The 72,089-nt window shown below is 38.1% G+C and overlaps 2 protein-coding genes and 1 long non-coding RNA gene across 3 annotated transcripts; all 3 read left to right on the forward strand.

Annotated features, from left to right (window-relative positions):
* The first annotated feature begins 14,548 nt into the window (after positions 1–14,548).
* On the forward strand, positions 14,549–20,161 carry LOC134674326 (uncharacterized). Its single transcript, XM_063532351.1, has 4 exons — positions 14,549–14,737; positions 15,217–17,685; positions 18,161–18,375; positions 19,030–20,161. The coding sequence occupies exons 2-4, from the start codon at positions 17,629–17,631 to the stop codon at positions 19,313–19,315; spliced, it is 558 nt and encodes a 185-aa protein (XP_063388421.1). The 5' UTR covers positions 14,549–14,737; positions 15,217–17,628; the 3' UTR covers positions 19,316–20,161.
* A 6,136-nt stretch (positions 20,162–26,297) lies between these two features.
* On the forward strand, positions 26,298–28,486 carry LOC134674327 (loricrin-like). Its single transcript, XM_063532352.1, has 2 exons — positions 26,298–26,559; positions 27,263–28,486. The coding sequence occupies exons 1-2, from the start codon at positions 26,485–26,487 to the stop codon at positions 27,635–27,637; spliced, it is 450 nt and encodes a 149-aa protein (XP_063388422.1). The 5' UTR covers positions 26,298–26,484; the 3' UTR covers positions 27,638–28,486.
* A 12,556-nt stretch (positions 28,487–41,042) lies between these two features.
* LOC134674674 (uncharacterized) lies at positions 41,043–42,988 on the forward strand. Its single transcript, XR_010099654.1, has 2 exons — positions 41,043–41,160; positions 41,707–42,988. It is a non-coding gene; the product is annotated as an uncharacterized LOC134674674 (long non-coding RNA).
* The last annotated feature ends 29,101 nt before the right edge of the window (positions 42,989–72,089 follow it).

Consider the following 72,089-nt stretch of genomic DNA (forward strand, 5'->3'; position numbering starts at 1 on the left):
GTATTTGTATATATCCTTGTATATATATATATATATATATATATATATATATATATATACATATATATATATATATATATATATATATATATATATATATATATATATATATATATATATATATATATATATATATATATATATATATATATATCTATGTATTTAGTGTACTCTTAGTCTTATGGTATAACATAATTAATATATGTATATAGTAGGTATTTAGAATGTTGATATTTTACTTCGCTCAAAAGTTACGTTTTTTTTTTCTGTTTATTTCTCACTGCACCCACATGGACGCTTTTCTGTTTCGCCCTATGGTTGACTGGTAGAGAATGCCTATACCGGCATTAAGTCCGCCTGTTGTACTTTTTGTATGTGCAATAAAGTTTAAAATAAATAAATAAATAAAACGAGGTTTACGTACTGTTGGGGATAGCGTCTCGCCGCGGCGAAATGGTGAACACAGTAGAACTTTTAACAACTTATATTTGGCTAAGACACAAAGTACACAAATAGAGAATTAGAAATGACAGTTATGTGCGTACGTGCGCTCGCGCGGATAGCATGGACCGACTGACTTGTCATACGGCGCACATACAAAACTACAGAATCGCGGGTCGCGGCCGCCGTTAAAACTACCCTTAAGTTTAGGTTTCTTAATCTACCTAATTATATATTAAAACAACATTTAGCAATATAAAATATCAAAATATGAGCACGTCGCTAACACGTACCTAATTAATAAATTTTATTATTCTCCTCTTAAAATTAGGTAATTAGTGCTCCTTTTATCATTTTAAAGAAATAAGAGAACAAAATCATCCAATGCATACGGACCTCGGAGTAACGGAGACGCCATGTCTAAAATTTTCGGTACAAAATAGTCTGCCGTTTTTTGCGGGGGAGGGGCACATCAAATGTATAGGTACGTCATGTCAGATAAACGTCAGTCCATACATATGGTTGACAAGTGGTTGACCATTGGCCGCCTATTTTCGACAGAGGGGAACGCCTGTTAATGGCGGCTCCATTGTTAATTACTCCGAGATACGGACCCTCTTTACACGGACCAAATTTTAATTATTGAAAAATAAATACTGCCGTTAATTAGCAACTAGTTCTCTTTTGCAGCGCAATTCGGGCAACCAATGTCACTTTTATTACGTTAGATAGAATAAGATATCTATTAGATGTGAATTGGATCTCTAAGTCATATCCTGTGGAAATCGTTCAAGAGTATGTCCAGAATCGCGCAAATGTCAAATTTGACAGGTTAGATCTTAAACATATCGTTATCGTATCTTGGTGATGTCAAAAAGATATCTAATAGATGTCTATTTCAATATCTGAATCGGGCCCAAACTCTATCGCATTGGTTTAGGCTGTTCAATCTCTAGTGATTCCTGAAGGTCAGCTAAAGTGCATCAAAATTGATTGTGACTTGCAAATATAAATCTTAAGCAATATATATCTTAAGGTTCACCATAAGCGTCATCATTGGGTTCATTGCAATGGCAATACTACCAAAATAACGAACCGATCCGCCAAACAAAATGACTCATAACAAATTATGTCATTGCATTTTCAAACGTATTTCAAAATAAGTAAGGTTCATATTTCAATACCAACTGTACAAAGTCGTTCTTCGGGCTACTCTCAAACGGTAGCACAGGAGTGCCGAAATATTATGGAGCTACATTCGAAGCAAAATCTGCGAAGAAATGCGCTATTTCGCCGTGTGCCTGCTATACTGCCACAATTCAAAATTTTTGATTTTCTGGATTATTGCAGATTCGTATTCAAAATTGTTCAATTTACGACCTTATTTCGAGAGCCATAGCAAAAAAGGTCTTTAAGAGCCTTTTTCTCACAAGTGGCCTTATGCATTTGACCATAAATTGTCAGACAATTCCCTGCAATACAGCCACTTTTGAGTTGTGGCTATAAAGCACACGTTTTAAATGAAGCTTTTGAGTTGCGTCCTAGAAAATAATAATTAGCTGAGTTACACATATTATTATTATCGCGTACAGTGATCTTGTTCCTATCAAAGTTGATATAAGTTCAAAAACTAAAACCCGACTACTGCAAATCGCGCTCTAAAAAGTATGAAACAAGATAGAATTCTTATCTGAAGTTATCAAGCAGGAAATATTATAAATGTTATAATTTTTTTAATAAAAAATACAACGTAATAAAATGTATTACATTTTTGATATATTTACAGAGATATTCAAAGGATCGCCGTGCATGGTCGTATGCCACGATTATAAACTTTAAGGTAAAGTGGCATACGACCACAGCTATCCTCTGAATCTCTGTAAAAATATAAATAATGTAGTAAATTATACATATTACGTTGTATTTTTTTATTAAAAAAATTATAACATTTATAATATTTCCTGTTTGATAACTTCAGATAAGAATTCTATCTTGTTTCATACTTTTAGAGCGCGATTTGCAGTAGTCGGGTTTTAGTTTTTGAACTTATTTTTTATTTAATTAATTTTGGGGTCATGACTTCGTTACTAACTACATATTCGAAGTCACTTTATATTACTTTTTCGAGGGCATCCCCAGTACAGAAATACACGCAGAGCGCCACATATATCGGGCTGCGCTATCCTTTGGCATGGAGGCGCTTTCGGCGCCCAGCTTTGGAACGTGTACAGTGCGCCTCCTACGTCGGGCTACGCCCGACTCTATTCCTATGAGGGCGCCGAAGGCGCCCGGCTTTGGAACGCGTAGAGCGTGTCTTGTACGTCGGGCTACGCCTGACTCTTTTAGTATAAGGGCGCCAAAGGCGCCCGGCTTTGGAACGCGTAGAGCGAGCTTCGTACGTCGGGCTACGCCCGACTCTTTTAGTATGAGGGCGCCTTCGGCGCCCGGCTTTGGAACGCGTACAGCGAGCTTCGTACGTCGGGCTACGCCCGACTCTTTTAGTATAAGAGCGCCCACGGCGCCCGGCTTTGAACGCATACAGTGCGCCTCGTACGACGACGGGCTACACCCGACGCGTTGAGTATGAGGGCGCCGAAGGCGCCCGGCTTTGGAACACGTACAGCGTGCCCGCACGTCTTTTGTACGGCTGTTTCATGCATTTGCCCGGATTTGGTAAGCGTCCAGCGTGTCACGTATGTCGACACTTTTAGTATGAGAAAGTCGAAGTCGCCTGGCTTTGGACTGCTTGCAGCGCGCCACGTACGTCAGGCTACGCCCGACTCCTCTAGTATGAGGGCGCCGAAGGCGCCCGGCTTTGGAACGCGTACAGCGAGCTTCCTACGTCTCTTGTACGGCTGTTTCATACATTTTGGCTGATCTGGACTTATAGTGAAAAAATTGGAGCGGTCTCTAACGTGAAAATAAAAGAAAAAAATCTGAAAAGTTTAATTGGATTTTTTTATTTTTTTTTCTATGACATAATGAAAATGTAATTATGGTCATTTAATCATCTTTATTAAATGTACAATATATGCCAAGCTCGTTAAAATAGGTTGACTATAAAAGAAAATATTGAAGAAAGAACATATTTCGTTTTTTTTTTTAAACTATAAAGTTTGGGGAGCTGAAATTTGGCATACTCGATACTAATAGAAAGACAAATCAATAAAAAAAATTACAAGCCAAAACTCGCTGGGGGCAGACTCACTTAGCTTATCCTGGCAGGGCCTTTGATCCACTTCCCGGTTTCCGATTGAGCTGAAATTTTGCATACATATACATACCTACGTTAAAGTCGGGTGACAATGCAATATTATGGTATCATCGAGCTGATCTGATGATGGAGACCGGAGGTGGCCATAGAAAATCTGTGATAAAACAATTAGTTAGGGGTTTTTAGAATTCTTTCGATGAATATTAGTTGCCTGTGGAAAAAAAGTACAGTTGACGATAAAAGCTTGTACCAAAAATGTTTTTTTTTTGCCAAAAACTTGTTTGCAATATTTTTTCACGTAGGTATAGGTTCTTGTTTAATACTAACTTATGTCTTATTGCAAAGCTAATACTGGGAACACCCAAATATTCCGAAATACGTTTTTCCGACTTTCATAACCTCGATTTTCATAATCCCGATTTTTACATGACCGAAATATCGAAATTACGACTTTGAAAACCACGAAAGAACAAAATCACGACTGTGTTATTTCCGAAAACTTAAAATCCGATTTTCATATGGACGAAAGCTTAAAATTCCGATTTAGAAAAAATCCGAAAATATTTTTCCCGAATTTCTCTATTCCGAAAAATCATTGACCGATCGGAAATAAAGTAATTCGGTATTCAGAAATTCGATCTTTTGTCAATTCGGAATAATGAAATTCGTGATTTTCAAAACAAGATTTAAACGCACTTTTTTAAGTCTCACTAACCAAAATCCGAATCGGAGCACCCCACTATCCACGTCGTCTTGTCTGTCCTACCCCTAGAGTGTATGTAAAAAGCCAGAGGCGCGGAGGGGAAGCACGCCCGCTGTAGCAAAGCGCAGAGCAGCCGAAGCGGCTGAGGCGAGCGTTAGTGCCTGCGCTTTGCTACGCAAGGGCCAAGAGGCTGCTATGCCCGCAGCGCCGGAGCAGTTTCGGAGCAACTGTTGCCAGAAAAGTGGCTCAGGTTAGGTTAGAACTGCAACCCGACGAAATCAAACTGTTGCCAGAAAAGTGAGTTAGGTTAGGTTAGAACTGCGACCTCACGAAAACAAACTGTTGCCAGAAAAGTGGGTTAGGTTAAGTTAAAACTGCGTCCCCAAGAAAATGAACTGTTGTCTGTAAAGTGGGTTAGGTTAGGTTAGAACTGCGACCTTTACAGAAACCAACTGCCAATAAAAAAATGGGTAAGTTTAGAACTGCGACCTTTACAGAAACCAACTGCTACTGGAAAAGTGGGTTAGGTTAGGTTAGAACTGCGACCTTTACAGGAACCAACCGTTGCCAGAAAAGTGGGTTAGGTTAGGTTAGAACTGCAAACTTCACGGAAGCCAACTGCTACTAGAAGAATGGATTAGGTTAGGTTAGAACTGCGACCTTTACAGAAACCAACTGTTGCTAGAATAGTGGGTTATGTTAGGTTAGAACTGTGACCTTTACAGAAACCAGCTGCTATTAGAAAAATGGGTTAGGTTAGGTTAGAACTGCGACCTTCACAGAAACCAGCTGCTACTAGAAAAATGGGTAAGTTTAGAATTGCAACCTTTACAGAAACCAACTGCAACTGGAAAAGTGGGTTAGGTTAGGTTAGAACTGCGACCTTTACAGAAACCAACTGCTACTGGAAAATTGAGTTAGGTTAGGTTAGAACTGCGACCTTTACAGAAACCAACTGCTACTGGAAAATTGAGTTAGGTTAGGTTAGAACTGCGACCTTTACATAAACCAACTGCTAATAAAAAAAATGGGTAAGTTTAGAACTACGACCTTTACAGAAACCAACTGCTACTGGAAAAGTGGGTTAGGTTAGGTTAGAACTGCGACCTTTACAGAAACCAACTGCTACTAGAAAAATGGGTAAGTTTAGAACTGCGACCTTTACAGAAACCAACTGCTACTGGAAAAGTGGGTTAGGTTAGGTTAGAACTGCGAGCTTTACAGAAACCAACTGTTGCTAGAAAAGTGGGTTAGGTTAGGTTAGAACTGTGACCTTTACAGAAACCAACTGTACTAGAAAAATCGGTTAGGTTAGGTTAGAACTGTGACCTTTACAGAAACCAACTGTACTAGAAAAATCGGTTAGGTTAGGTTAGAACTGCGACCTTTACAGAAACCAACTGCTATTGGAAAAGTGGGTTAGGTTAGGTTAGAACTGCGACCTTTACAGGAACCAACCGTTGCCAGAAAAGTGGGTTAGGTTAGGTTAGAACTGCGAACTTCACGGAAGCCAACTGCTACTAGAAGAATGGGTTAGGTTAGGTTAGAACTGCGACCTTTACAGAAACCAACTGTTGCTAGAAAAGTGGGTTAGGTTAGGTTAGAACTGTGACCTTTACAGAAACCAGCTGCTACTAGAAAAATGGATTGGGTTATGTTAGAACTGCGACCTTTACAGAAACTAACCGCTACTAGAAAAGCGGGTTAGGTTAGGTTAGAACTGTAACCCCCCACAGAAAAGAAGTGTTTTTAGAAACAGAACTAACTACATATATACACAATTATGTAGAAACATACATAATACATAATTATGTTGAAAAATTGTTTTTGTGAGTAACTCTTATAATATTATGTAAAATAGGAAATTTTAAAAGGCATTTCTGCTTACTTTAACGACATTATTTATTATGAACAAATTCGGAATTTCGTTATTCGGAATTTATAAAATCGGAATCACGTCAAATCGGAATTTAAAATTTCGGAATAATGACAATTCGGAATTCGTGATTTCAACAATCGTAAATGTTAAATTCGGTATTTTTCACTATCGGAATTGTAATATTCGGAATTATGTGGTTCGGAATTTAAAAAAATCGGCGGTTTTGCTATTCGGAAATATAAAACTTCGTGATTTTCATCGTTCGGTAATTACGACATTCGGAATTATGATGGATCGAGCATTTAAAAATCGAAATAATAAAATTCGATATTCTAAAATTCGGCATAAAATATTTCGGAATTGTGTAGTGTACCCGCTAATACTTATATGTTTGACACGTAGATTTTTAAATATTTTTGTTTTTCAGATATGCCTTACAATATGTCCATATCTGCGGAAAAAACCAAAAACCAGAAGGAATATGACAAACAATCACAATGTGAGGAGCTCAGGCGTTCAGTTCAGTCATAATGCATGGGATAACCCATCAAATGATAACACGTATGGCGCACATACTGCGATACATAATTCGGCACATCATATAATGGCAATGGACAGTGGCGAAGGATGTGACGGTGGCGGTGGTGATAGTGGTGGAGTTTGTGACAGTGGCGGTGGTGGCAGTGGTGTATGTGACAGTGGCGGTGGATGTGACAGCGGGGGTGGAGGTGACAGTGGCGGTGGATGTGACAGCGGGGGTGGAGGTGACAGTGGCGGTGGATGTGACAGTGGAGGCGGTACCGACTGAGAAAATAAAAAAATCATATTATTTATATCACACATAATGTATGTTAGTCCTGCCTGTTTATTTATAAAAAAAATTATAAGTATATAATATGCATATAAAATGAAAATCTAGTTTTGTAAGAGGCTGTCAAAATAAAAACAATCATGAATAAAAAAATGTTGAGTACATTATTTTTATGGATTTATGCTGGCGTAAATAACCTAATAGGTATATACTTATTTTTCACAATTAAACCAACAAACTAGTGCCTACGTCAATTCTTGGGATTAGTTGTCTGCCATGATGGCAAAATGCCAGAATAACGCGAGGGAGAAGAAGAAGACATATTTAATATTTTCACAATTCGTTCCATACATTTTGGCACAGCCATGTGTCTTGTCCTTTTTGTATGGAGCGGGGCGTTCATTTGCGATGCACGCAGTATAAATAAATACTAACATCTTCCAAAATAATCATGCATGTAATGTAAATAGTTAATTGGCAATCTAACCGGCGCGGCGCCATCAATAGTTCAACGTACGATAGGTACTTAAAATACGGGCAGTGTTTTGTCTCTTTGACTTTTGCATTATATAAGCAAGTACACACGGACATCCACTCGATTATAGATCTTAGCATATTGACTTAAAGTTCACGAATGTGAATGATATTTATAGACTTCAATGACGCCATGCCCGTTGCTTTGGCATCAACACAGAACGAACCTTATGATAATTATGTGTAAGGTTCATTTTAAATGCGCATACGCTCCTTGAGAAACACAGTGTCATTAAGCGAAAAACGTGTTTTTTGGGTACAGAGCTTTAAAATTTTCAAAATCTTCAAACGTCTAAAACTGCCGTACTAAAGATAAAAGAAAGAGTTTTTTGCTATATTTTGTTAGATTTTAAACTAATCTTGTGAGTCATTTGAGTAAACTGTGTTTTTTTTGTTTAATTTCTAAGATAATTCAATTAAAAGAAAATTGTAATGTCACTATTCCGTTTAGTTTTGCTTAATGTCACATGACGACTTCGCAATATTGATTCAATTTATGGAACAGTGACACTATATCCAGTTATTTGATATAACTTAAAGTTTATTTCAAAGAAAAAGCGCAAATAGAATCATTTTACATTACATGGATGTTAATTAATATTTACTAAAGTAAGCGACTTTCAGTCTTAAAAAATTAGCAAATAAGACTAGTTTTTCTTTAAAACTAGAGTATTCTTAGCTTGTTTTGTTTGGCTATATTTTTACGATCAAAAATTACCAAAGTAAATAAACAAAGGGGAGGATAATATTTGGGGGATGCGATGCAAGGGGCCCGAATGTTATGTAACGGACCCCAGACCAGCCTCTCCTGCACGTGGTCACCCTGTGGAATACCAAACAAGCCTCTGGCGATCCACCAACCCGCACTGAACCAGCATGGTGGGCTTATGGCCCAATCTCATTTGACATGTACGACTCCTCGTTACGGCGCTAAGTACCCTGTAAAAGTGGTGCTAATAATCCCCGGGCGGAAGATACCCACGTCATCATCATCCTGCTAGGCCTTGTTCTCATTTACTTGGGGTCGGCCTTCCCTGTTCTTTTCCTCCATTCTGCACGATTGAGTGCAACGTCGGCGTCTATAATGAGGTCTTTCAGGTTTCGCTGAACCGTCGTCAGGTAGCAGGTGGTCTTCGACGTCCTCGCTTGACTCGCTTCGTCGTTGAAATATCGAGCGCTACCTTAACCATGTAGTCTACAGGACGCCTCTGTACATGACCGTACCACCTTAGACGTTTTTCCGTTAGCTTTTCTGTTATTGGCGCTACTTTGAAACTACCCGGCGGAAGATACCCACACGCTTTGTCGTCAAAAAGAAGTGGCAGGACAACATTGTCGGATTATCAAATTACTCCGACAAGGTGGCTGTGTTGACGTTAAGCATATCCCAAATCCCAAAGCTATATACCTACCTTAACCGCAATCAAAGCCTACGCATCAACATCTACACATTGCGATGATAAGATTGAAGACTATTACGAGATTATGACCCTCTAAATAAATCTACTGATGAAAAGCAGGAAACATGGACCATTGTCCTTGGTGAAGTCAGATCAAGCACACATACATAGTCGGACCACATATGGCCTTGGCAGCAGAAACGACCGTAGTTCTAGGTCTATTCCATTTGCCTTTGGTCGAAACATGAACGTAGATAAGTAATTCCTTTTTTCTCAAAAAAACTTCAAAGTCGCTGGACCTGGACTTCGCCTGGCGGAATATCACACACGAAATTGACTACTTATATAATAATATTTTCATCTGACAAAAGTTTAATTAGATATTTATTTATGTAGGTATTAGGTACATCAATAGGTTTAAATTTAGTTCCGATCACAGACCCGTGAGAGCAAAAATAAAGTTTAAGACTTAAATCCACCGTAAGCAATTAATTCATAAATAGGCAAAACACCTAAACAGAAACACACTCTTATTTGTAACCACGATCAGTTTAACTTAGAATTACGAAGTAATTTTGACACCTTACAAGAAGAGATACCACAAATACACATTCAGAAGTTCAAATTCAAAATAACAACATTATAAATACTTTAGAAACAGCCAGTAGCAAAATTAAACCAACCCGGAAAAACAACAAAAAACTCACAAGCGACACATTACGTTATTAGAACTAGCTCTTCTGAAGGAGGTACGAATTCTTCATCATCATAAGTATTATCTTTATTAACAGTTTCAACTAAAACAGTAGTATTAACTTTATTCAAATAGCTTTAAACTTTTTTGTCGTTCAAGACACATTGAGACATTTTCTACTGTAAGAGAACAATAGTTTTATGGGTAATTAATAGGTAAGTACCTACCTAGTGATAATAATAATTAATGTGTGTTTTGTGTCACCTTGTCAGAAATAAAATTGGAACATAACAGACATCACAAAAATAACTTGCTAATTTTGATGAATGAAAAAGTATCACACAGCACATAAATAATATTATATTATAATTAATAAATATGGGAATCTTACACATACCAACCTAGTTCCACAGTTAGATCAATAGGGCTCGTAATGTGGCTATATCTATCTAATTATAAATAGTCTTCTAGTAGGTACCCATAATACAACTCTATTATGAACCTTATAGAAAAAATACAACACAGTGACATTAAACAACGAATGACATTCATTAACCACACCGTTATAAGCGTTCTGTACCAGTTGTAGTGGCTTTAAGCTTAAAACGACATTTTTCACTTAAGCATGCCAACTGTCGCTATGGTAAACTAAGCTAGCATATTGACACTACACAGATAATGACGATCGACCTGCTAAAACTTCTGTCAGCTTCTTAAAATCACAATGTCACTTAAAGTAAAAGAACAGTACGTTTTTATTTTTAGTCAGCATTATGGCTTTAAGTTTTAAGCAAAACCGTCATTATAGGTATAATGTCACTTTACTTATTTCAAAACGTTATTCTATTCTATTAAATTCAAAAGTACAAGTGTCCTTAAAGGGAAAAGTACGATATTGCTTTAAATTGAGTTTTGATTTTGATACCATATTATAAGTTTAAAGTGACATAGTACGTATAGATACACTATTTCTTATGTAAATTGACGTACTTACCATTGAATCTCATAGAAAACCGTCACTAAGCAAAAAAATACAATTTACTTCCCTTTAATGACATTGTTCCTATGAGACGGGCACCTATTCCCTCTATTCGCCATAACGACATTAGCGCCCTCTGGCGGTTCTAATAGAGCTAGGGCGATAGGTGTCTTCGTATTGCGTGCGTTACGATCATACGAGCTAGATGGCGTTATTAACTCAAAAACCCCATTTTTTGGATAATGACGTTATGTTTCTCAAGGAGCGATATATGCAATATTGATCACTGCGAGTAGATAGTAAACATGACATTGGGCGCGGACGCTGTTTTATCAAAGACGCGTATTTTACAAGCTTTTATTTACTTTCACCTGACCGTTGTCTGTCTGTAATCAAATCTTGCAAATTAAATTTGATGAGTAATGTTGCATGTGGAATAAAAAGTACGGTCGGCGATAAAATCTTGTACCAAAAATGAAAGTTTTGCCAAAAACTTATTTATTTAAATATTTAGTTGATTTTAGAACAATAATAATTACAATGGAAACTGTTAGAATATAATTATCTTTACGTAGGTACTAATTGGAATATGACATTATTTAAATGATTACTTGAATTTCCGTTTGAAATAATAACTTTGTTTAATTTAAATTTTGTAATTCTGTGAATTATTGTTACGACAAACAATTAAGTAATTCTGTTTGGAGTACTTTACAAGATATTCTGATTATGAACTTGCTAAAACGACTTTTGTTTATGTAACTAGATACAAAATGTCCTCACTGTATATCAAATCTTATATTGAATTTTATTTACACTAAATATACTTATGCAGGAATATAGTGCCCCTTTTCATGATTAAAGAAATAAGAGAAACAAAATCATACCATGCATATGGACCCTCGTTACACGGACCTAATTTTAATTATTCAAAAATAACCTCTATCGTTATGGTTTAAGCTTTTCAATTTCTAGAGATTCCTGAAGGTCTGCTAAAGTGCATTAAAAATGTTAATCGATTGTGACTTGCAAATATAAATCTTAAGCAATATATTTTAAGGTTCATAATGAATCGGTCAATCATTGGTTCATCGCAATGGCAATACTGCTAAAATTTACGAACCGGTCTGCAAAGCAAAAGGACTGACAACCATGTTGCATTTTCAAACGTATTTCAAAATAATTAAGGTACATATTTCAATACGAACAGAACTGTACAGAGTCGTTCTTCGGACTGCTCCCAAACTAGTAGGACAGGAATGCCAAAATATTATGGAGCTACATTCGAAGCAAATTTTGTTCTTAACATAATTTTGTTAATATATGCGCTATTTCGCTTACAGTAAAGTATTAGTACGAGTAAGATGCGTTAGCAAATAATGTCAAAATGAAATAAAATGAGATCAATTTGTTGGTTCGAAAAGGCCATGTCAATGCACTTTTAATGTCCATTCCTCGAAGGACGCTTTTGCCAGACGGCCGCGCCCTTGTATTTGTCTTAAAATGTTATTGTACGAGTTTAAGTAGTGAAAATAGAAATGTGTCAAAAGTATTTTAGTGATCCAAGTGAAAGGATATAAAAACACAGCAGCAATGGATGGACCGCCGTGGTTTTTTTGGTTTGTTCTGGCCATGATTATATCAAGCATCGTTGTAGTAGTAAGTATAGCACTTCTTTTTTTACAATATTTATTCGAGTAGGTTCATGTTTCACGTAATCGGCTGGAGCGACGAACAATTTTTATTATAAGTTACAGTTATCAACTTATCTCTTGTTTCATAGCTAATACATACTTATATTTTTATGACGCGTAGTTTTTTCTGTTGTGTGAAAATATGTACCTAAATATTTTTGTGTTTCAGATATGCCTGTCAATATGTCGATGTTTTCTGCGGAAAAAAACAAAAACCAGAAGAAATATTACATACAATCACAATACGAGGAGCTCAGGCGTTCAGTTCAGTCAAAATGGATGGGATAACCCATTACACGATAACACATATGGCATACATACTGCGACACATTATTCGGCACATCATATAATGGCAATGGACAGTGGCGATGGTCATGACATAGCTAACAGTGGCGCAGGGTGTGACATTGGCGGTGGTGACAGTGGTGGAGTTTGTGACAGTGGCGGTGGTGGCAGTGGTGTATGTGACAGTGGCGGTGGATGTGACAGCGGGGGTGGAGGTGACAGTGGCGGTGGATGTGACAGTGGAGGCGGTACCGACTGAGAAAATATATGTAAAACTCATATTATTTTTATTACACATATGTATGTTAGTCTTGCCTGATTTATAAAGAAATGTATAAGAATATAATGTAGGTACCTATAAAAATGAAAATATAGTTGGCAATAGGCTGAAAAAATAAAAACAATCATGAATAAAAAAATGGTGACATTGATAAAAACTGTACTCTTAAATGATCATAAAATGGCAATAAATATAATAAACATTATAATAAACAATAAAAGAGGCATAATTAATTATACTGAGTTTTAAATTTGTAGCGGCTGTCCCTTCAAATGTATGTTTGTTTTAATAACTACTATGAGTATAAACAATATTTGTAGGTACATTATTTTTATGGATTTTTGCTGGCGTAAATAACCTAATAGGTACATATTTATTTTTAAAATTAAACTAACAAACTAGTGCCTACGTCAATTCTTGGGATTAGTTGTCTAGCGGACCCCAGGCTCCCATGAGCCGTGGCATAATGCCGTGATAACACGAGGAAGAAGAAGACTTATTTTTCACAATTCGTTCCATACATTTTGGCACAGCCATGTGTCTTGTAACGTCACAAGTAGTATACTATGTTTATGCCGGTTTTGGGCCAAAACTTTTCCGCCAGAGGGCGACAGTAGCGCCTGGCTGTTTAGTACGGACGGGCAAAGATCCGCTAGATGGCGGTGCTTGTTAGTTCCCCAATGATCCCGCTAGATGGCGCCACTTTGTATGTGAGTTAGTTGTTGATTCGCTTAAAGGTATAGATGTCGCCTCGTCAGTGGACACCGTTAGTTCCAAACGTTGCGGCGTTAGTTGCGGCGTGTAACTTTGGATGCCCCCCTGCTTACCCACCAGGGGGTGGCGGAAGGCTACCGGGCTGGATCGGTTTAGCTTTACATATACTACATCTGTGCCAAGTGAATTCATCCAATACCAAAATTTGCACGTGCCATACATTGGGTGACACTACTTCCCTCAGTTTTGTGATTTTATGCAAAATAAGGTTGAATTAGGGTATTTTTTTTTTCAATTAAATGTGAACAAAACGTTACGCAAAATAATCAGAAAATGCGTCCTTCCTCGTACATACCATAAAGATAGTTCGATTTATTGTGGTGCAATAAGAACAGGAAAATATATGCAGCCACGCAAAATTAGATCTTAGCTGATTGATTTAGTAGAATATGATACTGCAGTACGGGAGGAATGGCGACGGATTGTGAAGCTTGCCACCGGCCCTGACATGACGACCACGACCACTCTGACAAGAGTGTGACGACAAAGAAGAAGAAGATACTGCAGTGTTTGACACTGGATTCGATTCGCTCGTCGTTCCGATGTTTGACCGAGATACTGCTATGCGCGTATTATAGCGATATCCCGCTCGCACATCGGAGCGACGCACCAACCTTAATTAAAGCAGCGCTCCCGATGAGTCTCCGGATTTACAATGACCGACCGGTCTATCCACGTGCTTTGGCTTGTCCAGACGTAATTTGTGTTTGCTATGAATGAAGACATTATGGCGAAGGATTAAGGTTTGAATTTGAATGCAACATTATTTGTTGTGGGGAAAATCCAATGTTATTAAACGCAGATGGCATGCTCACTTGTCTTGTTTGTTTCATACTGCCTCAGAAGTTGTTGATCACACCTCTGCGATAACAACTTAAAGCTCGTATACCTAATGGATTTAATTAAATTCTTCATTTCTAAAACGCAGTACATAAAAATAAATTTATATGCTATGGGGTTGTGAAAATTCGTGAAAAATGGATGTCAATGGTATGCCCTGGTTTTTTTGGGTATTTGTGGCCATTGTTTGTTCTTTTGCAATCTTAATCGTAAGTGTCTTTTAATGTATGTATTATAATGTAATAATTATACATTTTAGTATTATCGATGCATTTTCAAACTATGTATATATTTTCGTTTATCTAATTAGTAATGATATCTTTAAAAATCTAAATAAAATAGAATTGTCAACATTATAAATATGTACTGATAAGTGATATTATATTTAGATAATTTATTATTTAGTTTACATAAGTTTTGAGTACTTTATTTATTGCTTACTAATAGTATTTTAGTTTAAGTTTTATTAAAACTTATTGCATAAAATTAAAAAATGTACCTACAACTGGCATTCTCCACCGAAATGATTGAAGTCCTCATGGAAGCTTTAAGTCCAGCGTAATTAGCGCTTCACATCCCCCCACCACTCATTTAGTGTGAATAGCAAATGCAGCAAGATACTTAGTGTAAAATACTACTAAATAGATTTTAGAATACATGTTAGTAAATATATAACGTCATTTTACAGTTCCTCAAGACAATAGTTGAAACATGCGAATACTGCTGCAGCGACAAACCTAAGCCTAGTGTGAACCAGACACCCAGGAGCCGTCACATGACCAGCAGAACTTCAGACATGGAGAGTGGTTTTAGCCCCGGCATTGACGCGCCACCAGCCTACGATGACGTCATGTTCAGAAGTGGATGTCACAGTTTGGGAGGAGGTCACGCTGATTGTGCCACTGGAGCTGGTGTTAGTGGCGGCGTTTGTGACACTGGAGGTGGTGATAGTGGCGGTGGTTGTGACAGTGGCGGTGGTGATAGTGGCGGCGGTTGTGACACTGGAGGTGGTGATAGTGGCGGTGGTTGTGACAGTGGGGGAGGCGGTGGTTGTGACAGTGGTGGAGGAGGAGGCGGTGTTGATTAGTATTTTTAAGGATATATTTTTATTTAGTAACTTTATTTATGGTATAAATAGTCAGTGTACAGGCACAACATGTTTCATTCATCACACAGAATGAAATAAACTAGACAGGCCAATTCGAAAGGACATTTATTACTTGTCTAATGTCTTCGTCTCGTTCGCGCTAATGCATGTACGAACAAGTCCGAGCAAAATGAACGCGCAAATGATAACTAACTGATACCAGTTAGATATCATTTGTGATGACAAGTGTAAGTACGTTCGAATAGACCTGTTGAATTTAAAACAAAATGAATGACATTATGGAATTACAATGTGGTTATTTTCGCGTTTTAAAGTAAATAGCTACAGCTTACAAAAAATAATTTAACTCTAAAAGTGTGATGAAACTGAAGAAATATTAATTTGTTGTATTAGCTTATACAACAAATTACAGTATGTATATTAAATGCTCTCTATAGGAACTACTACTGCCGAAGGTTAATAAAATAGGTACATATTTTAAGCTTAATTTTGAAATACATACGAATTTAGCTGGCATGTTTCCTTCAGTTTATGCCATATTTAGCAAACTGTGTTAAAATGTAATTATGTTTACGTAATTGGAATATGACATTATTTTAATGGCTACATGCGTTTCCGTTTGTGAAAATAACTATGTTTAATTGTAATTCTTGTAATTCTATGAATTATTGTTAAGAGAAACAATTAAGTAATTCTGTTTGGAGTACTTTACACGATATTTTGATTATGAAGCTGCTAATATGACTTTTGTTTTTGTAAGTGATAAAAATATGTCATTATCTCTCATTATATCTCAAATCTTATCTTTACTTTTTCTTACACTAAAATATGTATATACGCAGGAATATGTGAATCCACTACAAACAGCCTTTATATTCTCAATGCCGGGATAACGCGAGGAAAAAGAAGACTTATTTTTCACATTTCGTTCCATACATTTTGCCACAGCCATGTTACATGTAACGTCACAGGCCGGGTCCTTTTTGTACGGAGCGGGACGTTCATTTGCGATGCTCGCGCCATATTCTGAACTGTTTCTAGGATACAATAGAACCAGATTACAGGTTTGTTAGAAATATTTGAATTTTACGTGAAATAGAAGCTATTGGAAATAAGTACTCGTATTGATATCTTCCAAAAGATAATCAATACGCGCTGGTGGCCTAGCGGTAAGAGCGTGCGACTTTCAATCAAGAGGTCGCAGGTTCAAACCCCGGCTCGTACCAATATGTTTTTCGGAACTTATATACGAAATATCAATTGACATTTACCAGTTGCTTTTCGGTGAAGGAAAACATCGTGAGGAAACCGGACTAATCCCAATAAGGCTTAGTTTCCCCTCTGGGTTGGAAGGTCAGATGGCAGTCACTTTCGTAAAAACTAGTGCCTACGCCGAATCTCGGGATTAGTTGTCAAGCGGACTCCAGGCTCCCATGAGCCGTGGCAAATTGCCGGGATAATGCGAGGAAGAAGATTGATATAGTCCAAAAAAATTATGCATGTAATGTAGTTTAATCGACAATCTAACCGGCGCGGCGCCGTCAATAGTTCAACGCACGATACTTAAAATACGGGACAGTGTTTTGTCTCTTTGACTTTTGCATTGTATAAGCAAGTACACACGGAAAGCCACTCGATTATAGATCTTAGCACATTGACTTAAAGTCCACGAATATGAATGATATTTATAGACGCCAACGACGCCATGCTCGTTGCCTTGGCATTAACACAGAGCGATAACAATCGCGCTCGTTTCCATTTTAAACCGTATGATCATTATGTAAAGATCATATTTCAGTGCATAATGCAATATATATGACGACGAGTTAATAGTAAACATGGCATTCGGGCGCGGACGCTGTTTTATCAAAGACGCGTGGTATTCTGTTTATACGTTATTTGGAGAAATAGTTAATAGATTTTAGAACAACATGCATAAAACAGTTAAATTTTTAGTGTTTCAAAGCTAATGTTCAGTGTGCTGTAAGGAAAATGGATGAAGTGCTTGTGTTATTTACAATCTTTGTTGTTATTATTTTTGGAGGTTTCGTAAGTTATTTTTTTTTATTATTTCTCGTGATGCAAAATTCAGATCATATAAACATGAAAAAATTAATCGTGAATTTATTTATTTTGGGTATCAACAGCATATACATACCTACATAGCATAGTGAATAGAAAACATACTCGTACTTAATATCCGATAACAAAATGTCCATGAAACAACTAGTGTTCATTTTTATTTTTTTAGTTGTGTTTCTCTTTATATGGACTATACAAAAAATGCAACCACAAGACAAAACCTACAACAAATACTATAATATAAGTTATTTTTTTTTATTATTTCTCGTGATGCAAAATTCAGATCATATAAACATGAAAAAATTAATCGTGAATTTATTTATTTTGGGTATCAACAGCATATACATACCTACATAGCATAGTGAATAGAAAACATACTCGTACTTAATATCCGATAACAAAATGTCCATGAAACAACTAGTGTTCATTTTTATTTTTTTAGTTGTGTTTCTCTTTATATGGACTATACAAAAAATGCAACCACAAGACAAAACCTACAACAAATACTACAGAAAGAAAGACTCAGGGTCAACGGACAACACGGTGGAACAGAAATATGAGCGATGATGATGATCGTTATTTCCGAGATGACTGGCCCATGGCACCAGTTGTCAACGATTATAGTTATGAGACCAGCTACGATGAAGACGGGTTCATGTAAGTACATGTACTAAGCTCCATATATTTCAATAAATTTTATGACCTTAATGTAAAAATTAATTTGTAGGTACACATTTCTAACACTGAATTAAATTCTGGTTTTTTATATTATTAGTGACAGACGCACGGCTAGATAATATTATGTAGGCAATCAAGGAAACAAAAACTCTCTCCAAAAACTTAACTCCCTTTTATGATAACATAGGTAGGTATTATGTTTTTTAATCTACTCTGTAATTCTTTAAAACAGTCGGAGGACTATTTTTCTATGTTGTTTGTTGTGCTTACTATGAGGTTTATTCTGATTGTAATAACAGGTTCAAAAGTGACATTTTCTTGAACCAGAATCATAATTTTTGACACTGACAGTTCATATCCAACAAACCTAGAACAAATTCATAACCCGTTATGTATTACAATCAGATACACTGACTGTTTGTTATGTATAACAAGTTAAGGGGCCCACTGATTAACAGTCCCCCGGACGGTATCGGCCTGTCAGTTGTTCGAAACTGTCAAAATTTTGCTCCAACTGACAGGCCGATATCGTCTGGCTGACTGTTAATCAGTGGGCCCCTTTAGACGTAATGGTCATTACCAGTTTTAGTTTTAATTACGTCTTAATTTCACTTATGTGTTTCTATTTTTCAGTGGACGTCATCATGGAAGTCACAACTTCGATATACCTCACATACCTAATATTCACATTGACAGCGGACATCATAATGGCAGAGGCCATCATAACGACAGAGATGACAATTGTCACGACAGCAGAAACGACCACGGATGCTGTGACAACGATACAGGCGGTTACGCGGGTGGTGGATGTGACAGCGGTGGTGGTGACACCGGCGGTGGTGACACCGGCGGTTGTGACAGTGGGGGAGGATGTGACAGTGGGGGTGGTTGTGATAGTGGGGGAGGCTGCGATGATTGAAACTTTAATTTAACTATGTGGCATTTAGTGTAGTAAATGTATACTTTTGAGTCGTTTACTTAAAATGTGGCACGAAAAACGTTACCTATGTGAAGATTAAACCACGAAACAAACGGATTAAGAATGAATATTTTCCTGATAGCTTTATTTTTAGGGTTCCATACCCAAAGGGTAAAAACGGGATCCTATTACTAAGACTCCACTGTCCGTCTTTACGTCCGTGTGTCTGTCTGTCACCGGGCTATATCTCATGAACCGTGATAGAAAGTTGAAATTTTCACAGATTATAATTATATTTCTGTTGCCGCTATAACTATAATACTAAAAACCCTCGGTGGGCGAGTCTGACTCGCTCTTGTCCGGTTTCTTACAATCAAGCCAATTCGAACCTACACTGACATCAGAATAATATTTGAATTGGCGTTTGGTGTCTAAGCTTTTGAGACGGTTATCCCCAAACATTTTGACACCGTTATGGATGGTAGAACGCCAAGATGACCTTCTTCCAGCAAGCTCCTCCCAATGCTCAGGGTCGATGGCGCAAGCGCTCAGATGCCGTTTGAGCACGTCCTTGTAGCGCAGGTGCTGACCACCGTGCTTCCGCTTACCCACTGCCAACTCACAGTAGAGGACAGCTTTAGGCAAGCGGTGATCATCCATTCGAAGGACGTGCCCACACCATCTGAGCTGCCGCTGCATTAGTATGGCCTCCATGCCATACATTCCGGAACGACGCAGGACCTCGGAGTTGGGAACATGGTCCTGCCACTTAATCCTGAGTATAGACCGCAAACACCTCAGGTGGTAAGTGTCTAGTTTCTTTATGTCTGTTTTGTAGAGGCACCATGTCTCTACGGAAAGAGAGACCTAAGCCCTCCTACGTGTACACGCTCAACGAAGCTGGCCAACTGTATTGTCACACGTGCAATAGAGTGTTTAAGACCAAGTTCGGCCTGGCCAGTCACATAAGGGCTCACGCTAGACAGCGTCCATGATGTTTATCTGGGGTCGCCGTCATCGAAAACGATGAGGAGGACTATATAATATTTGAATCCTGTTATTTAGTTATCGTGCGTCTTACCCACGCCAATACAGTCATGTGTGGACAAAAACGAGCGAAATGACAGAACGTACGTATAATTATGTGCCATTTTTTCTAAATATTATTATATAATAATAATTAATTTATTAACAACTGACTTCATTAAAAAGGTTTGTCGTAAGTACTTTAAAAACTATTTTTATAATATAGACGTATAAGTACCTAACGCTGATGTCTGATTCTGACTAAAAAACAAGACTATAACTACAAATATAGGTGCTGAAAATAAAAATTATACTTATTCAATTTACTTACCTACTGCTATATTTTAGAGACTTTATACATTTTGCAGTGATAATGATAAAATTGGGTTCAAACCCACTGGGTCAATATTTTTTTATGCATTTCGATGTTTGTTTGATTTGCAGCAAAGTTTCTGGCATCCGGTGCAATGTGCAGTTTTGCTGATGTTTTTAGGGTTCCGTACCCAAAGGGTAAAACGGGACCCTATTACTAAGACTTCGCTGTCCGTCCGTCCGTCCGTCCGTCTGTCTCTCACCAGGCTGTATCTCACGAACCGTGATAACTAGACAGTTGAAATTTTCACAGATGATGTATTTCTGTTGCCGCTATAACAACAAATACTAAAAACAGAATAAAATAAAGATTTAAGTGGGGCTCCCATACAGCAAACGTGATTTTTTACCAAAGTTAAGCAACGTCGGGCGTGGTCAGTACTTGGATGGGTGACCGTTTTCTTTTTGCATTTTTTTCCGTTTTTTTTTTGCTTTTATGGTACGGAACCCTTCGTGCGCGAGTCCGACTCGCACTTGCCCGGTTTTTTTTTAATTATTTTGTCGGAATATTATTTTTGTACAAGGCTATTTATTGCCTAAAAACATTATTTATCTGTTAATTGGTGAAATATCAACATTTTATAATTAAATGAAATGCTTGTTATTCATTTTACAATAAATCAAATAAAATTGTACATTGTTTTCATTAGCTTTTAATAGGTAGGTACTTAATTAATTAAATAATCGATCCCTTTATTAATAAAACTTACTAAACCTCTGTTCACGGCTTTTTTTAACAAACACACATGTCAAAATTACGGATAAAGGGGCCCATTGATTACCAGTTTGCTGGACGAGATCAGCCTGTCAGTTAAACGCAAAATTTGACGGCTCCGAACAACTGACAGGCTGATATCGTCTGGCGAACTGGTAATCTGTAGGCCCCTTAACAATTTGACGCCGTTAGTACGAGTGTAGTAAGTGTGATTAACCTCGAGATTAAAAAAGAGCGTTACATTTTGTGTATTTCTAAATACAAATGATTATTTTTAGGGTTCCGTATCCAAAGGGTAAAACGGGACCCTATTACTAAGTCTCTGCTGTCCGTCCGTCCGTCCGTCTGTCACCAGGCTGTATCTCACGAACCGTGATAGCTTAGACAGTTGAAATTTTCACAGATGATGTATTTCTGTTGCCACTATAACAACAAATACTAAAAACAGAATAAAATAAAGATTTAAGTGGGGCTCCCATACAACAAAAGTGATTTTTTTTATTACCTACTTATACATATGTAGTTAATAACCACAACAAAGATTTAGTACTTACTGAAAATACTACCTCTTTTTTAATATCTTAGTACGCATTTGATAAATATATCAAACTAAACTTTTTCCTAATCAAAGCACGATACCGAATATATTCTTAAACGGATGCCCGCTATTTTTGTTACCCCTGCGCCCTAACATTTTTACTTAAACTTATTCCTAATATACATGTAGGTACTTAATATTGACTACGCTCATGAATCCCGTGATATTTATGATTTTTATGTTATGTAAGGCTATTGTATTGTATTGTAGTACGGGCGATTTTCCGCAACTCGACGTCTTGCGCCTATTTTGCGTGATATGGGGTGGGCTAGTCTTGCCAGCCCAGCTCCTCGAGGAATCCTATCAGACCTTTGATGTTGAGTAGGACCTCGGGGAGGTCTCTCGGGGATCCGAGATGTTTTGCCCTGTATGGGGCCAATCCGCTGCACTCCAGCACCACGTGAGAGGCTGTTTCTTCTTTCTCCATGCACCCACGGCATAGGGGACTGTCTGTGACACCTGTTATAAAAAGATGTTTGTTAAAAAGTCCATGACCTGTTATGACACTGGTTACCATACTCAGTCGAACCTTTCCTAGTTGAAGGAGCGTCCTTGTGAGCTTACCGTTCATGCTAGGCATGGCTTGCTTGGCCTGTCTGCATCCAGCTTGGTTCAGCCAGTGTTCTGTGTGTAGTTTCCCTGTACGTGCCAGCAGCATTGAGCGTACCTTACTAAACGGTATCGGGAGGATCGGTTCCGGGCCAATAGGCCCCGCACCCGATCCTTGTCTGGCGAGCTCGTCCGCGGCGTCGTTGCCTCGGGATCCACTGTGTCCTTTGATCCATTGTAAGGTGATCTTATTGTTCTGACATACCTCCATTAGTCGTTCGTGGCATTCGTGTATAAGTTTGGATGTGATTATATGGCTTTTTAGGGCCATTAAGACTGCTCTACTGTCGGAGAGTATGCGGATGGAGGATCCTACTACCTTCCTTGCAGTGATGGCAGCCGCCGCGTTAATAATGCCCATGCACTCAGCCTGGAATACCGAGTTATGGGCTCCTAGCGGAGTGGTGATTGACATGTTCAGGTCTTCTGAGAAGGTTCCAGAGCCTGATCCGCTGTCTGTTTTGGACCCATCAGTGAAGATTCTCAGCTCCCGGGGATTGAGTCCTTCGCAGTTGTCGTCCTCAAATAATTGTATTTTGTACCTTTTGTCAAAAATGGCTTGTTTGTGAGTTCGATCCGTACCCGCCATGAGCACCGGAAACTCGCTGTATAACTTTTCCAGGCATGTTGTGTGAAGAGCTCCTGTGGTGTTAGACCATATATTGAGGGTTCGTAACCTTACCGCTGAGAGACTGGCCTCTTGTTGTATGTGTAAGTGCAGCGGTGAAAGGTTTAGCATGACTTCCATGGCTGCACGTACCTACATTCACGGTCATAAATGAGCATAACCCTTAGTATTTACTGTGAATGACCGTGAGTGTATATTTACATTCCAATTTAGATTCATAAAGTTATGTAACTAACATATGAACATTATTTTTAGCTTTTCAGTTCGCTTTAAAATGCAGCAGTCGTGTTTTTAATTTTTTAATTAATTATTTTATTTTAAACATTTCAGTGAAAAAAACTAAGTATAAAACTATGATTTAAGGTAGGTATATAGATTTCCCCCGGCCATTTAGTTTGTCCACGAAGTTTTTTTTTATGTGGATATTAGCTTCTGGAACTGGGACCTTTTAATTAAGCTCACCGTTCCGGAATACGTCCGGGCTTCTTTTCTGTGGACAATATGTGGATGTGTTCACAATTTGGGATATTCGACATTTTTAAATACATATAACTTCTTAGAAAGAAGTAGAAATTTTTAATTATAATGGCCATGAGGGTTTGAAGGTCCACAATAAAGACTCATAATTTTGGACCGCGTGCAGCGCGCCACGTACGTTGGGCTACGTTCGACTCTTTTAGTATTATGAGAACGTCGAAGGCACCTGGCTTTGGACCGCGTGCAGCGCGCCACGTACGTCGGGCTATCTACGCCCGACACTCTTAGTATGTTCGGCGCCCGGTTTTGCAACGCGTACGGCGCGCGATATGGGTCGGGCTACACCCGACGATTTAAGCATGAGGGCGCCAAAGGCACCCGGCTTTGGAACGCGTACAGCGTGTCTTGTACGTCGGGCCACGCCCGACTCTTTTAGGATGAGGGCGCCGAAGGCGCCCGGTTTTGAAACGCGTACAGCGCGCCACGTACGTCGGGCTACGCCCGACACTCTTAGTATGAGGGCGCCGAAGGCGCCCGGTTTTGGAACGCGTCCGGCGCGCCACGTACGTCGGGCTACACCCGACGCTTTAAGTATGAGGGCGCCGAAGGCGCCCGGTTTTGGAACACATACAGCGTGCCACGTAAGTCGGGCTATGCCCGACGCTTAAATATGAGGGCACCGAAGACACCCGGTTATGGAACGCATACAGTGCGCCACGTACATCGGGCTACCTACGCCCGACACTCTTAGTATGAGGGCGCCGAAGGCTACGCCCGACGATTTAAGTATGAGGCCGCCCGGCTTTGGAACGGGTACAGCGTACCCGACCACGACCAGTGAAACCTGTGTCGAAACGTCGGTAAATAAAGGTAATTGAATATAATTCGCGTTAGACCCGTCTATAATGTGAGTTAATGCGTACAGCGTGTCTTGTACGTCGGCCTACGCCCGTCTCTTTTAGGATGAGGGCGCCGATGGCGCCCGGTTTTGAAAACGTCCAACGTTTTGAGTATGAGGGCGCCGAAGGCACTCTGCTTTGGTAAGCGTAGAATATTATACTAAAGGTAGGTACGCCTCTTTTGGATACTTCGGGCTTTCGGCCCTACGCGAAGTTTACCTTTGGTGCGCCTTTAATTTGGTGTTCAGATATAGAATAACAATACACTTCTATTGTTACAGTCGACCTATACAAGTATAGAAAGACATAATATGTATAATCATTGTCACTTAAATACTTCTTACTATTATGAAAATTAGTTTAGTACTAAAGTTAAGAAGAAATGATTGAGGTTGGTATGTACCTACCTACCTAGGCACGTGTTAAATCAAAATCTGTTTTTTTACTGTCGGGTTGAATTAGTAGTCAAGTACAATTTTATTCACAAGAAATATAAGAATGCAATAAGCCATAAATTATTCAAACCCTATCAAACGCTTAAATCGAATTTCACAGGTTTAGATTTCAATAGGGCGATTTAGAACATGTTTGTGTTTAGTTCCTTTTACCTTATAAAAATATATACAAATCATATGGATGATTTGTATATATTTTTATGATCAGCAGTCAATACCCTTTCATTTGATAGCTCACTAAATTAGATAGAAGGATTTATTTTTCTTAGCACATTTTGTAAATCCTTATTTAACCAAAATAAGACTTAAATGCGTATGTTGCATATATATTTTAAATCGCCTTTCAAGGCTGTTCATTTTGAGACCCCACTCGATAGGATTGCCAGATTTTTTTTTCTAAACGTGACGCAATTTTGTGTATTACGTCCGCCATATTGGTTTTATAATAACGTCACATAGCCTATGTTAGTCGGGATGACGTAAGGATTCTAATGATGTATCATACATCTAAATCGGTTAAGGCATTCAGAAGTTATGGTGGAATAAAGAAACTCACATACATATATACATACAAACATGAACGCTGAAAACAATACACTCTTTTTGTTTGGGCAGTCGTGTAATAATCAAAAAATGCGTCCTTCCTCGTACATTCCATAGGGATAGTCCGATTTATAGTGGTGCAATATAAGAACAGGAAAATTTATGCAGCCACGCAAAATAAGATCTCAGCAGATTGACTTAGTTAACATGTCAATTGTCAATAAAAAGCCACAGAAATGTGATACTGCAGTGTTTGACACAAGCGGTTATCAAATTGAATGCGATTCGCACATCGTTCCGATGTTTGACCGAGACAACACTATGCGCGTATTATTATTGTACGGTCAGAGCGACGTGTGAATCGCAATTCGCATTCAACCTTAAAGCATAGGGCCTACCGTGAACCACGTTCGACATGTTGCCTCTCTGTCGCACTTGCTAATTCGTACGTAAGTGTAACACGGAGGCAACACGTCGAACGTGATTCGCGGTAGGCCCTCAGCGCTCTCGATGAGTCACCGGATTTACAATCAACTGTTTATGCACATGCGTTGGCCTGTCCAGACGTTATTCATGTTTGCTATGAATTTAGACTTTATGGCGGAGAATTAAGGTTTGAATTTAAATGCAACATTATCAGTTGTGGGGGAAATCCAATGTTATTATACCCAGACGGCATGTTCACTTGTTTGTTTCATACTGTGTCAGAAGTTGTTGAATAAAAGACACGTATGCGATACTAACTTAAAACTATAATGGATTTAAAAAAATACTTTAGTTTTAAAAATCAATACTTACGGTGTTGCGACATTATTCTTTAATTTTTGCACATAAGTGTACTTAAATAATGGATGGCCCCCCAGGTCCGCCCTGGTTTTTTTGGTTATTTGTGGCATTTATTGCTTCGGTTGGATTTGGAAGTGTAAGTTTATTTTAATATAAATGTAATAATACTAATCTAATAATTATCTATAAGTACAGTTGAAAGTATTAATTTATACCCATTTTGTACCTTGTCACAGTAACAATAGTTTGAGTTCTCTAGCGACTTTCATATTGATCGTCACTGTGATACGAAATGAGTCATAAATTACTTTCGACCGTACCTATTACTCTAAGGCTCACGATTCTAGGTACCTATAGTACTTACTTATTTAGTTCGATGAAATTTAAATCAATCAATCAAAGCATTTATTTTCAGGCTACTAAGGCCCATAAATACATACCTTACCTTACAAACTTACAAATATATATTATACAATAATAAAAATCTTAAGGGGGAGGCCTTTGCCCAGCAGTGGGACAAATAGGCTAGAAAAAAAATCTTAAATACAAAAAAATCATTTTCGTGACGCAGTTTTCTATTGCGGCGTCACTTGCTCTGGTGTAGGATTCGGTAGATTCCCACGGAACCGCCGAAATATTTTCGGCCACACCTTTCGGCCAGAAGTCCGTGCTCGCGATGGCCACAAAAATAAATCATGGGCCATCGGAACAGACAGTGTTTTGATTTAGATAATTAACTTCTGCTGTATAAGATTTCCTTGAAAATTAATCATCCTTTAATAGATTTTATAATAATGATAACAGGTGTTTTTATTGTAAAATAAAATCTTATTTTACAGTTCCTCATGGCAATCATTCGAGCGTGCCAAACCTGCTGTAGCGACCAGTCTAAGCCTCACTTGAACCAGACCCGCAGAGGCCGTTACGTGACCAACAGACCTTCAGACATGGAGAGTGGTTTTAGCCCCGGCATTGACGCGCCACCAGCCTACGATGACGTCATGTTCAGCGGTGGTGACAGTTGGGGAGGCGGTGACACCGGCGGTTGTGACCCTGGAGGTGGTGATAGTGGCGGCGGTTGTGACACTGGAGGTGGTGATAGTGGCGGTGGTTGTGACAGTGGGGGTGGCGGTGGTTGTGACAGTGGGGGCGGTGGTGGTTGTGACAGTGGGGGCGGTTGTGACAGTGGTGGAGGAGGAGGTGGTGTTGATTAGTATTTTTAAGAATATATTTCTATTTTGTAACTTTATTTATGGTATAAATAGTCCGTGTACAGGCACAACATGTTTCATCACACAGAATGAAATAAACTAGACAGGCCAATTCGAAAGGACATTTATCACTCGTGTTCGTCTCGTTCGCGCTAATACATGTACGAACAAGCCCGAGCAAAATGAACGCGCAAATGATAACTAACTGATACCAGTTATATATCGTTGTGATGACAAATGTAAGTACGTTCGAATTGACCTGTTGAATTTAAAACAAAATGAATGGCATTATGGAATTACAATGTGGTTAGTTTCGCGTTTTAAAGTGACTAATATCTGCAGCTTGGTTCCAAAAAATAATTTGGCTTTAAAAGTTTGATGAATCTGAAGAAATATGAATCTGCAGTGTTAGCTTAAATATATGTCATCATCATCATCATCATCTCAGCCTATATACGTCCCACTGCTGGGCACAGGCCTCCTCTCGAGCGCGAGAGGGCTTGGGCTATAGTCCCCACGCTAGCCCAATGCGGATTGGGGACTTCACATACAACTTTGAATTTCTTCACAGATGTATGCAGGTTTCCTCACGATGTTTTCCTTCACCGAAAAGCGACTGGTAAATATCAAATGATATTTCGTACATAAGTTCCTAAAAACTCATTGGTACGAGCCGGGGTTTGAACCCGCGACCTCCGGATTGTAAGTCGCACGCTCTTACCGCTAGGCCACCAGCGCTCTAAATATATGTACAGCAAGTATATTAAATGCTCTCTATAGGAATTACTGCCGATGGTTAATAAAGTACATATTTAAAGCTTAATTTTGAAATACCAATTTATTGAGTAGTGAGTCGTGGTTTTTTTTATGTATTTATATATACTTACCGTTGTCTGAGTACCCATAACACAAGCCTTCTTGAGCTTACCATGAGGGTTAGTCAATTTGTATAATAATATAATACAATTTATAATATAAAATAATCATTAAGTACCCAGGTACCCACTTACATTGATTTGTTTACTTTTATTAGTAAGGACAGATGGCTCGATTCGGGAAATGAATTAGAGACTCACTAGATATGAAATAATAAACATATGTGACGTTCCACTGCAAAAGGTACCTTATGGCGATTGGCGCCGCGATTCGGGAAATGAATTAGAGATTGACTAGATATGAAATAGTGAAGATAAGTGACGTCCCACGAAAAAAGGTACCATATGGCGGCCGGCGTTTACGTCGCATAGCGCCGCAATAATATTGAAGCGGCGTTAATAATAGCATAAGCGCCAACCGCCATAAGGTACCTTTTTTCGTGGGACGTCACATATCTTTACTATATCGTATCTAGTAAATCTCTAATTCATTTCCCGAATCGCGCCCAGAGTTTACGTTTGAATTTGAATTACCAGTATTAAAATATGACTTACGTTAATTTAAATTAGGGAACAATAAAAACTATTCATACATAAATGATGTTGACTATACACATACTTAGGTACTAAAGATAATCATTATCCTTGGTATTGCGTGCGGGAATGTTTTTCCTATGGAAAAATACGTAAAAACCTAAATAAAACAGAAACTATGTTACCATTTCTAAGCAAATTTGTTGCTTTTTTAATTCATAATTTGGTGAATACTTTACAATAAACAATATTATAATTAAATGCGTGAAATCATTCCCGCACCCAAAATCCCGGAGTATGGAGAAAAAACTATCCTAATTATTCATATTAGGCCAAGCAATAAGAAGTTATAGAGGGAAATGCTAGGAACACAATTTTTGACTACGTAACTTTGTTTGGACTAGTTAGGAGGTGAACATCAAAAGTCCCCGGCCGTAGCCCCGGTGCTGGGGGGTAGAGGGGGGAAAGAAGGTCAAATTTTTCGGTTTTTCACTTATATCTTGGAAATTTTGCGTCTTAGCGACATGACTACTAAGACAAACCAAAAGCTGATAAAATTTGTTACAAGTTTTATTCAGTCAAGTTTTTCGATATCTTGAATAATTTTTGAGATATCCGCTCTTGAAAGTTTATTTAGGGCTTTCAATTTTATCTTGATATCTACATTAGTGACGCTGCTAGACCGTGTTTGGTATCATTTTCGTATAAATCGAGGGTGCTGAATTCAGTTTTGGTATCACATTGACACCATTCCTAAGAAAAAACATATAAACTTTAAACAAATACCTTTTTTTTTAAATTTCTCTTCACGCTTAAACCGCTCAACCGATTTAATTGAAATTTGGTATACAGATATTTCGAGTCCCAAGACAGGACATAAGATACTTTTTATCTCAATAATCATCCTTTAAAGTTGTGAAATGGAGTATGGGGGGAATTCAACTTCGTCGACGAAACTGAATTCCTGAGGTTAAAACTGCTCAAGGTAAGGTTTGAAGTCATGTTTGGTATCACTTTCATCTAAATCACAGATGTATTCCGTCCTAATTTTCATCTAAACCGGTTCAGCGGTTATTGACTCCCCATACAAACTTCCACCCCACTTTTCACACCCTCAAAAGATGCTTTTGGTTATAAAAACTATCCTATGTCGTGTGTCGAAATTTAAACTATTTCTATACCAAATTTCAACGAAATTGGTTCAGCGGTTTAAGCCTGAAGAGGGATTTAAAAAAATATTTATTTTTAAATTTTGGTTTTACTTCGGAATGGTGTCAATGTGATACCATAAATGAATTCAGCACCCCCGATTTATACGAAAATGATACCAAACATGGCCTAACAGCTTCACTGACGTAGATATCAAGATAAAATTAAAATCCCTAAATAAACTTTCAAGAGCGGGTATCTCAAAAACTATTCATGATATCGAAAAACTTGACAGAATAAAACTTGTTACTAATTTTATCAGCTTTCGGTTTGTCTTAGTAGTCATGTCGCTAAGACGCAAAGTTTCCAAGATATCAATGAAAAACCGAAAAATTCGACCTTCTTACCCCCCTCTACCCCCCAGCAGCGGGGTTACAGCCGGGGACTTTTGATATGTTCACCTCCTAACTAGTCCAAACAAAGTTACGGAGTCAAAAATTGTGTTCCTAGCATTTCCCTCTACAACGTTTTTTGAGCATTCATTTCTTGACCTATATCTCTCGCAAGACACAATGATATTATTTTCTGGTGTTTGGAATTTACGTTGTGCTGATATTCTTATATCCCAATTAGTATTATTTTCCTTAGATGTGATATTGAATAAAATTCATAGTATGACTATGCATGAGCTAGGTATTTCAGTTGCAACAATCCTACAACCTTGATGTCCTTGACATTTCACCTACGAGTATAGGTAGGTAATAATGTTGCTAGGTACATTATTTCAATAACTATATTTAAGAATACCACGGTATTTTATTAAATAAATAATAAATAAATAAACAATGTTGGCTTTTGGTTATTAATTTGATAGAGGTACAAATAGCAACACACCTAACTGTACATCGGTGGAGCTTATTACAAAAGGCATAAGGTACTCTGTACGGATATGATGGTCGTTCTTGTCTACGACAGCGTGATAAAACGGTGTCCGTCACTTTCTATCCCACGGTGTTAAACAGTGACAGTTATTTTATCACGTGGATAAAGATGGATAAAGCTATCCATAATACGCCGGCTGATGTACAGTAAACAGTGTGGTAAACAAGTTTAATAGACATATGCGATGCGTAACACGCCGGGAATACTACGCGAAACTGCGTAGGGAGCGCTACTACCACAGTCGGAGGGTCTACCACAAAACACAAATCGTAATTTCGTTATCTAACCTCTCCATCACTCTTGCATATTCGATCGATAAAGAGGCAGATAACGAAATTTCGATTTTCGCGTTTCCCGGTAGGCCCTCTGTAAGCAAAGCGCACCTGACGTCAAACCAATATTTGAATAAACTTATTTAATTCTTTTATTTTTTAAAACCATAAACATACTTAAAAACAAACTTAGAATAAAAAGTAACCTAAAATTAGAACTACCTACAAAACTAAAACTAATACCTAAAAAAAAAATACATATACATATATAACATGATGTGGGTGATCTAGCCGAATATGTATATGTATATTAGGCTAGATCACCCAGGTCCGATCCCTGTGGAAGGGTTCCCATAAGGCTGGCTGCGTTCCTCCTTTGGATGGCTATGCCGATCCGTTGGGCGAGGAACGAGCCAGCCCTACGGTCCCCGGTGACCTCGAATATTTTTTTTGAGAGCTGCCGAACTAGTTTATGGGCCCCTGGGCACCACGGTCCCAGAGTTTCGGCTGCAAATGCCGCAAATATATGCCGATCCGTGAGAGCTATATATTTGCGGCATTTTGCTGCCTCAGCAGCTGCGGCCGCCGCGCCTGCTCTTAATGATGTTGAACCGAGGTGGGACGGTGCCAGGGTGTCCACACACGTTGCGTCCCAAATAAGGGCCCGTCCCACACTCCAGGGCACGAGGGTCATTCCGTCGGGCCTCTTGCCATCGTCGCGCGCGAGGCCAGGTGGTTCAAGGATGGCTGGGACGTTGGCGCTGACGAAGGCCCGACGGAGGATGTCGTTAAGGCAGGCATGGCGTGATAGGCGGCCGGCACTTTTAGAACACGATAAACCGTGGTGTCCAAGGCTGTCCACAAAAGTTCCGCAGGGGCAGCGATGGGGTGAGACAATGTTGGATCCTAGGCGAAGACCGACAGCCAGCCTGAGGGTATTATTGTCGAGTAATGTACCAAAGTTGGAGGAGGGGAGAGCATGTAACCAGGAGCCGGATTCTCTTTCCGAAACAGCCAGGATGCGTGCTTTTTCCTGGCTGGTGGAGCAAGAGTTTAGGATGTGGGAATGTACTTGTGTGCAGATAGGTTGATCCCAGATTCTCTGAACTGATTTATCTATGGGTAGGTCTCTTCCAGGGCAGGCTATTTTCCAGGCGTCTTCTGCCTCAGACAAGTACGCTACCTCGAAACCACAGAGTGATGGCGTAAGGATTTTGCCAACGAGGGTGAGCGTACTATGTACTGAGGACAGAAATGCGGGTAAGCCGACACCTGAAATTTGACGGATACCGAGTCCTCCGAATCTAATTGGTAGTGTGGCATGGAGGAATTGGCGATCGTTAATTTTGACATTTAAGATTTTTTCCAGCTGAGTGTGCAGTATTGAGTCTATGGATGCGGTTATGTCTGGAAACTTCCATAATGGACTGCAGCGTAGGGAATATGTCAATTTGGGAACGAAAAGGCAGGAACGAAGAATACAGAGTGCCATGTGGGAATTAATTTCGAGGAGACGACCCGAGAATTCTGAAAATATTTCCACTTTTGACTTTATGAAATCAGGAAATTATTCCTCGAAAACAGGTGCACCCAGCAGGCAGAGCGAGTCTTTTTGCAGGATTTTAATACCTGGGCAGATGTTTTCAAAATTTTGTTTGATTTGTAGCTTGTCTGAAATGTCTGGGTTGATATAGAGTTCACACTTGTTTGTGTTCAGTTCTAGTCCTATTGATTTGAATTGGTTGATGATGGACAAAAGATCATTAAGAACGAGATTCGCTTCGCCTCCTACGCTACCATCGTCGAGGTACCAAACGTTGAATTTGGAATTTAGTGCCGAAATAATGGGATGAATAGCAAGACTGAAGATGGCCGGCCCTAGAGGGTCACCCTGTTGACAGCCAACGCAGGACAGGATATTGTTTTTTTTGTAGGACAGATTTGTGGGGGAGCTATAGCACTGCCACATGTATTGATAGATACTAGGACTATGTTTTTGGATTTCTGTCAACAGGGCGCCTCTATCTACTGAATTGAAAGCATTTTTGACGTCGACTTTGAGCAGTACCTGGCATTCGGGGCTATGAAGAAAAGTTCGACAGGCGTGAACGGCTTCTTCGCAACCACCTTTGCTTCCGAAACCGAGTTGTATGGGTTGAAATTTTTTTGTCTAGGTCCGAAATGATATATTTACAGCAAATTTTGGAGGTTAGTCTGCGGAAGGTTGAGCCTACGGCGATGGGTCTGATTCCTCCATCTTTTTTTTTCAAGGCGCAGAGATTAGCGCCGTAGAGGGTTGGTAAAATAGAAGGATTAACTTTGCCTGCAAGCATCAAGTTAACGAGACGAGTAATGCTTGCAAGTAAGTGATTACTTTGGCCACAAGGCATACCTGAAGTTAGGTCTTTTAAATGTTGTGGGGTTATTCCATCTAAGCCGCCTGCAGAGCCATTTTTGAAAGACGCGATGGCTATTTGGACTGCGTCTTCCGAGCATTGTAGGCATGGTAAGGCTGGACTAGGAGGATCGGGAAGGTCAGGTACTGCGGGTGCCGGCGGATGTTTACATTTGAATAAAATTGGAATCATTTTAGTGAGCTGTCATTCGCTCGGGCGTCTCGCGCCTTATTGAATGGAGAAGTGGCAGCCTTATGGGCCCTTGCCAAAATACAGTAAATGTAGATCACAAGTAAAATATTTCATAATCAACATCAACATCAATATTTATTCAGCAAATAGGCCACACGGACACTTTTACACGTCAACATTGAATTTACACAAAAGCAAAAATAATAACAATAATTTTATTAAATACAACTAACAATTCAAACTAACGTATTGCAATTACTTAGAGATAATACTTATTAACGTAATACAAAGTAACAGCCGCTACAATGCCGATATGTCAGTGTCAAAAGTGACGTTTTTAGGTTACAGGAATTACACTTTTAATTCTGACAGGTCGGTATCGTACAACTATGACTTCTTATAAGCATCGTTCGAATCGGGCCGATAGATAGAGTTCGTAACAGTGGTGCAATAGTAACAGGAAAATGTTCGCAGCCACGCGAAAGTAGATCCTAGTCGACTGACTTAATGACTATGTCAATAAATAATTTATGATGTAATTAATTGCTTATAAACTAGCCAGAGAAATATCGCACTTCAGCGTTTCACTTAAAGCTCACCCAATGAATCAGTAGATTTACCCTATGACGGTTGGCGCTTACATCGCGTAGCATCTTATTAGCAGTGATCGGCACGACCCGTGCCGCATGGTGTCAATGACCTCAATCATTATGTTAATATGGATATTCCCCGGGATTAGTCATAAACGCAAACAATAGAAAACACGATAGTGACCTTCGACATGCCAGGTAGTAGTAGCCAGGTAGGGAAAAGGGTTTTTATGCACTTCAAATGATTATATTTTAACACTTAGTTCTAATATGTACATATTTTATATGAGTGCACGTAATATTTTACGCAGTATAAAATAAAACCAAAGTTTATATTTTCTTTAATGAAAAATGATACATTTTATGATTTTATTAAATATTCATACATAACTCTTAATTTTTGCGAATCATGTCATGTCCATATTATTATTTCCTCTTTTAATCCCGCGGTGTGTCACGGGTCGTGCCGATCACTGCTTATTAGTAATGGAGTGTCGTTCACAACAGCGTAGGTTCAGTCAGCAGCAGAAGTTGCTAGGCGGGCGAGGTGTTCAAAATTACCTTGATACGCTCTTTTTCTCTTAGCAATAAAGTCACGTCAAGATCATTTTGAACACCTGGCCCGCTTAGCAACTTCTGCTGCTGACTGTTCGAACCGCTTTAAGGTACCCTGTAGGTTTACCCGTGCGTTGGCTTGACCATGCAGACGTAATTCGTGTTTCTATGATTTTAAACTTTATTTCGGTGGGATAAGATTTTAATTTGAATGCAATATAATTGTTTGTGGGGGAAATCCAATGGTATTAAACCAAGAATGTATCTGCGTGCGTTTGTTTCATTTTATGCAGAAGTTGTTGATTAAAGGGCACGTCTGCAATACTAACTTAAATTTAATATACTATAAATTTAAAGAAATATTTCCTTTCTAAACAGACATTAAGTGTTAATTTTTTTTTATTTAATTTAAGTGCTAAAGTGTAGCTAAAATTAATGTGTAAAAATGGATGGCCCCCCAAAACCAGGAGTCCCCTTGGCTCAATGGTTATTATTGGGCTTTGTTTGTTTGATTGTATTCGGAATCGTAAGTTTCTTTTAATTATAATAAATGTAATAATTAGGTACATATACACAACTAAGGATCACTCACGGTCGTACCTTAGTACTTATTCATTTCGATACATTTTAATTCATCTGCAATGGAATTAGTCGCATCTGTTTTAAAACATAAACAACTATACAGGCCTCCCCACCTTGTCCTTTACCAAAAGGACGAGATTCGCTTGTATATACGAATAACCTATCAAAGCGTCCTTATGGAAAGCGACAAAGTTGAACTTTTTGCTCGGAAATGACACAATTATAGGATCTCACATAGCAGCATGTTAACGTGTTAAATAAAACCACCCTCATTTTACAGTTACTCGTGGAAATGATTCGAGCGTGCTGCTGCAGCAGCGACGAACCTAAGCAACGAGTGCACCATATTACCAACAGAACTTTAGACGCGTACGACTCTCCATTAAGTTTGGACGCCCCATCAACCTATGATGACGTCATATTGAGCGATGGATATCACAGTTGGGGAGGCGGTCACACCGGCGGGGGTGACACTGGAGGTGGTGATAGTGGCGGCGGTTGTGACACTGGAGGTGAAGCTAGTGGCGGTGGTTGTGACAGTGGCGGTGGTTATGACAGTGGCGGTGGTTGTGACAGTGGCGGTTGTTATGACAATGGCGGTGGTTGTGACAGTGGCGGTGGTTGTGACAGTGGGGGTGGAGGAGGCGGTGTTGATTAGTATTTTTAAGAGCATTTATTTCGTAACTTATTTTTTTCTTACGTACAGTAGGTACATAAGTACTCATCATTTAATGCTCTCTAAAGGTTTCTGCGCATTCTTGATAATTAAGTTATAATAATACATATTTTTAAGTTTACTTTTAAAAATACATTTTATTATGTACTTTGAAAATGTTCAGTACTAGGTATTTATAAATCTGGTCAATTTATATTATTTAGATAGAATAACTGTTGATAGAGTTAGACCAAAAGAAGTCTGCAGCGATTTTGATAGCTGTCATATTTTCATATAAGTTTGACGTTTAAAATAACACTTGGACTGCGTGGGCTATCAAAATCTCTGCAGACTTTTCTTGGTCTAATTCTACCTAGCTTTTATTATTAGGTAAAAAGTATACTTAAATATTTAGTCGAATATCGAATTACCAGTGTAAACTATTACTTATTTATGTTAATATTACTCTAAAAACAAATCAAATTACTTAAGTCAATATTTTGTTTTGTATTTTTTAAGTACCTAGTCACGCTACTGTATACATTTATACCGGGTGTGGCCTGTAATATGAGCAAAAAATTTAACTGTAGGCTGTACTTTTCATACTAATCAACATTTGTTCAGCGACTTTTAAAAATAACTTATGGTTTGATTTTTAATACACTTTAAAGTTTATTCTTAGACGCAATGTATTGCGAATTTTGTTATGTTTAAGGCGTGACAATGACAAGCAACGTCAATCACAATGATATGGCGTGGCGATGGCGTCCATTGAAGATAATATTTATTTTGTATGAAAAATAGGGAGTCAAAATAGTTCATAATATTTAAAAGTTGTTGAACAAAAGTGTTACCGTTTGAGGAGTACAATCTATGTTTTAATTTTTTGGTCATGTTACAGGCCACACCCGGTATAATAAAATATAGTGTTCAGGGCGCTACCAGTCTAATATGACATGTTAATGACACAAATCTAATTATTAACCGACTTCCAAATCTCAAAAGGAGGAGGTTATCAATTCGGTTGTATGTTTTTTTAAGTAAATATTTTGATTCGTATTTTTACCTAGTCAAACTACTACATAATAGGTATCTAGTAGGTAGGTAGGCTCTCATGAGCCGTGGCAAAAATCTCGAGATAACGCGAGGAAGAAGAATATGTATAGGTATACAACATACAATATGTACTAGTCGCCATGAGATATATCGGAGCGGCCAAGGTGCTCAGAAACATCTGAACACGCCTCTATTTTCAAGGCATAAGAGTGCGTGTTTTGTTATTTTTGAACACCTCGGCAGTACAGATATATCTGATGGCGACTGTACAAAGGTACAGCTAAGATGAAATAAGGTAAAAACCGCTCAGTAGTTTTCCGTTTTTGACAATAATAATGAGTAAACTAGACTTTGAATCATGCTTTAATTGTTTGTTCGTACATCTGTGGTCATTTTCGTCAGTCGTGTTTACGTTTTAGTGCTGAAATCATTTTATTTTCGATCTGTCTTAAAAGTTATAAGCAATGTTAGTGATTTATATTTTTCTGGGTATTATTGCAGCTGTTGTAAGTATTATTCTTTATATTCTTCTTCTTCCTCGCGTTATTCCGGCATTTTTGACACGGCATATGAGATTGGGGTCCGCTTGACAACTAATATACATAATTTTTCTTTGTTATTATATTTTAACTATTTTAAGGTTGGTGTTGTTCACAATGCGCATGTCACAGACCAAAACTCGAATTCGTGTAGCTTTCAGAACTTTAGGAGTACTTATTAAGTAAGAGATAAGAATATAATGCTCCTTAATTACAAGTGTCATAAATTCATAACCATACCCCGGAGTTTCAAGTGCGGGAATGTTTTACACTAGCAAATAAATAGGTTTATACTGTAAAAACAGAATAGTACATTTCGATGCTAGTGCGGAAGGTATGTCATTACTTCACGAGTACCGAGATATCTTGCCACGAGCCGCAGGCGAGTGGCAAGACTCGGGACGAGTGAAGAATGACATTTCCGCACGTGTATCGAACGACGTTTTTTAATACAGTTGCGAAAAAATAAGAAAAACATTGTTAATCGTACACTAAACAAAAGTGGTAACAGTGACAGCTCGGTTAGACGTCGTCTTTAAGTATATTATATCTATGGGCGTTTGGCAGCTATTCCGTTCCATTCAGTCAACTTATTAAGAACGGAATTTTCAATATTGAATATTAAAAAATAAACGTGTTATAATGATGAAGAGGTAAGTAATTAAATATGAAATATGTAATATTTTTCGTATTCTTACATTAACGGTAGGTTTTTATGCTGATTACGACGTTTAAAGGAAACTAATATTAACACTCATCAATAAGTAGTCGTGAATTGGAACAAGTATAAATTTAAATAATTGGAAAAGTAAAAAGCACTAGTTCGAGATAATCAACTTTCCGCACGCTAAACAGCTACGTAAAGTAGCACTTTTTGAGCAACTGTATTAAAAAATATTTTTAACATTTCTAAGTACAAAGACTACAAAGTTATAAATAAGTACCTACACAAACTCATTTCTCACCCAGAATTCCGGGGTATGATCAAAAACTGATTAGTAAAAGACCTAATAATATTAGTATTAGCTTACTACGTATAAAGAACCAAAAGTGTTTGGAAATAGGCCACTTGTTAATTTCAGTGTTATTCTTATGGTTTTGCTGTGACACAAAATGCAGGCACCAAACAAAACAATGATTAAAAGTTTGTCAAGAATTTTGTTTTAGATACAAACGTATAATGTCGTATCTTTTTGGAGAATTCGATAACTGGTACTTATAAAGACAATTACAATTACCCTAAGGTAACCCATTACTGAAAAGATTTGCGGTAATCTATAGATATATATTTTATGGGTTACAATACAAATTTTAGGGCTATTCCCATTTGTCTGCGCCCCATTGTGTCCCCCGCCATACATTTGGCGGAGACAGAAAGGAATGATTTATATGAATGCACCCATAGGAATATTGGGATTGGGAATACACCATTTTGTGGTACTGGACTTGTTTTATATTTTACGTAGTTGAGTTTTTCACTTATTCTATTAGGTTTGTTTTCTTTAAAATGAGGTATAAAATTCTAGATACATTTATTTTTTTACCTACACTTGTATGTCTTATCTATATTTTTTCAGTTTATGTGCACATCACTATGGTTATGTTGGGACTGTTGCAAACAGCGGAAAATCCGCAGACAGCGGCAATGCGATGACAGTCAGATGGTTACAGTGTTGTGCGAGGGCCCCACCACCACCGTTCTGTTAGAGTGAAATCAACTGATACGTTCCTGCACAACCCTAGCGTAAGCACTTCGATGGTTGGCAACCTCTCCCCCAGTTCGGGCCATCACCTGACCCCTAAGTGCCAGAGATCATGATGACAACCACACCTCCAAGCCATGATGGCCAAAAAGAAGAAGAAAAGCCAACATTTTTAGGTTGGCCCAAAAGACCAAAAAGTAAGCTGCCAAAAAGGGACCAGCCCTAAAATGGCTACCTCACGCCCCCGGAACTGGGAGTGTGAGAGGACCATGAATGGTTCAAAGAAATGGAATGGAAGAATGGTTGGTCTCAATTGTGCGTTTCTCCAGAAAGTTCCGGCCTTGCACAGCTAAACTGAGGAATAAACTGCCCTGCTTTCAAGAGAGGAACGCTACTCCAATCTTAAAGTCCGACAACGCACATTCAACCCTTTGGTGTTACACATGTCCATGGGCAACGATAATAGCTTACCACAGTACACATAGTAACTAGTGCACTAAAAGTACTATTATTTATTCGACATATTTAATACCGACGTAACGTTGAACTTGAGAAGCTAAAACTAAAAGTCCACATTCGGGGAAGAGAAACTTTGTAATCAATAATAATTATTAGGTAAGCACATATTTTGTGATAACTACGGGACCTTAAAATGATTACGATCTTGATTTCCCTCCCGAAATAATAAATTCTACTTATTTATCACGGAATATGAAACAAAATGTAACTAGCGTAATTAAATGGCAGGCTGCTCAAACAATTAATTTCTTGGCCTTTCTCTGTTATGTTTTTCGTTTTTTGTATTATTGATTGCCGTTAATACATTTTTGGTTTTTTCGTACCTACGACGGCTTCGTTTGTTATGAATTTATTAATTAATCTACAAATTAATGGCTTATAGCAAATTAAACTTTCTATTTCATTTTTAAGAAAGAAATAAACCTTAATATTTATGAAGCGAATGAAAAGATTGCGTGACATTCATCATCATCATTTCAGCCTATATACGTCCCACTGCTGAGCACAGGCCTCCTCTCATGCGCGAGAGGGCTTGGGCTATAGTCCCCACGCTAGCCCAATGCGGATTGGGGACTTCACAGACACCTTTGAATTTCAAACACACAAACAACATTGACATTCAAACAAGTTTTGAAATTATTCATTGACACGACCGGTACGGTACTGTACAAGAATGACGTATGCACATTATTGCCATATGCGCATGCATATAATTATTATGTTAGGTATGGTATCAGCCGCTTTAGGTGGCCGTGACGTTATTATTTCAACCGGTTATTAGAAATAAAACAAATAAACTAACATCTCGAGGTAAGCCTTGATGTCATCGGCCATGTTTATATTGTTTATTCGTAAAATGCGTTCATCCTTGCCGGTTCTGTTTTCCTTCTAGTGCAAGAATTGTGTTTCATTTATTATGGGTTTTATGATTGTGATTTATATATTACTAGCCATTATTGCTGTGGTTGTAAGTATTTTATGTTTTTTTGTTTATCATTAAGTATCTAGTAATAGATTGCTTTTAATAGGATCGAATATTTTTGCAATAAGTTTAGTTTTGTTAGGATGTTAGTAGGATTCACGCTTGAACATTAGTAGCCTGCCCTACGCGATATTCGGATCAAACACAGAGTTTTGTTAAACTTTATCTCTGTCTAACAGACAGAAATGTCGAAATGGCGGATAGGGACAAAGGATTCCCAACGGTTTGTTAGATTTTATTTAGACGATTATGAATCGTCATAAGTTAACAAATTATGTGCATGTAACTGATTTTATAGTCCATTTCATAGTCCTTCTCTTTGACTACCAGGCCTCGTAGATAACATGCCAATCGCTAACGCTATGTAGCGAAAGAAACGCAATTGTCACAGTCACACTAATATGAAAGAGCCATATAGAGACACAAAGCGATTCGATGGCGAAGCGTAATCGATTGTCACCTTGGCTAGGCCACCAGGCGAGACGTGAAATTGCTGTTTATGATAAAGAAAATAACCTGTTTATTTTTCAGATGATAAGTTCCTCATTGTGGCAGTGCTGGGCGTGGCACAAACTGCGTCGCGTGCGCGTCAGGGAACAGGAAGACAACCACAATAGAATGATGGCGGCGCTGTATGATGTCCCTGCAACGGGGGATAAACGTGACGTTCCTTAGCTTCACGTTTATCCCCCGAAAGTGTACGAGAAATAGAGGGCTGATTTAGTGACGTGATTGTGTAAATGTGTTAATCAAGTGTAAACTGCGAGTGGAGACCACGGACTAGCAAGCGCAGCGTAGGATGTCCACCCACAAGATGGACAGACGAACTTGTTAAGGTCGCCGGAAGACGCTGGATGCGGGTCGCTTCCAACCGGCACGTATGGAGATCCAAGGGGGAGGCCTATGTTCAGCAGTGGACGTCTTATGGCTGAGAGGATGATGATGATGATGAAGTGTAAACTAGATATATTATAGTTTGTCAAACTTTGTCAGTCAGTATATAAGAAACAGGAAAACTATAAGTATGTATGTACTCAACCTTTGCTTTTGGGTGTTAGTACTAGTGTAAGACAAAGATAGTATGATTCTCTCTGTCTATGATTGAAATGAGACAGTCCTTTGACAAATTATAAGTGAAAAGTCAGCATCAGTAGTAGGTAGTTGATAAGACCAACGGCTCGATTCGGGAAATTAATTAGAGATTCACTAGATATGAAATAGTAAAGATATGTGACGTTCCACGGCAAAAGGTACCTTTACTATATCGTATCTAGTTAATATCTAATACGTTTCCCGAATCGCGCCGTAAATTAAAGCTACAGTTTTGAATGATTCACGGTTAGTATCACTAGACTTATATATATCGACCGGGATATGAACCGTGATTATATATATACTTACCTTTCACATCCTTTGTATTTTTTACCTTTTCTATTTTAATATCGGGAAAACAATACAAAAGGTAATCACGGTTCATATCCCGGTCGATATAAGTCTAGTAAATTAAAACTATTAGAGGAAGGTAGATATAGTCCTACCCGTATTTATTTATTTTATTTATATATAAATAAATAACTCATATGTTAGTTACGTGTGTGGTGTAATAAATAATAACCACTCACATGCTTTTGGTAACGTAGCTACCAGCTGTCACCCTTATTTTATTATAATAATAGAGGTCACTGAAAAATATCAAGCATGTGAGTGGATAAACAAATTCGTGATATTGAAATGATGATACATATATTTCTAGCTATGTAAGTAATTTATGTTCAACACAGGCAAATAATCAATAAAACTTTACCAGCCTTGATCAGTTAATTTATATTTTATCCCTTTCTTCTGAATGTTACAAACTCTTGTAATAGGCGATGAACTTTTATATGACGACGAACAACGATAATTTTGTAATAAGTATTATAGAACTGATCTTATGTGTCAGAAGTGAAACTCTTTGCTCGCTACTAGTAAATTTTTCGAGTTTAGTTAGAAAATAAGAGAATTAACGATTCGCTTTGATGATGGCAAATTTAAAGGCATAAAACTGACCGCCGGGTCGGTCGACAATCAGAGTGTTTTTGAGACAGATTGCCTACTGGTGACTAAATAGAATGACCATAATGACTACAACTCTCTTGTGAAGACCTATAAGGGAACGTGCAAGAACTGTAGGAGGCAGCACCGGAGCCCCCTATTTATTGGCGATCAAAGCTTCCAATGTAACCCACCAGATGGCAGAACCTACAATGCATAAGAAGACGTATATGAACTGTATAGGGCAGCACTTGCTTTGGCGTCAATTTACAGTTTATGTTTCCGATTCAGGCCACAAGATGGCAGACGCTCCGACGCGCACGGTCCCTGTAAAAGAAAGAATCTTAAGAAATCATGTCGTCGCGGATTAAAATTAAAACAACAAGTGTGGATTGACATCGCACCTTTACTACTTTTACAAGTGTTGACTTTACCCACAACTGAGTCACATGTTTAGTCACTGATATTATCCGTCAAGTATCCACGGACAACTGAAAATTCTACTTTATTACCAATACATAAGGTTCAAAGTTAACTGAGTTGTTGTTACAGTGATACCGGGGATGTACCTACATATAGGATTTTGCATTTACATAGAAAATGGTGGCAAAATTACAGGACGGACTTATGTGGCAGAATGAGACGGGTGTATTCTTGTGTTTTGAAACCTGTGGCATTGGTATAAAGTTATTGCAGTTGAGTGCAGTAGTGTGGAGTATCAGTCTGGTTAAAATGGATTTCACTGTTTATCTTTGGATAGCATTCTTGGTAAGTTTTAATTTTAATGTAATTTTACACTCATAAAATTCAATTCAATAATTTATTAGTAAAATCAATACAATTTATAAAGTGCCTTTATTTATTTTATGTTAATATTAATAGTTAACAAGAATAATAGTACATTTCGATGCTAGTGCGGAAGGTATGTCATTACTTCACGAGTACCGAGATATCTTGCCACGAGCCGCAGGCGAGTGGCAAGACTCGGGACGAGTGAAGAATGACATTTCCGCACATGTATCGAACGACGTTTTTTAATACAGTTGCGAAAAAATAAGAAAAACATTGTTAATCGTACACTAAACAAAAGTGGTAACAGGTGACAGCTCGGTTAGACGTCGTTTTTAAGTATATTATATCTATGGGCGTTTGGCAGCTATTCCGTTCCATTCAGTCAACTTATTAAGAACGGAATTTTCAATATTGAATATTAAAAAATAAACGTGTTATAATGATGAAGAGGTAAGTAATTAAATATGAAATATGTAATATTTTTCGTATTCTTACATTAACGGTAGGTTTTTATGCTGATTACGAAACTTTTTTTTTACAGTTGCTCAAAAAGTGCTACTTTACGTAGCTGTTTAGCGTGCGGAAAGTTGGTTATCTCGAACTAGTGCTTTTTACTTTTCCATTTTTTTTAATTTATACTTGTTCCAATTCACGACTACTTATTGATGAGTGTTAATATTAGTTTCCTTTAAACGTCGTAATCAGCATAAAAACCTACCGTATATCTCGGTACTCGTGAAATAATGACATACCTTCCGCACTAGCATCGAAATGTACTATTATGTATTTGAACAAAATATATTAAATGTTTTTGCATTTTTTTTTGTTTTAATCTTTTCAATACATTAATATAATAATTATAACATAATAGGTATGTATTTACGATCATCATCATCATCTCAGCCATAAGACGTCCATTGCTGAACATAGGCCATAGGCATAGGTATTTACGATATTTTCAAAATAAACGAAAGTTACGACTTATTGTTCCGAAATTAGTTTGTTAACATTTTGTATACTTAGTTTTATTCTTTCTACGAAAATTACAGCATTATATAAAGATATTTTTTTATTATCTTTTGGTCACGACTTAACGTGTGCTCCATAGGTACTTAGATAGGACAGTTAACTGACTATAAGTATTATGTACCTAATTTTATCATAACATGTAGCGTGCATACCCTGATTGCATTGTGCGACGAGAATATTAAACAGCAAGGAACACCCGAGGCGCTAATCAGAATATAGGGGCTCTGTTCCACTTTAAGACAGATTGGCCCGAAAATACGTAGACAACATTCATCATCATCATCATCTCAGCCATAAGACGTCCACTGCTGAACATAGGCCTCCCCCTTTTGGGGGGTGAATGCCATAATCGCCACGCTTGGCAGGCGGGTAGACAACATTATTACAAGCTTTTATCAGAGATATATTTATAACTCCGTATAAGATAAATAAAGTAGAAAAAAACGTGCCTCGGAAATCAAGAAAAGTCATTCTCGAATAGATGGCGCACACACCTTTGGCCTATTATCGGCTAGATGGCATTGACGACACCGTTTGATATTTAACAAGTTTAACATATATCAGTGAAAGAACATGGGTCCGTATGAAACAATAAAAATTAAAAATAATTTATCCGTAAACATATATTGATTAATTTATACATTTTCAATTTTATTTTAAGTTTGAATAATAGTGTGTCGATAGATGGCAGTAAATATACCGTGACTACAAAATTTACTTTGGCAACAGCCCTCTATACTATCTATTCTTTTTGCTTTTATTTAACTTGCAATGTACCTAATATGTATACGTATTGAACTATATTTGTACAGGTCAAATACTGAAAATTTGCATGGATATGTAAGTCGGCTGACAATGGAATATCATGGTACAATCGAGCTGATCTGATGATGGAGACAGGAGTTGCCCATAGGTACCTACTCTGTGATAAAACAACGAAGCCTAGTTGTGTTTGGGGTTTTTAGAATAGTCTCGATGAGTACTAGTTGCATATGTAAAGAAAAGTACAGTCAGCGATAAAAGCTCGTGCCAAAAATTATTTTTTTACCAAAAACTTATTTTTAGGTATATTTTTCTTACTACCTAACACATGTTTTATAAAATGGCGTTAAAACTACAATCAGTCAACTGAAAGAAAACATAAGTACTATCTCAAAAATATTATATTGATACACAAACACAAATATTTGTTAACGTTGTCAAAACATGCACAGTTAAAAAGGTATCGTCTTGGGTCGTCCCATTCGTTTTTCGTCAAGTCCTTAACTTAGTCCTATTCTGCTTTCGTCACTCATTCTACATTGAAAGCCACCGACGATTGTGACGAATGTAGAATGAGTGACGAAAGCAGAGGACTAATTTAAGAACTTGACGAAAAACGAATGGGACGACCTAATACGATACCGTTAAAAATCTTTATCAATGTATTTTTGTTTACATAAGCCTGAGCTGCAAATTTGAAGGTACACTGACATCAAACGATATAATATACCTACTTATGTTTTTTTTTTCAGTTCATATTCATCTCAATCGTATATTGCTGCTGGTGGTGCAAGAAATTCCATCGAGACATAGAAGCGGAGAACCAACCAAGCAACCAGATGTCCAGAAGTAACAGTGACCATGACTTCAGCTATTGGGCCAATGGTTGGCCGGTCAGCTATATAGACTACAGGCATCACGATCATCATCATCACGGAAGTGATAGTTATCAGAATTCACACGTGGGTCATGATACAAGCCATGATCATAGTCATGGTACTGATGGTACGGTGTAAGAAATTCCATTGAGACAGAATCAGAGAATCAACCAAGCAACCATATGACCAGAAGTAACAGTGACCATGACTTCAGCTATTGGGCCAATGGTTGGCCGGTCAGCTATATAGACTACAGGCATCACGATCATCATCATCACGGAAGTGATAGTTATCAGAATTCACACGTGGGTCATGATACAAGCCATGATCATAGTCATGATACGGCGTAAGAAATTCCATCCAGATATATAGACTCCGAGAACCAACCAAGCAACCAGGTGACCAGAAGTACCTAGTAGTGGCCACGATTTTAGCTACTGGGCCATTGGTTGGCCTCTCAGCTGTATAAACTACAGAACTTGTACATAATTATAATATAATTATCTTGATTATAACTACCACTTCCATGATGATGATCGTGATGTCTATATGATCTGTAGTTTATACAGCTGACAGGCCAACCAATGGCCCAGTATTATTATATTATGATATCATGATATTATTGATCTATAGTCACAATAAATATATTATGATTATGATTAGTTGATTACGGTCATCACGGCACGGACAGTTACCATAATTCCCATGTGGATACCAGCCATCATCATAGTTATGTTATGTTCTACAAAAAGGGTCATTCCTCAACAATATCATTCCATATACCTATTCGCAAATTCTTAGGAGATTCCGCTAAGCAGTTTTGGTAGGTATGTAGAAGAACTTGGCTCGGGTTATACAGTGCGAATAAACTGGAATCTCCTGGGAATTTGTGAAAAGATGTGGCCAGGGGAATGAGATGTTTTCAGAAATAGCCCAAAAACTGAATGTGTAATTATGTTAGAATATGAATAGGTGCCACTTTTCTTAATCGACGGAGGGTTTCTCGTACGTGTATGAATACTAGAATTAGACCGTAAAAAGTCTGCAGTGATTTTGATAGCCCACGTAGTGCAAGTGTCATTTTAAACGTCAAACTTCTATGAAATTATGATGTATAAATAACACTTACACTGCGTGGGCTATCAAATCCGCTGCAAACTTTTATTGGTGCGACTATAGTACAATATCGCATCGAAATATTACTACTCAAAATTGAAAAGTTTCTATTTATTTAAATTAAGTTAATTCTTACTTTAATTTTAATTATTTACTTATTTTAGATTTGTTTTATTTTTATATTTAGCTTCTGTGTTTTTAGTTTAGTTATAAAATTCAAAACGATATTAGAATGATATTGGAATCATTCTGATACCGGTGGTTTATCAGTCATTCATAACTGCCACTGTAACTCTCACTGACACTGTCATTTTATTTTATAAATTGTATAAAATGAACTACTACACGGAAAATAACAATATTCATGAATGATACATGATAATTTTACGCACCTATTTGTACTTTACTTCTTCTTAATCGCTCCCCCATTGCTGAGGATCGTGACTCCACTTGTGCTTTATAAATTGCCTCCAACTGTTTCGGTCTGTGGCTTGATGGAGGGCGGTGGTGACAGGTAGCTCCAGCTGTTCGGAGATCTGGTCCGACCGTCTCTTCGGACTTCGTCCTCTAGGTCTTTTACCCTCGACCTTTCCCGTCACCACTACTTTTTCTAAGTTGTTGGCCCCTCTTCTTGCGATATGGCCAAAGTAGGTAACACCTATTTGTACTCGTAAACACATATTAAAAAGTTTCAAATATACTTATAACAATATTATTCAATTATTCCATTCAAGTGTTTCTATAACTATGTATAATTGTATACTATATCTGATACTTAAGCACTGTTCGAAAAGCAATAATGAAATACCCCTTTATCGTAAAACTGCGTATTCGAGCCTTTCATAAACATCATAAGTCAGGTTAATGGGCAATATTAGAGAAGTAAGGCTGCGGCCAGACGCGAGCGGAACTCGGGTCATAGCCAAGATGGCAATCATATTTTTTTTATTGGGTCCAAAAAGAAGTACCTACAGATAATTGCAGGAATTACAATATTAACTTACGATTCAGGACAGAAATATAACTCTAAATATAAAGGAAGGAAGGAACGTCAAGTAAAAATGTATCCAGATGATAAAAGATGCAAACGAAAAGTTACGTGATCATTTCCATACGAAGTACCTATCAATTGGTATTTTCTATAAACGTTTAAAAACGTTTATAGAAAACAAGGTTAAAACATGGCTGGACACCCTGGCGAGAAAGCAGTTACAACCTGAGGGTTTAAGGTGGTCGTCCTGGGGCGTTCGACTGTCAATTATTTTATTATTGCAATAATTGTAACTGACTACTATCATTCTGTCACTAATTATTAGTGTAATTGTTAGTATAGCCACAACGATAAATATTAAGGAAATTGAAAGTGACATAATCTCGCATCAATGCTATAACAGTAACGCACCAGCAAATCAGTGCAAATGTTTCGAATTCGATAAATTACTTTTAAATTCCAAGTTAAATTATTTATGATATCTGAATAATGACGAAATAATTAAAATAGTTATAGTTAAATTACAATTACGTAAAATTACTTTTAAGTTCAAAATAAATTAAATGTAATAAATAAGTTAATAAAATCTTGACGCAGGTGACCTCACGAGGATAATTATATTGTTCTATAATTTGGATGAGTGTTGCATTGTAATAGATAGTTTAATCTACTTTTTAGGGTTCCGTACTCAAAGGGTAAAACTTTTTGACCGAAGCTAAGCAACGTCGGGCGGGGTCAGTACTCACCGTTTTTATAGATAATGGTACGAAACCCTTCGTGTGCGAATCCTACTCGCACTTGGCCAGTTTTTTTATTAAATCGCTTGTCGCCCATACCAAGACGTTGCCTATTCAGCAAGCGGCGAGGACCACGAAATACCGAGTCATCGGTCGCCACAGATAACATCTTATAAGATACTATAGACTATTATATACTTATGTATAAATCGTCTCAAATAATTTATGACGGTACTAACTGATATGATTCCAATATTATTCTAATATCGGTTTGATGTCAGTGCTCGTTCGAGTTGGCCTGTTAGGCAACAGATAAGCTTCCTATTTACTTTTAAGGAACCATTTATCACAAAATACATATGACTTATGATTTAACGGTATAGAAATATGTACAAAAAATACAAATAAAAAATTATTAAATTTATTCCTTTAAAATACACACGGCAAAGATTTAGGGAATCGAGCCGCACCGTAAGCAAAGAATTGCCCGTGTTGGGATTTGGGAGGCGCCGCTCTTCCCTAGGGTACGATAGTATAACTCGTCCTTTATACTCAATCTAGCGGGGTGCAATCTGCGTTCCCCTAATGGCTTAATTCTGCCGACAGGCACCGGAACTAAGATAGCACAAAAGCCGTAATAGATGAACAGTGACTGGTTAAGATCCGGACTTTGAAATATGGCTCAATTGTTTACTGAAAGGTTAAATTACGTATGATTAACTATCTATGCTGTATCTCTAAAAAGATTGAGGTTTACCAGTGTTAATTAATATAACATACTCGTACAAGCTTAGGTAATAGGTTACCACTTTATTGTTACACCTGTTAAACTAATACTCATTTCCTCAAAGGTTAACTGGAAGAGATCCCATTCAGGGATAAGTTCGCCTTTTCTTGTATTTAATTGACTCTGTAACTGTGTTTCTCGTGTTTTTATTTATATGTACAATAAAGTAAATACTACATACATACATATACACATACTAATATAGTATTTTCCGCTATGGAAAGGTGACTCAGTATGGCAGTGTCCGAACCGGAGCTTCCGGCGCATCATTTCCTATGGAAAGCATCACGTGATCACCTGTCATGCCATAGAAAAGTAAGCGCCGGTAGCTCCGGCTCGGACACGGCCCGGTCTAATTTGAGTCATCCTTAATAGAGAGTACCTCCAGGCGGATGATGCCTGGGAACCGAAGTACAATGAGAGTTCGATAGGAGTTAGTATTGCGAGTATTGCGACCGACATTCGGAACTCCGCTTACGGCTCTTATGCCATTCCACACTACCGTCTTTTATGCAAATTTTCAGCTTCTTCGGAAGTTGGTAAGTGGATCTAATTCAACTAGCAAGATTTGACCCGTAAAAACATACATAAATACCTAAATTGAACATTACTAAAAAGCTTGTAAAATAAACTTGGCATCTGCGCTACGTACATAAAAAACCGGGCAAGTGCGAGTCGGACTCGCGCACGAAGGGTTCCGTACCACAATGCAAAAAAACAAAAAAATGCAAAAAAAAACGGTCACCCATCCAAGTACTGACCACTCCCGACGTTGCTTAACTTTGGTCAAAAATCACGTTTGTTGTACGGGAGCCCCATTTAAATCTTTATTTTATTCTGTTTTTAGTATTTTTTCATTTCATTTCATTTCATTTATTTATTGCATTCCATGGTATTTACAGATGGTATTTTAAATTGAATTGTACAACATGGACCCTGAATAGGGTATGGCAAGTTAACCTTAATAGCTAAATACTTAAAGTTACCTTACAAAACATATTACACGTATTGCTTAATTAGTTAGTTTCATCATAGTAAATAATAATTATGGAATCTATTTAACACTAATAATAATCAATACGAATTTAAATGCTATACTTGTTTATATAATGCAATGATGTCAAATATTAATAATCAAATTTAAGCTGTCGTGAATCATACTAACACTAAGCGATACAATAACTAATTATGTCAATTCATTTATAATAATAATAGTGTCAATTTATTTATAATAATAATTATGTCAATTCATTTATAAAATAATAATTCATTTAATCATTCCATTACATTGAGACAAAGTTATCGGTTTCAGTAAAATTAATTCTCAGTCATTATCACTATTGTCAGATGCCATAAATTCCTGATAAGAATAAAATGATTTATCAATTAACCACGTTTTCAGTTTATTTCGGAACATATTATAAGTTTCAACGTCTTTAATAGAATCAGGGATTTTATTATATATTTTTATCGACTGGTAATGGGGCCCGTTTTTATACATAGTTAATTTAGGTTCAGGGAGAACTAGTTGTCTATTTCGACGCGCGCTTTTAACATACTGGAAGTTGGATATGTGTTTTCTTACAAATAGTCCAGCCTCCAGTATGTAAATACATGGTAAGGTTAGAAGCTTTAGGTTAATAAAGTGTGGTCGGCAGCTTTCTGGTTGTCGGATGTTAGCTATAACGCGTACGCATTTTTTTTGTGCTATAAAGAGATCTTCGACGTCTGGGCTATTCCCCCATAAGACTACCCCATACCGCAACCATGCATAGGCATATGCATAATATGCCGAGAGTGCACATTCTACGTTAGTGTTCCTTTTTAATACACTTAACGCAAACAAAAAACGTGATAATTTGTTCCTGACCTCTTCAATATGCGTTTTCCAATTTAAACTCGTGTCAATGTTTAATCCTAGTAGTTTGAAAGAGCTAACCTCTTCGATGCCAAGTTCTTTTGAGGTGGCCGATAAATCTAAATCGTCTTTTTGGTACGGGTGAAATTGAATTAATTTGGTTTTGCTCATATTAAGTTCCAAATTGTGTTCATTTAACCAATTCGTAATTTCTGTTAAGGTTTCATTGATATCGCTCTGAAAGTTATGGTTATTAGGGCTTCTAAACAAGAGGGACACATCATCTGCGAACATGATGCAAGTGTGTTTTGTAATTTTGGGCAAATCATTAATATAAACTAAAAATAGGATACATCCCAAAACTGACCCCTGAGGTATTGAACAATTGGTTATTAGGGTGTCTGATTGTATGTTTGAGACTTCACCTGTTTGTTTGTCATGATGTTGGATTTGTACGCATTGCGCTCTGTCTTTTAAGTAGGATTGTAACCATTTGTGTGCATCGCCTCGAATACCTATTCCATAAAGTTTATTTAATAGGATTGAATGTGAAATTTTGTCGTATGCTTTCGTCATATCTAACATCAAACCGATAGCGTAATGTTTATCTCGTATACAATTAAGAATTTCATTTACATATTTATATACTGTGAGCGTGGTGCAGTGTTCTTTGCGAAAACCATTCTGATTTACATCTAATAGGTGAAATTTTTCTAAAAACTTGTAAATGCGATTTGCCATTGTTTTTTCGAAAACTTTGGATATTACTGGTAGTAAGGCTATGGGTCGATATTGGTTTGAATTTTGCGGGTCACTTTTATTTTTAAGGATAGGTTTTATTATTGTAAATTTTAATTTATCTGGAAAAGTTGATTGCGTATAGGACTGGTTAATTAATTTAGTAATTATAGGCGTAAGTTCTGCACTACAGTTTTTTAGCAAAGCTGTGGGTATTTCGTCTATACCGGCACTATATTTGTTTGGGAGTTTCCTTATTATTGAATGTACTTCGTTATCAGTTACGGGTCTGAGGTACATCGAGTTTATGGCAGGTTGCATAACCGGCCGGCCAGTTGGTCGGTTGCTCTGCGTGCAAGATGATGCACCCACGGTCGAAAAATAATCATTAAATAAATTTGATACTAGTCGAGGACATTGTACAGTGGAATTATGGTGTTTTAGTGTAATGTTAGACGAACGATTTATGGTTTTTGAACCAATTATGTTGTTTATCATGCTCCACATACTTTTAGTTTTATTACTTGAATTTAGAATTTCACGGGCGTAGTTGAGTTTTTTGAAGTTTTTATGCTCTTTTTTAAAATATTTTTATACGTGTGATAGTGTTTTTTTAATATTTTGTCGTTGGATTGATTGACTAGCATCTGGAGGAGTCTTTTGTGCCTGCATGAACGCTGAAGACCGGTTGTGATCCAAGTTTTTTTCCTGTGGATTTTAATTTTTATAGTTTTTAAAGGTATGTATTTATTTAATAATTCCTGCATTTTACCATCGAAACGAGTATAATTTTCATTTACGTCATAAGCATCTTTGATAATATCATCCCATTTAAACTGTTTTATAGCCTCCCTAAAACTTGTGATATTTCGTGAAGTGAATAATCTTTTTTTGGTATACATGTCAACATTAGGCAAAATTTTACTCGTTGAGAATTCATAAATCAGGGCCATGTGATCAGATATGCCTAGGTCCTTTACAAAAGTGGTACTATGTTTATTATTTGAAAATACAAAGTCGATGCATGTTGAGCTAGTACTTGTGATCCTAGTCGGTTCCGTAACTTTTTGGTGCAGGTTATATTCTAACATTATATTTATAAGTTTACGGTAATCATTCGAATTTTGAAAAGCATCCAGGTTAAAGTCTCCGACAACTATTATTTGTTTGTTTATTTTCGATTTAACATTACTCAGTAGTTGGTTTAGAGCATCAAAAAATATATGGATATTGTTATTTACTCTGTATACAGTTATTAACAAAATATTAGGGGACAGTTCTACCGCACAACACTCCATAATATTATCAATAGACAAATCAGATATGTCTTTTCTCTCACTAAAAAATGTTCCATTTTTGATAAGGATCGCTGTACCGCCTCCTCTTCTTCCGGTCCTGTAGCTGGCCGCTCCGAAGACATAGTCTTGAATTTGTATTATGTCTTTTTGCAGTGCAGAAATCCAGGTTTCAGTTAGGCATACAACTGGGTAGTTATATTCGTGTAGAAGACTTTCTAGTAATTCCGTTTTATTCTTTATACTTCGGATGTTTTGCACAAGTATACTCATATTGCAGTTATTGCTTTTATTATTATTATTATGCGAGGGTGTTGCTGCGAAAGGAATGGTTAGGTTGTTCTTTAAGCGAAGGGTCTTTTGGGGGCTGATGCAGTTTTGGTTCACTTTGGGTGGAGACTTGGTAGTGGTTTGGACTGAGTGATAATAAGTGGCTGTCATGGTTTGTCTGTGTCTTGTTATCGTTTGGTCGACTTGTGTCTTGAGTTAACGGCTGGCTGTTTGATATCGATGGTGGAATAAACTCTTGACCGTTTACATAAAGCATATTATTGCGTATAACTGCGTGTTTCCCATTTCGCCGCGCCTGTAATAACCATTCTCGTTGCTATAGCGGCATTTGTTGTTATAGCGGCAACAGAAATACATCATCTGTGAAAGTTTCAACTGTCTAGCTATTACGGTTCGTGAGATACAGCCTGGTGACAGACGGACGGACAGCGAAGTCTTAGTAATAGGGTCCCGTTTTACCCTTTGGGTACGGAACCCTAAAAATTGCATGTTACCTTATTTCTGTACCTACCACATTTCTGGCAAATGCATTTCTATTTCTATAACCTTATTACATTAAACAACCTATTCAAATAAGTGCCCAGATGTGCCCCTGTTTAAATTCGACACCTCTTCGATCAGCGAACAGCGGAGGCAATAAGTTATAGCAAACGGCTCCCTACACACGCAATGATATTTATATGGCCAGCTAACCTGACCCCTCAGTAAGGCTACCAGGTTGTACCTTTTTTATGGGACAGTTACATTCAAACAACTTTTCGATCAGCGAACGGCGCAGGCAATAAGTTATTGCAAATGGCTCTCTACACACGCAATAATATTTATATGGCGTAAGATAGAACTGGCATAGTATCTTTTTAGAGTTACCATGTCAGTTCTATTTTACGGGACAGATATTCAAAATTATAGACTTACCCAAAAACCCAAGGGCGACAGAAAGCACGTTAGCGTTTCGTGACGGGGCATTATGGTTAAAATTTGGGAATATAATCCACTTAACAGTAGAAACCGCGACCATATGTATTAATAGGCCTTTTAAGGGATTTGTCAAGGAATTAACATAACTAATCTTATATCAACCATTGAGATTTTTTTACATACTGATCATGGTGATATTGAACAAAATTCGAGATAGTGTTCCGTCCGGAATTGTTTTTTTTTATTCTAAATAGCTAGCCATATTCGGTAGATGGAAATCGGGACGTCCTGAATAATTCCGGACGTCTGGTTACCCTACCTTTCTTCCTTCTTTACTCGTTGTGAGTCAGAATATACGGAGGTTCTACAGGCGACGTATACATTGGTCGAGTTAACGGGTCTTAACAATAGTCTCGGAAACCCAATTGGTTGAGATTAGTGCTATTTTTATTTGTTGTTTATTGCAAAAACATTGCGTTTTGTTGACTTTGATGAATGGTCGTGACCTTAGTGAAATGGGAGACATTTTATTGAAATATCCATCGCATAGTTGATCAACTTTGAAAACTTTATATGCGAAATTCCGATCAGTAAGTAGTTATTAATTAATTTATTTAAACTTTATTGCACAAAATACAAATAAAATGTACAAATGGCGGACTTAATGCCTAAAGGCATTCTCTACCAACCTACCTATTAGTTTACTTTTGCGGTGCAGCTATTTCTGCCGCCACTATTTTCCTGTCCCGCTGTCTTAATGTGTCGGAGGCCAACGGCGCGATTCGGGAAATGAATTAGAAATTCATTAGATATTAAATAGTAAAAGTATGTGACGTCCCACGGCAAAAGGTACCTTATGGCGGCTGGCGCTTACGCTATAATTAACGCCGCTCCAATATTCAGCCGAGGTTAAGTCTCATTTTGGGTCGCTGAGCCAATGGAGTTAATTTAACTTAAAGTAATAAGTAAGTAATTTTCCTGCGGCATCGGCAATATCACCATGCCATATCTTTTGATTTCTTCTAATTTCTCTTTAAGATGAGCTATGCTTACAAGTATAAATACGATGTGGGCTTCCAGTCTAAAGAATTATCACCCCGAAACGTACAGTGATAAAGCGTCTTCCAAACGTTTTTCTAGGGATACCCTCAACCCGAGGCATTTATCACGAGTCCCGCGGGCCGCGCCGGGAACGCACGCCCGCGGGCGACCATTTGCCCACCCGAGACGACGTACTTAGGGCGTACCGAAAGTTTCAGGATTTGTGACTATCTTACACAGATTGATCTGAGCCCAAACTAAGCAAAGCTTACACATACTTAAATAGACAATAAATACATAGATTACAAAATAAAACTTCCATGATTCTAGAACGAATATCTGTGGTACAGTCAGACCAAGTTAATTCCGCAACGATTTTGTTAGCACAAACTCTGCAAGTGTTATTCAAACGGGATAATTTAATAGAGAATTGACGTTTAAAATAAAACTTGCACATTCTGTGCTATCATTATCGCTGCACAGTTAGCTTGGTCTGACTCTAAACACACAAATAAATGCCTTTAACAGAATTCGAACAAATAGTAGCTCAAAAAGTGATATTTATTATGACACACGGACATTTTATACCATTGTTGTTAACTGAAAATGAAAATAAAAGTCGTAATATAAAATTGTAGCACGAAAATTCTCTGGAATAATTAAGAGAATCAGGCGTTCCTATGCAACTTTTTTTGTCGTAATGTAACATTCCATTCTATCGAATTATTTCTGAGTCGCTTAATCCAGAAACTTTCAGCATTACTAACGTATTTCTTAGATGACCGACTTGCGGTTTTTATGTGCACATTTCATAAAGTATTACCATTGCCCGCAACGTAGTTATCCCCATTTGATATCTACATATACCAAAGTGTGAAAAGTAATAGTGGTCCGACAGCCTTTGACATGTACCGAGCTACTAACAATGGCGATGACAGCGATGTATGCAGCTCGGGTGCGCGCGACCGATATACATAATATATTCACTCTTTTGCGCAAACCTGTTGAATATTTGATTTGACTTTGAGATTGGACTATACTGAAGACAACCGAACATAGTACATATTTAATTTTAACTAGCTGTGTTTCTTTTACCTCACTTGACGCTCGATAAAATGAGTGGCGTTCACGTCCGCATAAGAGTGACATTCCATTTCCAACTGCAGCTGCAATACTGTTCATTTTACTATGGAATCGCGTCGCTGTCATTGTCAATTTCCATAGTAAAATGAACAGTATTGCAGCTGCAGTTAGAAATGGAATGTCACTTTAACTGATGCGATTATGACGTTTAATCCGTCACTCATTTTATCACGGAAAAATTTACAGTGACAGCGCCCGCTTCAAGTACGCAAATTCTGTCAAAATAAATGTTGCTGCCTTGATCTTACATTTACGGCAGCAATGCAGTCGGCAGTAATATCGCCCTGCAATATTGCAAGAATAATGCTTTGTAGCCTGAATCCGAACGGTACCTTTATAGGAGTGGACAGCAGCCATTTATTGAACTATAGCGGACGAGGTCGCGGGCAAAAGTTAGTTTGTTATAAATCTTCCAGACAAGCCAATTCTTAGATCTCTTTAGAGTGCAATACATCACGTTTCGATAAACTTATCCCAACTATATATTACAGAAAAGTTTTAAATTGCACGGACTTTAACAGAATCTCGTTTGGCGTCTCTTTCCTACTTGTTGGCGGGAGTGTTCTTGTCCTTGTCGCAGAGACTATTAAGTTGTAAAGACTGGTAATGTCTATTTAAAATGTTTTCTTAGTCGAAAATCGAAGTTCGCAAATTGTGGGAATTTTTCTCCGTCACTCTAATTACGCCTTCATTGGAGTAAAAGAGAAAGATCCCCGCAATTTGCGAATTTAGGTTTTCACGGTAGGCACCCTGCACGCCTGGCGCCGATATTCAAAATTTAAATTAAGTTGTCTCCCTCTCTATTAAGGTACCGTTCGGATTCCGACGACACCAGCATTAGGTACTGAAACAGTATTGCAGCGCGACAAATTTAAAATACTGCTGCAAATGTCAAAATTGATGTCGCTGCCCGGATTTTTGACATTAGCGGCAAGAATGCAGTCGGCAGTGTTGTAATCTTCGAGCAACACGGAAGGGAGGCGGCATTCGCACTATGTCCCCTCTGCCTAGGTACAAGATCAACTGATCTAACGCGGGTAATAAAACTAGTTGCGCTCGGATTTTTCACTAGACCGAGTCCAGACGCGCGCGTGAACACAGCAGCAGAAAAAATGCCTAATTGCTCGGTTTTTTGTCTTAAAAAGAGGTCTGGGGCTGGGGCAACAAATTTACAAAAAGAAGGTGTTACTTTTCACATTTATTTTACATATCATACGTTTAATTACATTTAAACACAATTATTATATTTTAGTCTCATGTAATTGTTGGATTTATTGATTTTGCTCGCCCAGTACAAATTGCGGATCGGTCGAGCGACAAATCCGACTTCTTATCTCTCAGAATACATCGACGAAAATGTGTTAGTGTGCGTGTTGTGACCTTCGAGCAACACCGGCTTCCGACACGTCGGAAGGGAGGGGCCCAAGCGAAATCTCACCGTACAAATCTTTCTGCCATTTTTCGCGGGGGGAAGGTGCACACAGTCGCACTTCTCACACACTTACATACAAAATCCAATCAGAGGCCCTACCGCAAACCACGTTCGACGTGTTGCCTCTCTATGGCACTTGTAAATTCATACGTAAGTGTGACAGGGAGGCAACACGTCAAACGTGGTTCGCGGTAGGCCCTCTGTAATGACGACACAAATACATAGAAAATGACACACATCAAAGACAAATCTTGCAAACCTCGTTCTCTTTTTGTGTACGGACGAGTGACTAGTGTCACAACACGCACACTAACACATTTTCGTTGAAGTATGTCATTGTATTCTGAGAGATGAGAAGTCGGATTTGTCGCTCGACCGATCCGCAATTTGTACTGAGCGAGCAAAATCGATAAATCCAACAATTACTTGAGACTAAAATATAATAATTGTATTTAAATGTAATTAAACGTATGATATGTAAAAAAAAATATTACATGTGAAATGTAACACTTTCTTTTTGTAAATTTGATGTCCCCGACCTCTTTTTATAGCAAAAAACCGAGCAAACAGGCATTTTTGTGCAGCAGTGTTCACGCGCGCGTCTGGACTCGGTCTAGTGAAAAATCCAAGTGCAACTAGTTTTATTACCCGCGCTAGATTAGATTGACGCGCTAATCTTGTACCTCGGCAGAGGGGAAATAGTGCGAATGCCGCCTCCCTTCCGTGTTGCTCGAAGGTTGTGACACTTGTCACTCGTCCGTACACAAAAAGAGATCGCGGTTTGCAAGATTTGTCTTTGACGTGTGTCATTTTCTATGTATTTGTGTCGTCATTACAGATTGGATTATGTATGTGCACCTTTCCCCCCGCTAAAAATGGCAGAAAGATTTGTACGGTAAGATATCCCTTCCGATGTGTCGGAAGCCGGTGTTGCTCGAAGGTTGTAATACTTCTATAGTAATAATGCTGGTGAATTCTAAAGTGCACCTGATATTAAGAACGATGTCTGATTGATGTCAGTTATCATTTGCGCGTTTGTTTTGCTCGGACTTGTCTGTACATGTACTAGCGCAAGCGAGACGCACGCGCGAAAAATAACTAACTGACGTCGTTCAGATATAGTATTGATGTCAGGTGCACTGACGTCACAATTATATTTGAATGATGTCATTTAGTTATTGTAAAATAAATGATAAAAACCGGGCAAGTGCGAGTCGGACTCGCGCACGAAGGGTTCCGTACCATAATGCAAAAAAAAACAAAAAAAAGCAAAAAAAACGGTCACCCATCCAAGTACTGACCACTCCCGACGTTGCTTAACTTTGGTCAAAAATCACGTTTGTTGTATGGGAGCCCCATTTAAATCTTTATTTTATTCTGTTTTTAGTATTTGTTGTTATAGCGGCAACAGAAATACATCATCTGTGAAAATTTCAACTGTCTAGCTATCACGGTTCGTGAGATACAGCCTGGTGACAGACGGACGGACGGACGGACGGACGGACGGACAGCGAAGCCTTAGTAATAGGGTCCCGTTTTACCCTTTGGGTACGGAACCCTAAAAATTGATATTTAGGTATACTTATATCATTTTGATGACAAAATGTAAGTTTCAATTGGCCTCAAGGAGTTCGCGTAGTGAAACTATTTGAGATTGATGGTATTTATTATTAACCTGTCTTTACCTTCGTGTAGATTCAAGGATCGTGTCCAGAGCTGCAGAATTGACCTAGTTCTGAAACTTGAAAGCAAAGACATGTGTGCTTGGTCAATAGTCAATTTAATATTGTCGTCGATCTATATATACCGAGAAGTCCGGTCTGAAGCTCTAAATAATTTTAGATTTTTATTTTTGTATGTTAGTGGTTTTTTTTAAATTTTGGTATTATATATTTTTTTGTAATTTGATTTTTATAGACTTTATACATCTCTAAGTAATTGTAATACTTTAGGTCGACTTATTTTAACTTAATATGTTTTGTTTTGCTTAAGTATGTGTAAATTCCACGTTGACGTGAGTGCCCTTGTTACCTTATTGCGGAATAAATGTTGAAGTTTGAAGCTGTAATAGATTAAAATTGATTTGGAAGGGTTAACTTAATGTAAATTGATATATTACTCATGGACAAACTTAATGAAATGCAAAAAATGGGTTTAATTACTGGATGTGGGACTGGTGGACCCGAGTGAAACCCTCGCAACGCTCAAGATTCCATTTTTCGAAATATTTGCACGAGCGGTTAAACTACAACTAACTATGCCCCCTTATAAAACAAATAACAATTTTGACGATATAGTTCCTGTATTTTTTTAAATGGCGGAGCCCCCATTCGCGAGGTCTACGACAGCTCACAGAGCCACAAGTATCGTATAATTATATGAACTGAAATAAAACAATACTAAGGTAGCTTAATTTTATTAATAAAATAGGTTTGAAATCTATGGCTTGTATCGCAACGTTAATTTCAGATTTGCGAGTGTCAGTCACAACAGCCACAGGAACAGGCATCTTCTTCAGGAGCAGTTTTCTTTACAGTTGGAACAGGTATTACTTCAGTTGGAACAGGTATTACTTCGGTTGAAACAGGTTTATCTTCAGTACGACTTTCACTACAGCCACAGGAACAGGTATCTTCTGCAGGAACGGATTTCTTTACAGTGGGAACAGGTATTTCCTCATTAGGAACAGGTATATCTTCAGTATGACTATCACAACAGCCACAGGAACAGGTATCTTCCGCAGGAACGGGTTTCTTTACAATGGGAACAGGTACATCTTCAATGTCACCGTTCTTACAATCCCTCTGTTTTTTCTTTGATTTAAGGCATGTGATTATAAATAATATCTGAAATGGGAAACATTGTAAAAGTTTTTATTTTATTTCGTTATTTTCATCTATTACCTGCATATTCCAACCTGCAGTGCAGAATTAATGAGACTTTGTAAATAAAATGATTTCTAGAATACCGGGGCTAAAATTAATGTATTTGTTTAAGAATAAAGAATATTTATTTCACAGAAAAACCTTCTTAACAATTATAAATGTCCTGTGGCCCCACACTAGGCTATGCCTGTCACGTGGTAGCCGAATTCGTTATTCGTAAGCTAAAGGTTTAGTAAAAACTAATCTAATAGGTAAAGAAATTAAGTAGTTCAGTTTTGATATTAAATCTACGTACATATATAATGAGCGCTGTAAATACTAAGGTTTGTGTGTGTGTGTGCGTGCGTGCGTGCGTGCGTGCGTGCGTGCGTGCGTGCGTGTGTGTGTGTGTCTTCCTAATCAAGTAATCATCATAAATAGGTACCTACCATTTATTTTAGACCCCGTGTTGACATGAACATATATCTGTGGCAGATTCATTCTACTCATAATAGTACCTAAAAGAATTCGCCTAATTATTTTTTACTAAAAAAAGAAAAATGTAAAGACAACTTACTATAGCAGACACACACATAAATGCCATTATAGACAGGACCACAATCGGACTAAGTATAGCCATTTAAAAAAATAATTTTATTAAATTAAAATAACTTTAATATATCACTGCTAATTGAACCAACACTGAATCGCAAATAATTCAAAAATTGATACGCGATCATAAATTTAATCTAATCATAATTTGCTAATTTATAGGTACTTATCACTTAAATGTTAACACAGCCTTACAAGATGTAATCACCTGGCTGACTCACAACAATTTAAAGATAAACTTAAACAAAACAAAATTCATGCAATTCAGATCTTACAAAGCTAAAACCCGTAATGTAAAAGCAAGTCATTGCAATGTTAACATTGAGGAAGTAAACACTACAGCATTTCTGGGATTGACTTTAGATACGCACTGTTGCTGGAAAAATCATATCACAAATGTTTGCCAAAAAATTAACAAGTTCCGTTTTGCCCTGTGGAGGCTGAAACAAACTGTATCGTTAAAAACAGCCCTTATGACATACCATGGGTATATCGCATCCGTCCTAAGGTACGGAATCATCATGTGGGGCAATTCTGTAAATGCCGATCAAGCTTTTATTGCACAAAAAAGTTGTATCAGGGCCATCTGTGGAGTAGGATATAGAGAATCATGCAAGCTCTTATTTCCTAAACTTGGACTTTTAACTTTAACTTGCCTTTATATCTATGAAATGTCACTGTTTGTAAAGCAGAATCCTGATCTCTTTCCTACTATAAAAAATGTTGTCAATAGACCTGTTAGACAGTTTCAAATGGCAGTGCCATCACACAATCTTCTAGTCAGAAGGAAAAGTGCCTATATAATGGGTATTAGAATATTTAATAAAATTCCAGCGACGATAAAGGCCCTAACATATAGCAATTTCAAAAACAAATGGTATAAATTATTGTGTGATTGTTGTTTTTATAGTCTAGATGAATTCTTTAGCTTTAAGTTTTAATTTAATACTTGTGAAATTGTATGTAATGTATGTGTAAATAATGTAAATATTCGAGTTGTATCTGTTGTGTGTAAGCATAGATAGGGCCTTCTGTTCTGAATATGTATAACATTTTCCAAGTTTCACATGCCAAATGGCAGAATATAGTATATAAGTGCATGCGCTGTATATGTATGTATTCAAGTGAATAAAATCATTCATTCATTCATTCATCGTAATGACTTAATGAGTTATCTGACATTACGTACATAGAGGTTATTTTGGGTAAGTATTATCGATCTGTATCAGTACCTTGAATAATCTATCAAGATAAAGCCGTTAAACGATCAAAGTAATTAATATAAATTCGTTATGTTTTATTACTTCGAGTATTATGATTACCGTTATTGAGTCTGATATGTCGATTATCAATATATTCTATTGGCTATTGAATGTATTATTATATATTTGATATTATTATCCTCAAGTTGTGCGAGAAGTGATTGAAATCAAGAAAAGCCTCAGATTGTAATAGGGAAGATGGCGAAGCATATTCAAATTTATTTATTACACAGCATAATGACTGCAGGCTCAATATGGAGTGCCAGGAAAAGTACTCTTCCTGGCACTTAAGCATCTCGGGAACCGCCTCAAATCCCTCCTGGACGACTGCCTCGAGGAGGGGCGCTTCCCGAGATGCTGGAAGGAGGGGCGACTGTGCCTATTGCGTAAGGAGGGGCGACCACCAGACTCCCCCGCTGGCTACCGCCCCATTGTGCTGCTGGATGAGATCGCGAAGCTCTTCGAGCGAATCCTGGTCTCCCGCATCCAGCGGCACCTAGTAGAGACGGGCCCGAACTTACATAACAGGCAGTTCGGGTTCCGAAGGGGGCGGTCTACTATAGACGCAGTGGCCGCGTTGAGAGATTTCGGGGTACTTGCGGCAGGTCAGAAGGAGGGAGTTGTGGCGGTGTCACTGGACATCGCCAACGCGTTCGGGTCCCTCCCCTACGCGGTCATTGGGGAGGCACTCCGTTACCATGGAGTGCCTCATTATCTGAGGCGTGTTGTAGAGCACTACTTGACGGCGCGGGTAGTGCTCTATGAACAGAAGGGTGTTCGGAGCGTGAGGGCCATGACGTGCGGGGTTCCACAGGGGTCAGTCTTGGGTCCACTCCTGTGGAACATCGGTTACGACTGGGCTATCCGGGGGGTGCAGTTTCCCCGCATGATCACCGTGTGTTATGCGGACGACACACTAGTGGCTGTGCGGGGAAAGGAGCTGGAAGAGGTACTCAGGAGGGCGGCAGTGGCGACAGAGCTCACAGTGCAGCGCATAGAACTCCTGGGCCTACGGGTCGCCCTGCCGAAGACCGAGGCCATGGTCCTCGGGCGAACGAGGGGGTGGGGGCGGCTGCCGGCGGGCACCGCAGTGAGGGTCGGGGGTGAATCTGTCCAGGTCAAGGCCCACATCAAGTACTTGGGCCTTGTCCTGGACAGAAAGTGGACATTCGAGGAGCACTTTGCGCGACTGGCTCCTCGGCTCGTGGGTGCCGCCTCGGCTCTGGGCCGCCTACTGCCAAATTTGGGGGGGCCGAATGCGCCGTGTAGGCGGTTGTACGCGGGAGTCGTCCGGAGCATGGCGCTCTACCGAGCGCCAATTTGGGCCGGACGGCTGACGAGATGCACGAAGGCATTGCTCCGTCGGCCACAGAGGGTGGTGGCCCAGAGGATGGTGAGGGCTTACCGCACCACTTCTCACGCAGCGACATGCCTTCTTGCCGGCACCCCGCCTTGGGAGCTGGACGCGGGGGTGCTAGCGGAAAGGTACTGGTGGAGGGCAGAAGCGAGGGGGCGTGGGGAGCCCCCAGACGCGGAAGAGGCCGAGAGGGTGTCGCGGGCAGCCACGGAGCGCCTACGAGAGCGATGGAGGGATGCCTTGGAGAATAGCCACTATGGAACCCGAACCATAGGGGCTATTCTCCCGGTAATGGACGAGTGGGTGGATCGGGGCAAGGGGGCCCTGACATATAGGGTAACGCAGGTGGTGTCCGGACACGGCTGCTTCGGACACTACCTGCACAAAATACATAGGGAGCCGGGGCCTCAGTGCCACGAATGTGGAGCGGCGGACGACACGGCCCAGCACACTCTAGAAGAGTGCAATCGCTGGGCCGTGGAAAGAGCTGCCCTCAAGGCGACCATGGGGGTAGCGGACCTCTCGCTACGCAGCATAATAGCGGCGATGCTGGGTAGCGAGAGGAAATGGGAAGCGGTGGCCTCCTTCTGCTGTAGTGGGTGCGCTACGCGTACACTCACACTCCCTTAGGTTAGCCCTATATAAGCTTTTACATTACGTTATTTAAGACATTATAGATCGATACTCCAAGCAAGTCGTTTCATTCAACGTCCCACCTCACATGGCGACCCTGCCAGTGCGGCCTTGTGCTGCACTGGCGGCGCGCCGCGCCAGCCAATTACGAAGAAACATCAAGACGAAAAATAAAAATAAATCAATTATTTAATTGACAAGTGAGCGAAATGTTAACACAACAGTGATATTGACAATTTGACAGTGCTGCAAAGTGGACAGTTTCAAATTTAACAAATATTATTATCAAAAATACGTCGGACTATATTATGAACATTTTTGGTGAATTGGTGTGGTGTGGAACTTAATAGAAATAAATATAGTGTTATACTAAAAAAAGTGCCAATAGATACGTTCGACTAAATAAATTACCCTTTAGAAATGACTAGAAAATATATATAAAAATAGGTAAATGCGTGAGTACGTTTTGGACAGTTTCCAATTAATAAACTATTTTGAATTATGAAAAATAATTAAACAAGTGGAAATTAACAAAATAGTGGCTGTAAAAATGACAAATATAAAAATGGACTTGTTTCAAAACAATGCGGGACTTATATCGTAGTGATGGTGTTGGTATGCTGCTGGGCGTTGTTCGTGTCGTGAGGCCGAATGATGGGTGCTGGGAGAAATAAGAAGGATTGGCACGCCAGACGAAAAATTGGTTCACATACATATTATAATTAAAATATTTCCATTCAAAGATTCCCATTCTATTCCGCGACAAGTATAGTTATTTTAATGTGAAGATTTTTTAATGTGTATGACCATATTAATGACCATAAAGTTATATAGAAAATAGTTCTAATTAATAAGGTGTGCTTGATGACGAAACACCAATATGGTTAAAAGTTTGCTACATAATTATTATATTTCTTAATACCATTTTTTTTTCTTTAATGAAAGCAAACCATTCTTTTTTATATTTATTTTATTTTATTTATTTAAGCCTTTATTCTCACAAATATTACAAATTTTGGGTGGTTTTACACATCATATTATTAAAGGTGAGGTACCCATTTTTGGGCAAAGGCCTCCTCCAAGCCCTTCCAATGGTCTCTGTCTTTTGCTTGTCGAGTCCATGTGTTTCCAGCTATCTTGGCTATATCATCTACCCATCTTCGTTTTGGGCGGCGTCTTGGTCTTGTCACCTCGCGAGGGTGCCAGTGCAATATTCTCTCAGTCCATCTTTCATCTCTGAGTCTCGCAACATGACCAGCCCATTTCCATTTTATTCTGCAGGCAAGTTCAACTGCATCTGTCACCTTAGTTATTTTCCTAATGTCACGGTTTCTTTTTCTGTCACTCCGCTTGATGTTTAACATACTCCTCTCTGTCGCCCTTTGGAATACATTGATCTTTTGGACAATATCTTTAGTGAATGTCCATGTTTGGCAGCCATACAAGAGTGTTGGTAAAACTATAGAGTCCATCGCTTTGCGTTTGAGGTGGATTGGAAGGTTTGATTTGAAAATGTCTTTTAATGACCAGTATTTGTTCCATGCACTTTTTATTCTTCGTTCGACTTCGCTAGATGTTTGCTGTTTGAAGGTTATTAATTTACCTAAGTATATATACTTATCAACATACTCTATTCTATTTGATTCAGTCGTGATAGGTATTTCTTCGCCGTTAGTCATGGCAAATGTTTTTTGTTTATTCATTTGTAAACCACATTTTTGGCTTTCTCTGTCTAAGGTATTCAGCATATATACGAGATCTTCGTGGTCTTCCGCTATCAGGACAATATCGTCGGCGAACCGTAGATTGTTAAGGTATTCGCCATTTATATTTATTCCGATGCTTTCCCATTGTAGTTTTCGAAATATAGACTCCAAAAGGGCAGTGAATAGGTTTGGGGAGATAGGGTCGCCTTGTTTCACGCCTCTTTGGATTTGGAATGGTTCTCCTTTCTGCTCCAACTTGACAACCGCTTTGCTATTCCTGTATATCTCTTGAAGTATAGTTACATAGGTAGATTCCACTCCCTGTTCTTTTAATGCAATCCATAGAGGCTTATGTTTTATGGAATCAAAAGCCTTGGAGTAATCAACAAAGGCTAAGTATAGGGTTTTCCCATATTCCATATATTTCTCTATTACTTGAGTCAGAGTGAAAATGTGGTCTATTGTTGAAAAGCCACGTCTAAATCCTGCTTGTTCTCTGGGCTGGTTGTAATCCAATACACGTGACACTCTTTTTAGCAATACGGATGCAAAGACCTTGTATATTGTTTGCTGTAAACTAATTGGCCTGTAGTTTTCTAAAAGAGTAGGATCTCCTTTTTTATATAGCAGTGTTATGACGGTAGTTCCCCATTCCTTTGGCAGGGTCTTCTTTTCTAGTATTTCATTAAATAGTTTGGTTAATACTGGTGGTGTGTCTTTTTTATATTATGTTGATCTAAATTGTAATTTTAAATTTCAAATATGTTAGTCCAATTTCATTTCAGTGTTACAAGTACATAAGGTTTTGTTTTAAAATTATTCCGAATACATTGCACAAGACACTTAGAGGTAATTCCGTCATCACTTCCGTATAAAGCACATTGGTCACGTTGCTACCACGATTGGTATGCGCCGTTTGTAATTTCAGATCAAATTTCAAAGTAAACATTGTAACATTGTGCATCGATTTAGATCACTTAAATTTTACTGTAATACATATATTATTGTTAATAACAAAGACAGAGCCCACTTTTAACGATATACTAAGTATATGATTAAGCTTATTACCTAGGTATAGTTTATAACTTTTAGTAGAAATTTAACATGTTTTTCTTATTTTGTGACTTATACTTAAATATTCATATGTATCGGACTTGACATTTTATAAACACGGATCTGACATATAAAACAAATAAGATATGACTATAGAGGTATAATTATGGCTATACCTTTTTTAAATCTAGAATGGTAGGTATGTACTGTAAGAGACGAAATTGTATTGAGTTAGTTGGGATTTGGAACGTTTAAGTAAAGATTTAATGTTGGATTTTAGGGGATGAATTTTAAGGTTCGTAACAATGTTTGTAACGGTGTGTTTATATGTAATATTGTTGTGTAATGGTTGCGTAGTTAGAAAGTGAAATAATTCGTAAGTTTGGTTTTAGGGTGGTTCATTTGGAAGATGGATTTGTTTGGTATTAGAGTGCGTTAGTAGTGTTTGAGTAAACTGAAACAGATAAGTTTTTCAAATAACGAATGGTGGTTTTCATGGTGTTGTGTTATGTGGTTGATTTTTGAATGTGTTCTTTTGTGAGAGTGAAATATGGAAGAAAATTAATAGAAATAAATATATACATATATACCTATCGCATCTTCGGTGGCCCGAGAGGCGGCCTTGAGCGGTTAGGTTAGCAAGGGTACGCCAGGATACAAGGCAGGCACGGAATCCTTGGAAGTCTGACCATGATTCGATCGAGTATCAATCGTGGAGACTCCTTGAACACATGGAAGGTTATGATGAAAGGATATGTGTTAAAAGAACTGCCTGTATGAGTATAAAAAATAGTATGTGTGCGCGCTTAAAATAAAAATGTCCTTGTATCCTGAGTAAATAAATAAATATATTATTATAAGGTCGGCCGACCACAAATGTAAATGCGTTGTGTACCCTTGCCGTAAAAGAGATGCACGCTTTAGATGCACACTTTATGAAATAATTTAGTAAAAAAAAAGTAAATGATAAAAGTACTGACGTGTTAAACTAGTGAATAGGTATACCTAAATGAAATGAATTAAAAATAAAGGCTTGCAAGCACCATGATATGACAAGATAAATTAATGAAAAAAAAAACTACGTACGTAAAATAATAAACATGGACATTTTTTTTAAATTGTATATTCTTTCTATTTTTTTAATTATTGGTTTTCGAACTTTTACTTCTTATAAAAATGTTTTCTTATAAGTATTATGGAATTTCTTTTGTGTGAATTTAAAATTAATTTGTTAAATATTATTATCTTAGAGATTAGAGACACATAAATGTTATGTAAAAGTTTCGTTTCGTCATCAAAGCACGAATTGTAATTAAGTGATTATATTATAAAATTAAGTACTTATTCATGCTTAAATTGTAATCATCATGTTTACGCTAGATAGCTATTCTAGAGTAGCTTACATAAACATAAGATATTTCTTTTATTGATTTTACATAAGTAGGTACCTATCTAAAAAAAAATAAAGTTTATATTGAGGAATTCAAAATTAAGAACTTTTTGTTTGTGTTACTTATCTTAATGTCTTATTTAATTTTTTTATCATATAATATTACAAATATGTATTTTTGAACCATAAATGATACAGGTTAAAAAAAAATAGATTATTGAATTTATTATATTATATACGGTAATCTATTTTTTTTTTCCAAGGAATGGAGGTGTAGTGGGTGCGCTACGCGTACACTCACACTCCCTTAGGTTAGCCCTATATAAGCTTTTACATTACGTTATTTAAGACATTATAGATCGATACTCCAAGCAAGTCGTTTCATTCAACGTCCCACCTCACACTGCGAAGAAATCATGTCACAGAAGGAGGCGGCGGAGAGGGTGCGAGAAGCGGCTCCTGACGCGCTTCCTCTCCGACGTAGACGGCAGGGTCGAGGGCGAAGAGCGCGTGCTCGCCTCGAGCCCCAGTAGGGCCAGCGGGTACCGAACCCGCATTGCACGGCCCCATACACGTCTTCGGGAAAGGGGGGGGGGGATCAAGCGTTTCTGATCCTCCCCCATTGTGAGGGGGGCCCTGGCGAGAAGCCCGGGCTGCCGGAGGGCGCCGTGGTGGAATGTCATCCTAGTCGATCCCAGTGCGCCCTCAAGACCGGCAGAGAGGGTGAAACGCCGGAGTGGGTTTAGTGGGTAGGGCCAAATTCTCCCCCTCTCTTACCAGGAGAGGGGAAAGGAGCGGCGAGTCCCACACTCCGTGCATAAAAGCATTCCCACTCCGTCAAAAAAAAAAAAGGCTCAATATATTCTTATAAATTGAGTCGCTTAACTTCAAACTCGGGTAAATCCTTAATACCATATTCGCATAATCTGTCACATTATGAATTTTAGATATTAAGAAAAGGTAATAGGGAAGATATTTGCTGAAACGGTCGAATGGATTTACCCGAGATTGAAGTTAAGCGACACGATTGACATGTGCGTAGTTTATACACGTAGGTACTTACATGTCAATTTATAAAAAAACCTATATTGTGATCGTCAAGCCAAATTAAAAGAAAGAATGGAAATAACATCAATAATATGTATTCATTGCATCATGAAATGGAAACAAAAGTATCAAATCAAGATAATAACTAGGTAAGGTTTACTTGGGTAATTCCGAATGTCGAAAACTGTCGGATAATTCCGAAAAGAGACTTTTATTATGATGGAATTTAGGGTGATTTTCATCAGAATTTCGGAACTATCCGATATTCGGTATTTCCCGAATACACCTTATTCAGTTTTTGGTCTGCTGGTCTGCAACCACGATAAATGTATCTTGCGTCAAAACGATGGAAATAAAGCTAACAAAACACATTCACGCTCTAGACCAGACAAAATTATGTTTAATAATAATTATGTTTAGTTTAAGGAGTGCTCCCGGTACTGGTTTTCTATACAAACACGGTACCGTAACCGGGAATTCCCGGTTCTCGCCATACCAACTCGGTACCGGGAGCATTCCCTAGTTTAGTTTGGACAAGTGATGTGACAAAGTTTAAACCAATCACAGCTGTAATTAACATTAAAGCTGATTATTTATTTAGGTTTCTTCTCAAAGCATCCTAACATATATCAGAATAGAACCTGGTAGCACAAGAGCTTCATAAGCAAACAAGCTATTTATGGTCATTTGCTGCGAAGCACAATATTGGCTCTTTCCATAGCCAATAGCGAGTCAGAGCGGCTACCGCGAAAACCGAAATTCGCAAATTGCGGGGATCTTTCTCTTTTACTCCAACGTAGGCGTAATTAGAGTGACAGAGAAAAATCCCCGCATTTTGCGAAGTTCGATTTTCGCGGCTATCGCCCAATTTCCTAATAACAGTCACCTGCAGGAGCGACATTCGAACTTTCAAAATCAGCTACGATTTGTCTGCGGATTTGTTTGTACCTATTTATTGTTTGTACAGGTGCGAGCGAGATCGCTTACTATGCCTACAAATCGATCAGTGAGAAAATATGAAACTATAATATGTAGCATACTTATATAATTTTAGAAAAAATTAAAACCGCGTTTAAGATATCTCAGACACGAATAACGAACCCGACTAAATTTGTAAAAAGCTCGAAATAATTATGGAAATAAATAAT

This window comes from Cydia fagiglandana, chromosome 20 (assembly GCF_963556715.1).
Source record: "Cydia fagiglandana chromosome 20, ilCydFagi1.1, whole genome shotgun sequence".
In the NCBI taxonomy this organism is placed as follows: Eukaryota; Metazoa; Arthropoda; class Insecta; order Lepidoptera; family Tortricidae; genus Cydia; species Cydia fagiglandana.

Bases quoted from the DNA above. Each gene is read 5' to 3' on its own strand.
- LOC134674326 (XM_063532351.1), top strand. From the start codon at position 17,629: ATGGATGAAGTGCTTGTGTTATTTACAATCTTTGTTGTTATTATTTTT. The intron at 17,686-18,160 runs GTAAGTTATTTT...TTATTTTTTTAG, and splicing joins TTATTATTTTTGGAGGTTTC to TTGTGTTTCTCTTTATATGG. The intron at 18,376-19,029 runs GTAAGTACATGT...TCTATTTTTCAG, and splicing joins TACGATGAAGACGGGTTCAT to TGGACGTCATCATGGAAGTC.
- LOC134674327 (XM_063532352.1), top strand. From the start codon at position 26,485: ATGGATGGCCCCCCAGGTCCGCCCTGGTTTTTTTGGTTATTTGTGGCA. The intron at 26,560-27,262 runs GTAAGTTTATTT...CTTATTTTACAG, and splicing joins CTTCGGTTGGATTTGGAAGT to TTCCTCATGGCAATCATTCG.